Below are 71,375 nucleotides of genomic sequence, written 5' to 3'. Positions count from 1 at the left end.
GCCATGCAAGTTTTCCAAGGGCCAGGTATATGCAAGTTTTCCAAGGTATCTGGCCACCTCAGATCTTTAAATGTGCGCCAGTAGTTAAGGTTCTGGTGCCTTAACTGGTCAGATATTCTTTGACCCAGCTTGAAATTCCTGCTGCTATTGGTGTTTTGTTGACTTCAGCAGGCTGGTGATTTCACTTGAAGGTATGTTCCATTGCAGAAGAGATCTCGCCTTTTATTGTTTTCACTATCACCCCAGGCATGCCTGCAGTTTAAGAGCTGATAAAGAAAGTCAGTATGCTTGATGGGTAAACTTCTCTCAGTAATTTTTTTTCAAGCAGATTAGTTGTTGCTTAATGGTGTCGTGTGAGTGTAGCTTATACCTTTGTAACACTGTGGAAATGAACATATTGTCATAGGCGACTCCCTTCTGAGGGGAACAGAGGGCCCAATATGCCGACCGGACCCATCCCACAGGGAAGTCTGCTGCCTCCCTGCAACAAGGATAAGAGACATTGCCAGGAAGCTCCCTAGGCTGGTAAAAGCGTCCGATTATTATCCACTATTTGGTTGTTCAGGTTGGCAGCGATGAGGTAGCTGATAGAGGTACAAAGACAATAAAAAGGGATTTCAGAGAACTGGGGCAATTACGTGAAGGATCAGGAGCGCAGGTAGTGTTTTCCTCCATCCCGTCAGTAGGCAGGAGGCATACGGAAAGGAACAGGAAGACCCACCTCATTAACTCGTGGCTCATGCCAGAGGTGGAATTTTGCGTTTTTCAATCATGGGGCAGTTTACATGGCACCAGGCCTGCTGGAGACAGATGGGGTTCACCTGTCTCAAAGGGGGAAAAGGATCCTGGCTCAGGAGTTAGTGGGCCTCATTGAGAGAGCTTTAAACTAGATTCGAAGGGGGAAAAGGATAAAACCAGGCTTGCTAGGGATGAGCCTAGGGGTGGCATGCCTGTGTTGGAGAAGAGATCAATAGCCCAACTGAAGTGCATTTACACCAATGCACGCAGCATGGGCAATAAACAGGAGGAGCTGGAAGCCACTGTGCGGCAGGAAAACTATGATGTGGTTGCCATCACGGAAACATGGTGGGATGACTCGTGCAACTGGAGTGCTGCAATGGATGCCTACAAGCTCTTTAGAAGGGACAGGCAAGGAAGGAGAGGTGGTGGGGTAGCCTTGTACGTTAGAGAGTGTTTTGATTGTCTAGAACTCAACAATGGTAATGATAAGGTTGAGTGCTTAGGGGTAAAGATCAGAGGGAGGGCTAATAAGGCAGATATCCTGGTGGGAGTCTGTTATAGACCACCCAACCAGGATGAGGAAACAGATGAAGTATTCTACAAGCGGTTGGCGAAGTCTCACAGTCTCTAGCCCTTGTTCTCATGGGAGACTTCAACTTACCAGATATCTGCTGGAAATACAACACAGCAGAGAGAAAGCAGTCTCGGAGGTTCCTGGAGTGTGTGGAAGATAACTTCCTGACGCAGCTGGTAAGCGAGCCAACCAGGGGAGATGCCCCGCTGGACCTGCTGTTTACGAACAGAGAAGGCCTGGTGGGTGATGTGGTGGTCAGAGGCTGTCTTGGGCTCAGTGACCATGAAATGATAGAGTTTTCAATTCTTGGAGAAGTAAGGAAGGGGGTCAGCAAAACCGCTACCCTGAACTTTAGAAGGGCAGACTTCGGATTGTTTAGGAGTCTGGTTAACAGAGTCCCTTGGGAGGCAGTCCTGAAGGGCAAAGGAGTCCAGGAAGGCTGGATGTTATTCAAGACAGAAATCTCAAAGGCACAGGAGCAGGCAGTCCCCATGTGCTGTAAGTCAAGCAGGCGGGGGAGAAGACCGGCCTGGCTGAACAGAGAGCTTTGGCTGGAACTCAGGAAAAAAAAGGAGGGCCTACCACCTTTGGAAGAAGGGGCAGGCAACTCAGGAGGACTACAGGGATGTTGTGAGGATATGCAGGGAGAAGATTAGAAAGGCGAAGGCCCAGCTAGAATTTAAACTGGCCACCGCCGTTAAAGATAACAAAAAATGTTTTTACAAATATATCAGCGACAAAGAGAGGGTCCAGGGAGAATCTCCCTCCTTTGTTGAATGTGGAGGGAAACATTGCCACAAAGGATGAGGAGAAGGCTGAGGTACTTAATGCCTTCTTTGCCTCAGTCTTTAACAGTCAGACTGGTCATCCTCGGGGTTTTCAGGCCCCTGAGCTGGGAGATGGAGATAGGATGCAGAATGAAGCCCCAGTTGTCAAAGAGGTGGCAGTCACCAACCTGCTCCTCCACCTGAATGCTCATAAGTCTATGGGGCCAGACGGGATCCACCTGAGGATACTGAGGGAGCTGGCAGAGGAGCTGACCAAGCCACTTTTCATCGTTTATCAGCAGTCCTGGTCAAGCGGGGAGGTCCCAGATGACTGGAAGCTAGCAAATGTGATGCCCCTCTACAAGAAGGGTCAGAAGGAGGATCTGGGGAACTACAGGCCTGTCAGCCTGACCTCAGTGCTGGGAAAGGTCATGGAGCAGATCATCTTGAGTTACGCGGCACGTGTGGGACAACTTGGGGATCAGGCTCAGCCAGCATAGGTTTATGAAAGGGAGGTCCTGCTTCACTAACATGGTCTCCTTCTGTGACAAGATGACCCGCTTAGTGGATGAGGGGAAGGCTGTGGATGTTGTCTACATGGACTTTAGTAAGGCCTTTGACACTGTCTCCCACAGCATTCTCCTGGAGAAGCTAGCTGCTCACAGCTTGGATAAGTGCACTCTGCGCTGGGTTAAAAACTGGCTAGACGGCCAAGCCCAGAGAGTGGTGGTGAACGGAGTCAAATCCAGTTGGTGGCCAGTCACGAGTGGTGTTCCCCAGGGCTCAGTGTTGGGGCTGGTCCTGTTCAACATCTTCATTGATGATCTGGATGAGGGGATTGAGTGCACCATCGGTAAGTTTGCAGATGACACCAAGTTGGGTGGAAGTGTCGATCTGCTGGAGGATAGGAAGGTCCTGCAGAGGGACCTGGACAGGCTCGATCATTGGGCCGGGGCCAACTGCATGAGATTCAACAAGGCTAAGTGCCGGGTCCTGCCCTTGGGTCACAACAACCCCATGCAATGCTACAGGCTAGGGGAGGAGTGGCTGGAGAGCTGCCTGGCAGAAAAAGACCTGGGGGTGTTGGTTGACAGCCAGCTGAACATGAGCCAGCAGTGTGTTCAGGTGGCCAAGAGGGCCAATGGCATCCTGGCTTGTATCAGATATAGTGTGGCCAGCAGGACCAGGGAGGTGATAGTGCCCCTGTACTCAGCACTGGTGAGGCCGCACCTTGAGTACTGTGTTCAGTTTTGGGCCCCTCACTACAAGAAGGACATTGAGGTGCTGGAGCATGTCCAGAGAAGGGCAACGAAGTTGGTGAAGGGTCTAGAGAACAGGTCATACCAGGAGTGGCTGAGGGAGCTGGGGTTGTTTAGTTTGGAGAAGAGGAGGCTGAGGGGAGACCTTATTGCTCTGTACAACTCCCTGAAAGGAGGTTGTAGCGAGGTGGGGGTCAGTCTCTTCTCCCTAGTAACAAGAGAGACGACGAGAGGAAATGGCCTCAAGCTGCGCCAGGGGAGGTTTAGGTTAGATATTAGGAAAAACTTCTTCACCAAAAGAGTGGTCAAGCATTGGAACAGGCTACCCAGGGAAGTGGTTGAGTCTTCATCCTTGGAGGTATTTAAAGCACAGATAGACGTGGTGCTCGAGGACATGGTATAGTGATGGACTTGGCAGTGCTAGGTTAACGGTTGGACTCTATGATCTTAAGGGTCTTTTCCAACCTTAACAATTCTACGATTCTATGATTCTATATTGTACATAATTGAGTTGCTTATTACTATGGCTGCAATCCATGTTCCTGCAATACCCTTTTTTCTTGACAAGTCACTGAATGAAAAACCCAATTTACTTTGACATTCAGAGCTCCTCTAATACTATTTCAGTGAAGGAGCAATGTTTTTTTTCTGTTGAGTTTTTGCTGAAACTGAAAGCCCCAACAGCTTCTGTGTGTGGTCCCCACAGAGCTGCCCTCACAGTTGTACTGACATCCTTCAAAGGACACCCATTCTTGGAGTGTAAAAGTACCATGTTACTGATGTCATCTCTCCATCTGCCAGCCATGCTAGTGAACATCTGCAACAGTACCACTGGGAATACTTCAGGAACAGGGCAGGTTTTAAAAAATGAAATATGATTCATGGTATTGTTTTTAAATTTCAGTTTACATGAACAATAAAATAATTTGCCCCAAATGAAATGTGTTTGTGAAAAATCACTTCAGCTGAATTTTTTTCACCAGGGTAAAAAAAATTCATGGAGAAGTTTGTGTCTGTAATTCTGAGTCTTATACATCAATATAAATAGCTCAACAAACTTTACTTAAAGTTATCAGATAGGAGTAATAAAATACAGTGCCATCTATACATAATAGATCGAAAGGGCTGGTCTGGTTTATTATCTCCATTGATTCCCACAGATAAATCACTGAACCTTTTTAAGGACTTGGGCACCAAAACTTTAGAAATGAAACCTGTTGGTCAATGAGCAATTAAAAACTTCAAGGAAGGGCCTTTATAGGAAGCTCTGCAGAAAATTGTATGTAAAGTTCACTATCATTGTCTCCCTGAACCTGAATAAACAACAACCTGGATCAACAAAAAAAGCCCCAATATGATACTAAAGGTCAGTCAAACCTTCTCCTAAACTGTGTTGCCCTTCTGACCTCCCCACCCCCAAAATGCAGCCTACACCCTAAATCTCCTTTGCCAAAAGTATGTGTTTAATTTCCTTCGTAGTTTCCACAAGTCATGGAAACACAGTAGTTGTCCAGCAGCATCAACAAGTGATGTGTTTCAACAAAAAACTACCACCACATGGTATGTCTAATTATCCTGCTTTCAAAAGCTAATCTTTGGTGTTTTGCCCTTCAGAAGTGCTTGGGATGTATCTGGTGATAGCCACAACACAGTGGTACAAGGTATGGTGCTACCCTTTTTTTTCAGAGTTCTGCTAATAAACTGTGCCCACTGGGAAAATAAGAGGGCATATCTACAGCCCAGGTGCCAGTACACCTCAGGTGACCAAACAGAACCCCATCACTTGGCTTTGTGTTTTTTCTTGATGGGACAGCGCCAGGGTGCTGGTTCTGCATTGGTACCTCCATGTGGGACTGGATCACATGCACTGCAATTACTGACTTCTAAGCCACTGCCATCTAAGGCTTTCTGCATTTTTCCTTAATACGGTTGCTGGAGATCATGGAGGGGGAAACACTGTCAAACTTCTCAAAATTTTTTCATATATCTTTAAAAACAGTAAATGTGACTCCCCCAGGGACAGAGGCTGGATATAAGGGAGTGGCTCCAGATGATTTTGCTCTGCCTTCCCTGAGTGAGTGAGTGAGTGAGTGGGTGAGTGTTTCCACCGTTATCCACTCCCTCATTTTGTGGTTTGTACTTATTTTGAGCGCACAAAAGGCTTGTTGACAGTCCCTTGTGATGGGCTGAAGGAGTGCTCCAAACAGGCTGTTTTCCAGGGTCTTGTCCAGGCATGATTCCTCATCTTTTGCAGTTTGAAAAACTGTTATGACATGTCCTGAAGAAACCTGCAGAAAAAATGCTGGCCTGGTTCCCACTTGACCAGGCTCCCAAGCATGATAGTAAAGGTCAGTGGTTCACTCCTGTGGAATCCCAGTCCTCTTCCGTGTTCATTTTCCTTCTCTTTCCAATCCTCTAATCTGATAAATCATGTGGGGAGAGGCAAGAGAGGGAGGGGGAGGAGTCTGTGATGTAACCTCCTCTCCGGCAAAGTTACGAGACAACACCACGGTGCCTGCAGCTCATGGTGGTTTTATGGTGGGTACCGCTGCGAGACCCTGAACCACGCTTAAGAGGTGTGAAGATCCACCACATGTGTGAGACTCGGTAGGCGATGTACTCGCCTCACCTGCAGAGAAGAAAGCTGAGCACGGTGTCTGCTTAATGCTCTTGGAGCTCCTCGTTTTGCTGCCTGCTGCACACACCTGGAGTGAGAGGAACAGCGGCTGTATACTGAGGACACCCCTGAAGAAAGGGAGGCGCAAAGCCAGCTGTGCACTGCTGGGGTAAGTCTGCTCCTGCTTCCTGGGTTTTCCCATTCATTTCAGGCTGAGGGTTTGGGGGAAGCTGAGGAAGTGGAGTGAGCTGGAATGTGTATGGATTGTCTGAGGGCATGTAACCGTATGAAATCCCTGCTGGATTGACTCTGAGCCAGTTGATAATCACTGACTAATCTCCCTGCTGGCAGATTCTGCCCAGATTACAACAGCGTGTGTCTCTGTGTCAGGATGCTGTTGTGGTTTAACCCCAGCCGGCAACTAAGCACCGCACAGCTGCTCACTCACTCCCCCCTCCAGTGGAATGGGGGAGAGAATCAGAAGAGTAAAACTGAGAAAACTCATGGGTAGAGATAAAGACAGTTTAATAGGTAAAGCGAATGCTGTGCATGCAAGCAAAGCAAAACAAGGAATTCATTCACTACTTCCCATGGGCAGGCAGGTGTTCAGCCATCCCCAGGAAAGCAGGGCTCCATCATGCATAATGGTTACTTGGGAAGACAAACGCCATCACTCCGAACGTGCCCCCCTTCCTTCTTCTTCCCCCAGCTTTATATGCTGAGCATGATGTCATATGGTATGGAATAGCCCTTTGGTCAGTTGGGATCAGCTGTCCCAGCTGTGTCCCCTCCCAATTTCTTTTGCACCCCCAGCCTACTTGCTGGTGGTGTGACAAGCAGAGAAGGCCTTGACTCTGTGTAAGCGCTGCTCAGCAATAACGAAAACATCCCTGTGTTATCGACACTGTTTTCATTACAAATCCAGAACGTAGCCCCATACTAGCTATTATGAAGAAAATTAACTCTATCCCAGCCCAAACCAGCGCAGATGCATGTGAGACATGCTTGTGCTGAGGGTCTCAGGATATGTGTCAGAGAAACACACCAAAAAGGGATTTGACTGCAATGATTAACTGCAGGAGAGAAATGTGTGCAAGTATGCTACTGTCACCGACACGGTGCTGCGCGTGCAGTTGCATGTCAGGCTGTGAGGTCTACGGACAGGGAGGTGTAGGTATAGCCACGTTTTGTTACTTGCTATGTTCACCAGAGTAAATCTGTATACAGTTGGGATACAGCAAAGCCTTGTTGATTTTAACAGGTTTTGCCCAGATGTGCAAAGTCAAAAGTACAACTGGTAAACAGTGCCAGGCATGCTCTATGCATTTGCAGTTCCAGAAGAACTATGTGGTCTGGGTATTAAGAAATTGTTTATATTCATAAGGGTCATTAAAACACATTCATAGCAGTATAAGAGGCCTTATATTAGGCTACAGTCTTCCCTCCCACGTAATGGCCAAGCTAGTGTTCTCACTGCAGGGACCCAGTGGGCACAGGAGAGCAGGGGACAGGTCCAAAGGAGGTGTGGGGACTCTTATGCTTAGCAGTCTGTGAGAAGTCAAAGAAGAAAATGTGCTTTTCTCAGTACCAGAAGGAGATGGAACTGGGAGGAAGCTAGCCCTGTGTATTTGCTAATGGAGAGAACTTGGGCAGATAACACAAGCTGTTGAAAGTAACTGCAGTAAAGTGTTTTCTAGGTGTACTTCCAAATGCCACTGAAAATGTCTCCCTACTAAAGGAAAGAAGGGAAGAGGAGGAGCATCATATTAATATATGAGTATTCTACTTTAATATACCATGTTATAGAACACATACAAGATAAAGCAAAACAAACAATGTAAAAACGGCCTCAGAAAGCCAAATAACCAACATAGCTCAGTCAACATCTCTGGAGTTGCAGCAGTACTGAATTAATCCCAGACTGCCTGCTAGCATTGTGAATCTCCAAGAATGCCTGCAGAAGAATGCAGTTATGCCACCTGGTGTGTGTCCTTGTGTGAATGTTGTGCCTACCCTGCTTTAGAAAAAATATCATGTGATTGGTTTCCCAACATGGTACACAGAGCTCCTGGCTCTTGTATTTCACATGCAGCTACTCAGAGTATTTCTAGAGGTGAAACTTCAACAAAACATCGAAATCTGGAAATAGAAATTAAATAGTTAATCATTACAGGAGGGTTCTCTTCCTTCCTTTTTTAAACATGACTCTAATCCTGGTCCAAAATTTCAACTTCTGCAGAGAGAAAACTATTTTCTTTTCATTAGCTGTGGTCCTGAGCCTTTGTCTAAGGAGCCTCCATATTCAGGACTCAGTCAGGGCTAGGATAAATGGGGTTAACCTGATCCTGGGATGCTCATTTTAATTTCTTTCCAGAACTTGTGATGGCTTCAACTTGGCAGAAAACTCAGGAATTCTACAACTGGGTCCTTGAAAGTGGAGGTAGGTAGAGATGCTGTCTTAAATAGGAATTTCCACATAAATAGCATGATCATGAAGAACAAACCTAGAAGGAACATGATCCTCTTATGAGCCCACATTTTTTTCACTAGGGAAATTTTCACTTTTCCTTTTCCATGATCATGAACTTCCCTTAAGTCTTAAAATATATCTCAGGGACACTCCAGCTGGATCACAGCAAGGAATGAAGGGATGGGGGATTTCCCCTGCCCATAGTAGGGAACTGTCAGCAGCTGTTCAATGTACAATGGGCTCTGACAGGATGATGAACAATATGTGCTCAGGATTGCCTGAGAAGTCTGGAATATTAAAGAAAGTGATTTTTTTAAAATGCATATTCATTTGTCATGGGAAAGCTTAGTAGACAAAAGAGTTAATACTTTGAGGTTTAAACTACTTGTGATGCCAGTAAAACCTATTATCAAATGAAATATTGACAGAAAGCACTCCTCAGTGTTTGAGATTTGACATTTTGCAGTTAGGAGACTTCAGATCTTCAATAGCTAGAGGTTCTGCAGGTCCAGTTTGGTCCCATAGGGCTCTGTTGGATCCCCAGAGTTAAATGCAAGGAAAAGCTACAAAATGGCATGAAGGTGGAATGGCAGGCCTGCATGGTGGCTGTGATAGGGGAAGGACATGAGGCATAGTGCTCAGGCTGTAAACGTTTCAGGACTTGAATTTCAGAAGAGAGTCTAAATTGGGATTCAGGACTTCTGATGGACTGTTAAATCCAGAAGTGGAATATCAAAGAGATCTTGACACAGCCCATAACAGGAATAGTAAAGAACTGGGAGGTTTAGAAGGGATGGTGATTAACAGAGTTGTGTGGACAGGAATGGTATTTTTAAAAAAATACCCTGAGCCAAGGACTAAAATTCAGTAGAGGACTTCTGCAAGGATCCCGGAGCTAGAATAGTGAGAGGGGTCTGGGGCTTGGGACTAGCAGGTCAGGAAGCAGAGATGCTGAGGGTGTTTAGCAGAGCAGTGACCACATTGGGAATAGGAGAGGAAAGTATGAATGGGAACTGGGATGTTTTTGCAGATATAATGTATCCTGCATTTCTGTGGGTCAGGGATGATGTAGGACTAGGAGGACGTGGCATGACAGAGAATCTGTTGACCTTCCGTTTGCTGTAGGACTGAAGAGCAGTTTTAGCAGGGAGAAGCATTGTGTCATTTTTCCAGTAAAATGGCATGCTTTTAAGAGAGTCCACCCTATGAGTAGATACAAAAATGAAGGGGTGGAGAATTTCACATGTCCTGAGCATTGCGGTGCAGGAAGGAAATAGCACCAGTGATTGAAACAATTTTATTATTTAGCTGTAAAGATTTACACCCCTGAAGAGCTAGGAACTGTTTGGTTTGTTCTGTACATCTCTGCTGCATGTATCTTGAACTACTTCTTTCGCCCGCGTGTGGGACAGTCTTGCAGTCTATGATGAGGAGTCCAGCTCATGACAGGAAAGGTCTGTTCACTACTGTGCTGCAGAAGGATGGTGCTCAGCAGAGCAGTCTTCTAGGTACTGCAGTCCCAACCCGAATGTTGTGCTAAAGTCTTTTAGCAGAGTCTGGCACATGGAACTCCAGGGTAGGAGAAGGACTGCGGTACTGCTTTGCACAGACACGAGATAGATACCAATTTTCTTTTTGCCAGAGATCATGCTGCAGAGAGCATGCTGAAGAGAATTAAATATATCTGCCAGATAGTGTACAGGATGTGCCAACTTTGGCTGTGTGTTTTGCTTTTCAGATCCAAGGACAGACCCATGGCCCCTGGTCCACTCTCCTCTTCCAGTCACGCTTCTCTTTGCCTTCTACCTCTTAGTCGTGGCACTGGGGCCCTTCTACATGCGTAAGCGGAAACAGCTGAAGCTGCAAGGCCTGCTGATTGCTTACAATCTCGCCATGATGACATTATCAAGCTACATGTTTTACGAGGTGAGGAGACACGATTGACCCCTCCTGGGTAAGCATCCGGGAAGAGTTTGAAAGCCACAGCCATTTCAACAGCTTTTGCTGACGGACTCCAATGAAGGGAGTGGGATCCAACTTGGACATGCCTACATTTTGCCACAAGAGAAGCAGTGTTGCCCTGTTGAAAGCCTTAGTTCCAAAGCATACCTCATTTCCTCCCATTTCTCAATCTTCCTCTCATTCATAAAATTAACATTGAAAGGTTCCTGAATGAATGACTTGAAAGTTGAGATCTCCCCGGTAGACAGAAAGCGTATGGAGGACGTGGAACCTCCTCATTTCATCTCAGGTGTGGCTGGTGAGGGACCCATCTCTGAGAACGAGAACTGCTTTTACAGACTTAGGCAGTCCTATCCACGAGTGCCAAGCGCACTGCAGCTTCCTGCTGCCGGGAGTATTGATGACTTTGTTTTCTGCCTGTTCTCAATTCATGAGCCTTTCTACAAACCTTTCCCTAGTTTATGTAGGCCACTGAAAACTCTTCAAGGGAACATGGCCAAATAGGTTTGAAAAACATTTTGATGTTGACAAATTTGCCCTTTTAGTTTATAACACAATTGTTTAGTTAAAGCAAATTGCAATTTTCTTGAGCAAATACTACTCGATCTCAGGACAGGTATGAAAATTGCTTGTCTGTGCTTGATTGTTCAGTTATACTGGTTACTTGGTCAAGTTTTTGGCTTTCCAATTAATAGGCAAATGCAACCAGCCAAAACAAAACAGTATGGGATCTTTGCAAAGGAAAACAGTGTATTTTCAGAGAGATTTTGAAGCGTAGAATTCACTATTCCTGCTGAAGCATTTTTGAGCACTCCGGTGATTACATAAAGAGTTACAAATATGCCCAGCCTGAATTTTCTTTTTCAGATTCCAACAAGGATGTGAAGTACTCTGTTTTAGGTTTTTACTATTTGCTCAACAGTATAAATTACATGGATTTTTCTGTCAGTGAGTACTAGATTGAGACCCTATTACCGTAGCATTAATGTGTACATCTTTTTGGAACAGATGGCATTGAACAGAAAATGGATCTTTATTGCTTTTCTTTTGTTTCAGTTTCTGGTAACTTCAGTCTTGGACAACTACAGCTACCTGTGCCAGCCAGTGGATTACAGCAGAAGTGAACTAGGAATGAGGGTACAGTTCTATACAAAGCTTGCCTTAGGCCCTGTTCCTCCCGTGGGTATGCAGAATGTTTTGCTCATAAATAACAATTTGCATGCCTAAGAAGGCTTTTACTTCAGTTTGTTGCTTGTAATTATATTTCACTAAATTGTCTGCTTCAACAGTTGCACTTTGCTTTAGTTCTCTGTAAATTAATCATCTCAGTCAACATAGCCATCCAAGTTCCCTCTTTGATCACTACAGCAAGGGTGATCCTACCATCTGAAGACAGATGTCTAGTATAGATATTGCAAATTACCTCTAAAATATATGTGACTCTTTCCATTGACTATATAAGGTTTCTGGGTGATCACTATCAATAAGAAAACCAATTTTTATATCCCCAACTTTGCATGACATGAATCTTACTCAACATTTCTTTTAGCAGAGGGATTTGGCTAAAACTATTCCTTGTCTGGTCATCACAGGGGGGGTTGGGTCCCACCAGCTTCAGCTTTCCAAAATGCTGCATGAGTTTTTTTCTGTTTGATTTCAGAGCTATCATGCTTTGCTTCCAGATATAACCAGGCTTTGAACAGATGCACGCATGGATGTTTCATGTTTTTCAGATATTGCCGTCAGGCTAGAAACAGTTTCTGAGCAGCTCACCCTTGCCTCGTCAAAGAGCAAGCAACTTAGCAAACCAATCATCTAACCAGCCAAAGCAACCCTGAATGCCTTTCCTCCCCCAGATGAACAAAACAAAAAAAAAAAAAAAGAAAAAGCAACAGCCATAAAAGAGCCCCTTAGTTTTTCCCCTTTGCTGTCGATCCCAGGTGGGCAGCATTCATACAGTGCATAGTTGAAAATCTCAGGCAGTGAGCGTGAGCAGTGATTGTGCTTTGAGGTCTAACAGCGTTTCCTTGTGCTGCCCAGCAGATGGCAAGAGTGTGTTGGTGGTTCTTCTTCTCCAAAGTCATCGAGCTGCTTGATACGGTAAGGAGGGCTCGGCTGGGCTCCATGGCAGGACTGGTGGTGTAAATAAATCACTCACTTGTCAGAATGGGACAGGGTGCCAAAAGCTAATGTTCTCGATTGATCCTGTATCGATTTGGTTGATGCTTTTCAGTAAATGCTGTTGCTATGTGTTCTGCTTTGCCTGTTTGTGGGAATAAGACTGACACTCTTAAAGAGGAGGGCTCAGCTTCAGCGTGCTGGTTTTTGACAGTGTTTGGTCTGAAAGAGTCCAGCACCACCACTGGACATCATGCTGCTAGGCTTCCTCAAAAGCTCCTTTCCAGAAGAAAAGATAGCTGCTGTCCAGTTTGCCGGTCTCTGTCCCAGTGGCTGCACACATTCATTCCCCAGCAGCCTTCCTGCAGGTGGGCATTCCCTCCTAACCACAGTTCTAGGGAAGAAGCTTTAACCGTCCCTATTTCCAGATGGTCCCCCAAAATCTTATCTACCAGTTGATTAAGGCTGCCAGACAGGATCTGCCATTGCCTGTCTGGGTGAATAATAATGGTTAGTTCGGCAGTAAAGAAACTGCAAAGGTACAAGTATCTGTCCTGGTATTTTTGCTGCCACAGGTTATCCCAAAGTTGTGGGTTAAAAGTTTGTGTCCCATGCGAAGTTGAAAGTTCACCTGAAGACAGTACTGTTTTATAGCTTGTCTTCAGGGGTCCTCCTATATTATAAATAGTTGACTGAATTAACAAGGGAATCCCACCTCTTTGCTTGGTCAGCAGGAGTAAGCTGTATCCTAGCCTGTCTAAGACTTCACAGTCTAGTGCTCTTTTGGGGGATAAGTGTGTTGGCCAATTTTCTCTCTCTTTTCATCAGCAACAAAAGCAGCTTTTTGACAGTCCTGAGTCCCTGAAAAGCAGATTCACTTTTTGTGTATGTGTGCATGTGTGCGCCAAAATACAATGACCTGACACATATTGATCTTCCAAAGTCATTCTCTTTACTAATGCAAATTCCAGAAGGGATTGGGCATTCAACACAGCACTTTTTCTGTGGATCATTCTCAGTACCAGTAAACATCTAACCTATGTCCTGAAAAGGACCAGACCCAAGCAGCTGCAAATTATATGGAAGCTCAGGCAGAGACTCAGATGTGTCCTCTTTGGACCTTGGGACCTGAATCCAAAGGTAAAAATAGGTGGGGCTCTGTGGAAGAAATTCGACCCTCCAGATCTTCCCCACTAATATAAGAGCTAACGCATGTGTTGAATTTCATCTGTTTTTATCCATAGCAAAGGAAATGGGTTTGGGAGATTCAGAGTCATAATTAACTATTCTTACCACTTTTAGTGTAAAATCTTTTGTCTAAACACGTCGACTCAAGATTTTCCTTTGTCTGGCTTCTTTCAGGTTTTCTTTATTCTGCGCAAGAAACAAGAACAGGTGACTTTTCTGCATGTGTACCATCATGGCACTATGCTGTTCAACTGGTGGTCAGGGGTCAAATATGTGCCTGGAGGACAAGGTACGCTTCTGTAGGTACCTTGTGTTTCAGTGTTTCTTGTGCTGTGGAGATAGCATAAACAGTACAGATGGGCTGACTGGCAAGTAGGAAGCTCACCTATTTCCAAAGGTGTGAAAAACATGTGCATTTCAGTTGATACCATCTGCTCAGCTCTTTGGGCTATTTAGACTGCTATATTCACTGCCTCATCCAAGAATGTGCCAGTCCTTCCTTGTCCAAACAGAAACAATAACATGTTACAGAAGGCTTGTTTATATCCCCACCCAGGTCAGCGTGCTCTCAGTCCCTATTCAGCTGGGCCTGGTGCAGCAGCCCAGGTTCTGGCTCTCCTGGTCTCACTGGGTCCAGCCTAGTCCTCACTCCCTTTCTGGTCTGTATCCAGACTGCTTCTCCTTTTTGCTCCACCAAAGAGAAGCATCTGAAGCTGACACAGAGTATTGTACCACTATAGGTAGGCCCTATACAAGACATTGGGGTATTCCTTTTTGGGAAGCCATTTTGGCTACATGGCCTTGACACCAGAATGGTATGAAACACTTAGGTCAGAAGATCAAGAATTCTCTCCTCTGCCTTTGAAGCTCTTCTCTGTGTCTGAACACTAGATATGGGATGGATATATGCTGAAAGGAGAAGGGAGAATATGACATGCTTCTTAGGCAGAGTTTGGATTGAAGGTTCATGCATAGGGGGGATATGATGTATTTTGAAAGCATCATTGTAGTGGCTGTGAGCTCATCACAGTGTTAGTCTTGAATGGTTTGTGTGTCTTGTTCATCCTGACTTCTTTATTCCTCAGCTTTCTTTATTGGGATGCTAAACTCCTTTGTACACATCTTCATGTATGGCTATTATGCCCTGGCCAGTCTGGGACCACAGATGCACCGTTACCTATGGTGGAAGCGTTACCTAACCATCATGCAGCTGGTAATTAGTTCCATGTGTTCATCTCTGCATTTCCCTGTGTCAGGTGTGATGGCCCCTGCTGTCTGTCTCTGTCCCTTCACTGGCTCAAGTCTTTCTGTTTGCTGCCTATGGAAGTCACCATGTCCTTAGGTGTCCTAGTGTACCACTATGAGAGGTGAAATGGTTGGTGACCTGCTCTGAATGGTACTCGGAAAACTAGCACGAGGCCTTCAGTGACCATATCAACTAATAAGCCCCCACCTTTGTAATGGGAAGGAGAGAGAAAACTTAAAATTAGACTTCTTCCTTTTCTGTTGTATATGGCAGCCTTTTAGCCTCTGGAGCCCTGAGACTGATTTTGAGCTTGATTTTGAGAGTTGTAGGGTGGTAACTTGTGAAAACTTTGGATTCTTGGTAGGGCAGGATATTCAGCAGCCTTCATTCTGTTTCTTCAAAAAGGAAGAGTATGTCTAACTGCAGGCAAACAGAAGTGAGTTAAAGAAAAATATCTGAGTTTTACTCATTCTGTAGAGAATCCCTTTCGATTTTCTTTCTCTCATCTCTGAAGAGGTGACAAATCCTGACAACCCTATGGTTTTTCAAAGATACAGCATAAAAGCAATGTTCCACAGAAGGACAATGATTATAGTTAAGCATGTGGGAGAGTTAATTCCACACAAAGAGAGGTTATGCAAACAAAAAGTATGCAGTTACCAAGGAAGAGCTAGTGTAGATGTAAAATAGTGGTGCACTGAAGGCTGGTCCAGAATTCTTTTACCCTGAATGGCAAAAGCAGAAAAAGAAAGCATTGCATGAAATGAAAAGGTATTTGTAATGCAAAATATAGCACATGAAATCAGTTTTAATTTAACATACTTTCAGTAGGTAGAACTCATTGCTTCAGGGTATTGAGACAGGTGACTTAGTGAAATAAGTACTGCATCCAGCTCTGGAGCCCGCAGCTCAGGAAAGACATGGACCTGTTAGAGCAGGTCCAGAGGAGCCCACAAAAGTGATTAGAGGGGTGGAACACCTCTCCTATGAAGAAAGGCTGAGAGAGTTGGGGTTGTTCAGCCTGGAGAAGAGAAGGCCCTGGGGAGACCTTACTGTGGCCTTTGAATACTTAAAGGAGACTGATGAAAAAGATGGGGACAAACTTTTTAGTAGGGCCTGTTGCGACAGGACAAGGAGTAATGGTTTTACACTAAAAGAGGGTAGATTTAGACTAGATAAAAGGAAGAAAATCTTTACAATGAGGGTGGTAAAACACTGGAACAGGTTGCCCAAAGAGATGGTATATGCCCCATCCCTGGAAACATTCAAGGTCAGGCTGGACGGGGCTCTGAGAAACCAGATCTGGTTGAAGATGTCCCTGCTCATTGCAGGGGGGTTGGACTAGATGACCTTTAAAGGTCCCTACCAATGCAAACTATTCTATGATTCTATGAAAATATAAAAAAAAAGGATAAATGTTTAAATGAGTAAAAGTAGCATCTGTAGTTCTTCTCTGTAAGCTAAAATACAAATCAAAGTCCTTATGGGTATAATAATCTGATTACCTTTGGGGAACAGGAGGAGTCTCCCACCTTTATTTTCCATATTCCAAGATCTCAGTTACTGGCTGGTGGCAGAGAAGTGGCACAAGGGCAGTGGCCTGCTCCTAGGCAGGAGAGGCTGGATTCCAAACCTGGTCCCTGCAGCAGTGGGCAAGCCACTTCGGTGGACACGTGACACCCTTTCGTGTTGGGAAAACACTGTTGGGCTTCAAAGACAACTTTTTCAGGGATGTCAGGAGAGGCAAACAGGTGGTACTCTGGGTTGAGGACACTACTACTATGTTGTGATACTCTTTATGATGGAACAAATGGTCAGTTGGGGTACGTATCATACAGGATCCCTAATCTGGCTGCTTCTTTTTTCCCCCTCTTCCAGTGCCAGTTTGTAGCCATTGCTGCTCATTCTTCCTACAACCTCTTCACAGAATGCCCGTTCCCCGATGGCTTCAACATTGCAGTCTTCCTCTACAGTCTCAGCCTCATTGCTCTCTTCCTACACTTCTACTATCGGACCTACACTAGGGGAAAGCAAGAGAAGCTAACTTAAAGAAAATCAAAGAGGAGAGTGAGCACAGTCTGATGAACTTGCACATTCTCTGCTTCTTCTAACATGATTGCATGAAGAAAATGTATTTGGGGAGCCTGTGCGAGGCTCGTGTGCAGACTCATGGTTGCCTTCAAATATCTCAAGTTAGGAAGAAAAAAAGAATGACATAAATTTAGAGATTAAGGTATTGAGGAGCACACTTAAGTGAAACTGATGCAAAGCCAAGCCAAGTAGTCATCAACATAGCAGCCTTTGTGAAATTAGCACCGGAAGAGCTCCTCCTTCCCTTCCATCTGTTAGCTCAGTTTGCAAGGTCCAGCATCCAACCATGACTCCTTGGCTCATTTCTTAGGCTACAGAGGGTTTCTTTGCATTCATAAGCCTATCTCAGCTTACCATTCCAGATCAGGCAGGGTCAGGTGCCTCCAGCCTTGAAAGCAGTGTCCAGGTAACAGCAGCAACCACGAACTCACTGGGACTGCACGATGCACTCACCTGTACACTGCATCCCAGCCTTTCCTATTAAGGAAGCCCCCACCAGGACTGGGGTGAATTACAGCTATATGACCCTGATGGTTTAACTTTATATTAGCATAAGCATGATGGAAATTGGACATTACATTGTCCAGCTGGACAGGTGTCTCTGTTCCTTCACTGTTCTGGAGCTAAAGAAGGCATTATTAGCACTTTCATCCTAAGTAAGAAACTAATGCAGTACGAATCATCATGTACCATTTTCAGGAATGCTTATTTGTCTTTGGTTGCTCTTATAACCATAAAGAACTTTTAATGCATGAAGACTACTTGGCATTGCTCCTTATAGATGCCATATTTTTTATTAGAAAGAATAAAGTTCCCCATTAATAACTTTTTTCCTCCAGTTTGTTGTTGTTGTTGTTGTTATTACTATTATAATTTTAAAATTTTACTTCTCATCAGCGATAAAAAGTTTTGCACCACCATAAGCAACCATCTCCACTATGAATTCATACGAGTATTAATACAAAACATATAAAGTCAATTCATTGGCTAGTGCAAAGCTGCATAGCTCCACTGACTTTATCATATCACTTATTGGCTCCTTTTTTGCTCCTAAATCTATTACAACTAGAATTTGGCACTCAGATTCATCTGCAGACAGTTAAATACTGTTAAAGTTTTGATCTGGTAGTGCTTTGAAAATCTGAAATTCAGATTTTAAACTACAAAGTGGTATTTATTTATTGCATCCTGCTTTGTTGATTAAAACAAGTATTACGGAGCAGTGATTTTTTCACAGTTGAAACACAAAGCTCTTGAAGGAGAGGATTAGAATTAGTAACATGGTGCATTGCCATTGCCAAGCCAAATTCACCTCAAATGTAAAGAAGTCAAACTCCTCTGGGAATGTCAGAGGATTAGATCCTAGCCCAAACCTAGCAAATGGCTGTACACAAAAAAATTGTATGCTCTCCACCAACTTGTAGCTTAGTGCTAAGCAAAATAAATGCAACTTGTTCATCATAGGTCTGTTCAGATTCCAAACCTTTTTTTAGCTACTACATGCACATGTATAAGATAAAACAGTATTCTTCCATTCTTTGCCCTCCTCGCCTTCACACGCATATACAAAGGATTTGTTTACATTACTGCAATGATACGTTATAAACGTCATTCCATTGATTTGAGTAATCTTTCTTCTGATTTTCACTGGTGAGCACGAAAAGCAAAGCAGGGCTTATTTCACATCTATGTCCTAGCTGGTTTTCTTCCCACCAAATATTTCTCCACACTACTTACTATATAAATTGTACTGCTTTTGCATACTAGAATGACACTTTTGTTAGAGCTTTAAATAATAAACCTCTGGGTGGGTCCTCCATTCTTCCCTTTGCTTGGTAAAGCAGGAAAAAAATCTGCTGAGTATCTAACATACTGTATTCATGTTGAGAGTTTCCCCAGAGGCCTCTCCAGCATTGAAGACCTAGTGCAAGTAAAGCTGTTTCGTTACTCCTGTCCACTTAATGATTCACTTATGGCCCTATCCTGCTTAAACCATCAGTACATTTGGCCCCCTAGTTCCATGGTAAAGCATACCTTCCTGCAGCTGCTTACAAAGAAATATAATGAATTTAGCTATTTTCCTATATGTGAGGGGATCATGAGTAGGTCTCAACCTCAGTTTCCCCTCACATAAGCTTTTTCAGATTGTAGTCACTAATTTCAAGGGCTTTACTAATAATTTTATACCAGAGTAAGCATCACATATTTTGATTTTGCTTGCTTCATTCATGGCTGCTTAAAATTAGAAATGAGCAGGAAATTTGGATGAGTTTAGTCAATGTTTTTGCAAATCCACTCCTTTTTAAAATATATAAATTTGTAAACATGTCATTTAGCTTTTTTTAAGCAACCTGTGCGGCTTAATTTGTGTCTGTGTGTGACCGAGCTTACTGCAGTGGATTCTGACTGTGACTAGCCACATAGCTAGTAACAAAATACAAAAGTATCAGTTTGCCACCTGACAACTTGTAGTAAGTGACTGGTCACCTAAATCACATGCCACTGTAACTATTTGTCCTAGACATGCAACCTTTGATCTGCCTATTCCTGTCCATATTTCTCACAGGCTGAGTGGCCTGATCTTGCACTTTTGAAATGGTAAGAACTTTTTGTCAGCATGACTTCAATGGCCATAGGATGAAAATGAAGCATTTTCAGTTGGGTGATAAGGAGGGATCAAGTTTGCTCAGAAACCCCATGCTTTGCATACAGAACTAGATATTAGTATGGAATACAGCCATTACAAAAGCATCAATGCAAACAAAATTCACTTGTGAGAGTATTTGCACTAGCAGTGAAAATAAAATTGCACAGGTATAGCCAAGTGTCTTTGCAGGTCTTGATTCTTTGCTCCCTCAGATTGCACTCATTTGTCTTCATTCTTCTGTTTTAAATTGGGTTATCACAGTTGGTACTGTCCACTTGGGGCATCCCATTGCGACAAGAGTTAAAACCTGAGAGCTGAGGTACACGCTCCTGGAATTTAAAAGCGAATAAAGGCACAGAATGAGATTTCCCTAGAGTTAAAGATTACACCACAATAATGCGCTGTAAGTCAACAGGGCTGGAAATTATAAATTGCAAGTTTGGATGATTCATGCTGTCTGGCAGAGTCCAAAGCTTTGAGAGTGAATTGAAAATATCCTGTCACAGCTGGATTTCTAAAAACCTCTGGGCCAAATGCTGATTCCACCAATATCAATGACAAAGCCTGCAGATTTCACTGGAAACAAGATGGCACAGCTGGGTGAAAAACAATGCACTCAGCTACATGGCCTGGTTTGTGTGTGAGCAGACTGGAGTGTTATTCAAGCTCAACAGATGACTTTTAAGGGCACAGTTGTGTGCAAGTCTCCCCCTTATAAAATGTGGGTCATTATACGTTCTTAGAGCAGTTTACATTCACAAGATATAAACCATAATGTAAGTAGTCTGTTTAAATGAATAAGCTTGATATCTGGTAGTGCTCAGCATCTTTCCTACTGTTCAAGTCAATGTAAATTATGGATGTTCTGATCAAATTACTTTTGAATTAACCAGACCATTTACTCAATGCTTACTTTCTCTCTGAAGATAAATGAGAGGGATTCTCATTTTAATCAAAACAAAATACAGAAAAGAAAATCAATTACTATTTAATGTTCTTTCCATCACTCTGTGATGGAAAGTTTCCAGAGGAACTTTGGCTTAAAATTAAAAAAAACAACACAAAATGCAGGAATATGGTTGCACTTTAAGTATTGGATTTTTTTTTTGCACTATCAGAAAATACGGCAGTGTGTGGCTTTTAAAAAAGGCAGGAATTACTCTAAATGATTAGTTAAGGAAAACCGGGATACAGTAGATTGCTTTGTAAAATAAATAAAAATGTTGATACAGATGTAAAACACCTCCAAGCCAAATGTTAAAAAAGATCAGCCAGCCCTATAAATAGAACAGTGTGAATTTGCTGAATTCATTAATGAATAACTTCATGGATTAGGCCTTGATAGATGGAGTGCTCACATCCAGATGTTTACTGTGATTTGTCAATGGCCTTGTACTTAATCCTCCTGAACAGGAAATAAGAGTCTTTTCTCTGGGGTCTCCCTTGAGGACTGTGGCAGTCTCTTTCTCTGGCCTGAATCATCTCAACACAGGATCAGGCTGCTGGGGAATTAACTAAGTAGACGAGGCACAGATTTGCCTTTAACCCTTTCCATTTCTTCTTGGCTTCAGATGGTTTCCTCACCATCTGCCATGATGGGAATGCTATTTAGTCAACACATGGCAAAGAAAAAAAGTCACCCATGTCGTCCCATGAGGCAGATTTGTGGGGTCCCTGTCCCCACAAAATGTGTCAAAGCAGGCATGTCTAGTCCCACCACCACTGAGGGGGAGGGCTGTGGGAGGATTAAGCCTCTAGAGGCTGGTGTATGTCTCTCCACATCTCAGCATCATACTTTTCTTTTGGTGAGGCTGAAGCTCCACAGCCACTGTCGATGAGAGGGATGGCCCAAGAGGGAGTATTTGTGAAAAGACTGGATGTCCCCAAGGTGTCCTTAGTCAGGTATAGCAGAGCATGTGTAGTTTGTGTGTACGTGTGTGTGTGTATCGGTAGATGAATGCAGCCTCTGCCGACTACCTCCATTTCTCCTTTCTCAGCACGAGACCACCACATGGGATAGGTCACTCATTTGACCGTGTGGGAGCATCCCACTGAATGACAGCTCCCAGCAGCCACACCGCTGCCACTCCTGCTATGTAATGGTGTGTATTGGGTGCTGCTCATCAGCCCACGGCGGCTTGGATCAGCCAGTTGCATCTGTCCCAGCACCCAAGAGCAGGGGGAGGCCAGTGCAAAGCTGAAAATGCAGGAGAAGACAGGGGGCAGTTACAGAAGTCTTATATGTGGTGCATGTGATTACACAGGTCTGAGCATAGGCATGTATTATTCATGTCCCCGGCATGATGGCTGTATAGGGAATAAGGATATGATCCTTCTTTTCTCCCCATGGAAGTGTTGGTAAGATAGTGTTGGGGATGCAGACCTGCCTTTAGGTAAAAGAGAGAATCTCTAGCTTGGACGGTGTTTCTTCTTCTGCAAAGCTTGTTTGAGCCTTTCATAGGTGCTAGCTGGTAAAGTGGGGAATCTTTAAAGAATCACATTTAGGCAGCCCCTTGATGCTGCCTACCCAGGGGAGTCCCATTTACTAGCCACCTGTCCAGCCTCAGGAGAAAACCTGCAAATGATGCTGCAGGATAAGCCACTAATGGTGCTGTGTGGACCAGATGGGGGAAAAAAACCAACATCCCAGTCACAGGGGATGACAAAAGGCATTATAACTGGATTAGAAGAACTGAGTGGCAGTGGGAGCTGGAGAGAATGGTAAGTTTTGGTGTGGATGTGCTGGAGTGTATGGGACTCATTGTGTGTGTGCATGTGCTCAGGGTAGAAAATACTTTTTGCTGAATCAAAAATATGGGGAAAAATAAATTGTCAGGGAGTGCCTGGTTAAAACATTTGTAGCACATCTCAGCACTTGGTATGTCCCACTATTCTGCATGTCACCCTTTCTCTCCAGTACCTTGGCTTTCTGCTGGAAGAACTGCTCTTCAAGAAAGTGTTCAAAGTCTTTTCAACACACTCAAAAAATTAAGGATGCTAAATAAGAATTGCCCTTTAAAATTCCCTGCTTGGAGTAGATGTTTCTTCCCCTTTGACATAATCCTCCCACTTTCTCTTCACCCCTTTCTCCCCTCTTCCTTTGTACCCACATATACAGATATCATACTAGATTCTCAGAATTGTTAAAGCTGCAAAGAAAGTAGTTATATTCTACTTGAACGCTATACAGAGCAGCTGTATTTTCCTGCTATAACAATTAATAATGCACATTTTCTTCATAGGGTTTTCAGTGAAGCTTTCAGCAAGATAAACGTGGGCAAGTCTGTCTTTTTCTCTGCACTTTAGCATAATCCCATCTGCCTGCAAATTCAGGATATGAAAACTGCAACACAACATGTAGAAGGGCTAGAAACTTGGGGTTTAGTCAAGGGAGAATTTAAATTCAGCATAATCTCTTCCAGGCATCAGAGAAGTGCTGCTCCCAGTTGTTGATGAAGGAACAGCAGAATGGATGAAACTGTCTGACAGGCAGCAAGTTTACTAGCGCTCCCTGCGCTTTCTTCCATTCTGCACGGTGCCCACCATCAGCCCCCCTGGGCTGTGTCCCCAGAATGCTGTCTACTGCAGTCCTGAGCATAGAATCATAGAATTGTTTAGGTTGGAAAAGATCTTTGAGATCATCAAGCCCAACCGTTAACCCAGCACTGCCAAGCTCACCACTAAGCCATGTCCCTAAGCACCACACCTACCCGTCTTTTAAATACCTCCAGGGATGGGGACTCAACCACTTCCCTGGGCAGCCTGTTCCAGTGCCTAGGTATATAGATATCTATCTCTATCTCTATATATATAGATAGCCACGTGCCACCGACCACCCTTTCGGTGAAGAAGTTTTTCCTAATACCCAAACTAAACCTCCCCTGGCGCAGCTTGAGGCCATTTCCTCTTGTCCTGTCGCTTGTTAGTAAGGAGAAGAGACCGGCCCCCACCTCGCTGCAGCCTCCTTTCAGGGAGTTGTACAGAGCAATAAGGTCTCCCCTCAGCTTCCTCTTCTCCAGGCTAAACAACCCCAGTTCCCTCAGCTGCTCCTCATAAGACTTGTCCTCCAGACCCTTCACCAGCTTTGTTGCCCTTCTCTGGACACGCTCCAGCACCTCAATGTCCTTCTTGTAGTGAGGGGCCCAAAACTGAACACAGTACTGCTTACTGCACAGGGGAATTTTTGAAAGTGCCTCCAGGAGTGGGAACTGAAGTGTAGGAACAGGGTTGAGAATGGATGTGGGTTTTTTTATGAGGGGTGCTTTTGAAAGAGTGTGGGATATCTGTGATGGTTAACATGCGTACGTCCCTCTAGAGGGCTGGGGTTTGTTCTCGGAGCCTGTGGGGACTCGTCTAATGCAATGACAGGTCACAGAAATGCAGGGTGGTTGCAAGTGAAGGCTAAATGTAACCCTTGTGGGAGGAGGTCCCTGGAAGTGGGGTCTGCAGATGGGGAGAAGGGTGAAGATTTTCAAACACTGCAGGAACAGCAAGCTGAATGAAAAAAGTACAGAGGTGAGAGAACAGGTACAGGTGCTGGCAACCCATCTGTTTTGTGTTGTGTGACTGGTTATAATCTTATGCAGATGGAAGCACAGTTGACTGTCTGTGGATGCCTGTGACTGGCCCTGTGAAAGGGACATATTCACTGAGCAGACTCCAAAGGTGTTTGTTGTGATAGCCAGGTGCCACAGTTCCTGGAGTGCAAATTATTAATTTTGACTGGCATTGCCTCCAGGAGATCTATATGAATGTGTCTAGAGATGTTTGCTCTTGAAATAAATGATTGTTCCTGAGCCAAGGTTTGGAGGGAGAATATCCTGCATCAGAGGAGCTGACAGAGCTGGAAAAGACAGACTAATTTTCCAGCGTGCAAGCCCTTCCTCTGGTTATAATCTCTGACATGCATTGATAACAGATCAGCCATTATGTGTTGGGGTGCTCAGGTGTGCCTGTATTTATTGCAGAGTTTGCTAGTCCCAAAGGGTATTATACTACATTTTGCAGGTTTGATATATTATTCTGTTAAATGACTGCTCCTGTAAATCAAAGGACCATTATTTTCAAAGGGCTGCTCCAGAAAACTTATTGGTAATTTTGCTTCTAGGAATTACTTATGTGAGTAAAGTGGTCCTTTACTTCACCAGCACAGTGATTCTGTGCTCAGTTCTCAGAGGTAAATTACAGAACATGACCATGTCATGGGCAAATCATCACTTATAGCAACCATTTAATGTAATTATGGTTTTCTATTTTGGTGCTGTTTTTAATATCTTCGGGCATATTTCATACACAGGGGTAATGTTTTAAATTAAGTGAAAACCCACTAATCCCACTGAATCTAGGTAAACTATTCGCTGGAGCTATGCGTACTACCACAAGGATTCAGTAAAAATGTCACTGTAGTAATGCCAACTGGAAGGCAAAATGTTTTTTAACTTAATATTTTCTATACTTGATTTTGTTAGAAACCCAGAAACTCCACAAGAGTGGAGTGGTATATATACCATTTAACTCTACATACATATATGTATACATATTTAGTATATTCCCCTGTAGACTTGGAATAGAATACATGAGCTCACAGTTTGAATATAGAAAATAAGATCCTAGCATTGATTGCATTACTGAACTGTAATTGAAGTCATTGTGTAAAGCTGCTTCAATTCATTTTCTCTAATAAAATGTGCATCTACTGAAATGTATCAGCCTTGAATGTGGGTTTAAGAATGCATCAAAAGGAAAGTACGGTCCTGGTTTGCAAATGCTGACATGAAGGTAGCCTGGTAGAAATGTTGTCTGCTGGCTTTGGAAGCACCTTTTGGAGCTGCAGCAATTCCATGATAAGCTGGGGGGAGGAGGGGGGAGAGCAAAGCGAAAAACAAGTACCCAATGCCTGCCTTTGTTCTCATTACGCGGGGGGGGGGGACGGGTGACGGGGGGGGGACGGGGACACCAAGAGGCGCCAGGAATCCCCAGGGCCTTCGGTGATGATTTTCATTATAGGTGAGTGGGGGTTTACAGCCAGAGCCCTCCCTGCGCGCAATCCTTTTAGCGAGTAATCCACGCGTGGGGGCCGCACAGTAATCCCCTGCTGCGGCGGCAGGCGGCGGGGGCGGGGGTTGCGCGGCGGCCGGCGGGCTGGGGAGCGGGCGGGGCCCCTGCCCCCCTGCCCGGGCACAGGTGCTCCCGCGGCCCCGCCACCCCCCGTGCCCGGCTTCCCCGTGTCCCGGAGCGGCCCCCGCCGCGAAGCCCTCCGCCCCCCCCGCTCCCGGCGCGGCGGTCCGGCGGCACCTGTGGGCATCGGCAGCGGCCGCCCCGCCGGGTGCCGTCGCGCTCCCGAGGGGTGAGATGCGCTGCCCGGAGCGTGTCCCTGCCCCGGGGCGGGGGGGATGCGGCATCCCCCTGCCCGGGGGAGGCCGCCGCTGCCTGCAGGGGGGCGCGGAGGAGAAGGGATCCTTTTTGACGTCAAGTGACCATAATATAATGATCGCTCGTTCATATCCGGGTCCCCCGGCGGCTCCCCTGGGCCGCGCTCGGCCGTGCGCCGCCGCGCAGTGAGGCGGAGGTGGGCAGGGCAGGGCAGGGCAGGGCAAGGCGGCCGCCCGCCCGGAGGTGGCCGGCGGCGGCGGCGGCAGCGGCGGGGGGGCGGCGAGCGCAGCATGCCCGCCGCCTCACACACGCCTGCCTCCTACCGCCGCTTCCCATGGAGATCGCGCTGGTGACTCTGGAGAACGGCGGCGCCACGGCCATCGCGGGCGGCGAGGATGCCGCGGCCGGCGGCAGCAGCGGCGGCGGCGGCGGCGGCACCGCCCGGGCCCGGCGGAGGGGCGACTTGCTCCACATCGCCGGCTCCGCCGCCGCCGCGCCGCGGCTGAGCGAGGGCAAGGAGGGCGCCCCGCCGCCTCCGCCGCCGCCTCCGCCGCCGCCTCTGCCGCCGCCGGTGGACGAGGAGCGGGAGCGGCCTCCGCCGGTCCCCCGGGGAGGCGGCGGGAGGCGCCGCAGCGGCAGCGCGGGCAGCCCCAACGGCCAGGCGGCGGCGCGCGGAGCCCCCCCGCCGCCCCAATCGCCGCCCCAACCGCCGCCCCGCGCCCGGCGCTCCGGTGCGGCGGTGGAGATGGGTCCCCCGGAGGAAGGGGGGCACCGCCGGGGCATGGCCATGGCAGCGGCGGGCGAGGAGGAGGAGGAGGCCGCGGCGGCGAACCGGGGGGTCATGCACCACCAGCGGGTGCTGATCAACATCTCGGGGCTGCGCTTCGAGACCCAGTTGGGCACCCTCAACCAGTTCCCCGACACGCTGCTGGGAGACCCGGATAAGCGCATGCGCTACTTCGACCCGCTCCGCAACGAGTACTTCTTCGACCGGAACCGGCCCAGCTTCGATGGGATCCTCTACTTCTACCAGTCTGGGGGCAAGCTCCGCCGGCCCGTCAACGTCTCCATTGATGTCTTCGCTGATGAGATCCGCTTCTACCAGCTGGGTGAGGAGGCCATGGAGCGCTTCCGGGAGGATGAGGGCTTCATCAAAGAGGAGGAGAAGCCCCTGCCACGCAATGAGTTCCAGCGCCAGGTCTGGCTCATCTTTGAGTACCCCGAGAGCTCTGGCTCGGCCCGGGCCATTGCCATCGTCTCCGTGCTGGTCATCCTTATCTCCATCATCACCTTCTGCCTGGAGACCCTGCCGGAATTCAGGGACGAGAGGGAGATGCCTGTGCCCCTGCCCCCACAAAGTGGAGGTTTGAATGGCACGACTGGGGACTCCCCACCCATGCAGCCACCCAGTAGCCTCTCTGACCCCTTCTTCATCATCGAGACCACCTGCGTGATCTGGTTCACCTTTGAGCTCCTCGTCCGCTTCTTTGCCTGCCCCAGCAAGCCCGAGTTCTCCCGCAACATCATGAACATCATCGACATTGTGGCCATCATCCCGTACTTCATCACCCTGGGCACCGAGCTGGCCCATGAGCAGCAGCAGCCCGGGGCTGGCAGTAGCAATGGGGGTGGGGGCCAGCAGCAAGCCATGTCCCTGGCCATCCTCAGAGTTATTCGCCTGGTCAGAGTCTTCAGGATCTTCAAGCTCTCCAGGCACTCCAAGGGTCTGCAGATCTTGGGACAGACTTTGAAAGCCAGCATGAGGGAGCTGGGCCTCCTCATCTTCTTCCTTTTTATTGGGGTGATCCTCTTCTCCAGTGCTGTCTACTTTGCTGAGGCCGATGACCCGGAGTCTCATTTCTCCAGCATCCCTGATGCTTTCTGGTGGGCAGTGGTAACCATGACCACTGTGGGCTATGGGGATATGCGACCTGTCACCGTGGGGGGCAAGATTGTGGGTTCCTTGTGTGCCATCGCAGGTGTGCTCACCATTGCCCTCCCTGTCCCTGTCATTGTGTCCAACTTCAATTACTTCTACCACCGAGAGACTGATCATGAAGAGCAAGCTATTCTCAAAGATGAACACAGTAGTGCTCAGGGCAGCACAGCGGGGGGAGAGGCAAAGAGAAGATCCAGTAGAAACTCTCTGAACAAATCTGTTGTGCACTTGGAAAACAGTGAGGGGTTCAATAATGGCACCAGCTCCTTAGAGAAAACCAATATCAAAGCGAAAAGTAACGTAGATCTCAGAAAATCCCTCTATGCTCTCTGTCTGGACACCAATAGGGAAACAGACCTGTAAGGAGAGGAGAGAGTTAGAGTTCAGAGATGCCGAAGGATTTGCTGGTGTCAGAAACTTGCTACTATGATTATTCTTTCGGTACCAATTAGTTTTTTAAATCAGGCTATATTTTATAAATTGATCACTGTCTTGAGTAGTCCTTCAGGAATACATGTTTTTATGTTCTTTTTCCATGACACAAAGGGTCACCTATTTTTAAAGTAGACTAAGAATAAGCTACGCTCCATGATGCGGGAGCTGGTAAATTATGACAGTGCAAAATCTAATTTCTAGAAACTTATTTTAGCAAATGGTGGTTGGTTTTAAATGGGTCATTTGTAACCAATTCAGTTTCTCCAAGTTTAGTATTAAAGAGTTGGGGGATGTGTGTGTGGAAAATGAATGGATTGGGGGGGGGGCAGGAGGTTGAGGTTTTTTGTACTGTAGTTTCAAACTGAAATTATTCCAATATATTTTATATCTGTATAACTGTATTTATGGTTGAAAGGGGATTTCTTATTCCTGTGAAATACGACATTGTTAAAGCACTAGGAACATTAGCAGATCAGCACTTTCAGAGTTTTCCACTTGTGATCAGTACAGATCTGGTTATCTAGTATGTGAAGTGAATTTGGTGCTTTTAACCCTATAGCAGAAAACTTCTGTCATTGATATGTGCGTTTCTTGTGAGCCTTAAATTATTAAATATTGTAGATATACTTCTTTATAAATAATTTTATTAATTATCTTACTGGTTCAGAATTTCTAAATAATTCAGTCCTGTGCTTACTGTCCCCACTCAAAAAAATGTATGTATGTGCAGCTTTTTTTTTTTTTTTTTTGTAGTTTTACAGTTTTATACCTTTGTTATATTTTTGAGACAGAAAGAAAAAAATTGTCTGCTGTTACTGGTTTTGATCCAAGTGCACAACAGATCAAAAACATGAGGGAGTGGATAGATAGAAGAAGAAAGGAAAGTATGAGTGCAATATCTGCAAAACTATTTTCATTGTACACTCCAGATTACTTTGGCATGTGTATCAGTCACCTTTATGTATCCATACCATTTGTGTACACAGTTCACTGTTTTTAATTGTCATAGACTGGAAACAGATGGCACTTAAAGAGTCTAACATGGCATGCCGTGCTACTTAAATAACCATTGCGTGGCTTATATCTTGGACTCAGATGGAAAGCATCACCTTTCATCAAAACACATCCTTGTTTTATTTCCAAACAAAACCTTCTCAGTGCTGTGGATTTTACAGTTAAGATGTTGTTGAAAGACGAATGACACATTATCTTCATCGTGATAACACAGCACTGTACAGCTTACTAGTGAAGACTTACACAAGGTTGCTTCTTTACTTTAAATCAAAGAGCTGTGTTACCATTTTTCTTGCAAAGGACATCTCTGTTTTCCCCTCAAACTTCTGTTGAATTGCTGAAGGATGTTTCATGCCTTTACCACATACAGTGGCACAGCAAGACTAGCAGAAAGAGAAGTCTTGATTGTCAGCGCTCAAGGTTTGTTTCTAACAAATTTTCTAATACAAATAAGTACTAAATCAGGATTATAATTTGTGCAAGTACCTCAGATATATGTACTGTGATAAATTCAAATCAGCTTAGCAAAACAGTGCTTTGACATTCTTTCATCCAGACACAAATTCTGCTTATCCCTCCCTTACCATGCTGTTTAATGATAATGGCCAAATGCATGATGGTTTTCCTTTCCTCTTCAGTAAAACAGGCATGGCAAGTGCCAAGCAAGTAGTATTTTTCATGTTTGGTATAAAGAACTGTCACACAGGGCATAGCCTAAAATCCAGGGGTGAGGGGGAAGGAGGTTGAATCTGATTGTGTTAGGTTAACGGTTGGACTTAATGATCTTAAGGGTCTTTTCCAACCTTAACGATTCTATGATTCTATGATAGTAGAGAGCAAGATCTTTCACATTAATTTTAGGTGTTGGTTTCTTGGTTGGTTTGCTTGTTTATTTAGATGGGGAATGATGATGTAGTATGCTGAGAAACTCTGCAACAAAACTGGCAGACAACGTGCCCAGTCCAGCTGCACTCCAGACACAGGCAGATCTCCTGTTTGCTTTAGTGAGAGTTTTTGCATGCAGGTAAAGTGCAGAATTAGCCCTTTGGTGAGACTGAATCTAAAATGAAACAGAATTGGTATAATTGCCTGTTGCATGTGCTGAGATCTAGATCGTTGATGGACTTACAGTGAAGCTTTTTGCTGAGGCAAATAGTTTGACTTACTTTCAGTGATTAAATCCATGTCACTCACCTGAATAAGTACCAAACAATGCAGTGGGTCTTTCAGGATCAAATTTTGGTTGTGTCTTCCTCTAATTACTACCTCCACCTTCCTGACCACTTTTTTCTTCCATAGTTTGCTCTTCCAATTGCACATTGTGCTGAATTAGACTGTCAGCTCCTCAGAGCAGGGGCAACGTGTATATGCAGTCCTTTGTTTAACAGTGGAACCCTGCTTATGGCCAGGGCTTCGGGATATTAATGTCCTGGATTACATAGCAGTAATTCTTGCAATTAGTGGAGTAACACCGGTGTAAAAATGATGTAGGTGAAAGCAGATCCGGGCTATGGGGAGTGGGTTGAGCTGATCTTGAAAGCCCATTGCTGATGGGAAGGGAAGGCCTTGTCTTCTTCCTTTTCAGTCTTCTTGCTCCCATTGTTGTTGCTTACCCCAGACTGGTTCTGTCCTTGTGCAAGTACATGTGCAAGTGCTGCCTTCTCTTCCACGAGCTGCTTGAGCTCACTAATCTGGCAGAAAATCCAATGCAGCAACAAAAAGTAGATCTTTTTCTGTCAAATTAGTGAGTTGGAAAGCGAGTGCCAAAGCCAGTCAAGGAAGGGAAGGGGAAGGTCAGTGGTGCGGGGAAGTGAGGAAGCAGGGAGGAGTGAAATCCTCACCCTTCCGTGGCAGTGAACTGTTAGGTTATCACAACTGCTTGTTGAACTTTGCTTAATGTTGGCAGAGATACCAGAGGACTTGGTCTTGCAAAGTGCTAGGGGCCTTTAACTTCCCAGTGGAGCCAGTCTGCAAAATTCAGCTCTGCATTCCAGCATATGTGCCCTGCTATAACTGAGAGTAGAATATGTCCCAGTCAAGATCAAGCTCTATGAGAGCAAAATACCCTGATTGCTGCACAGGGTTCTGTGCAAGCTTGTCAAATCATTCCTTGACCTTCAGTTTGAACATGCTGTGTTTTTCCATAATAAAAAAAAAGAGCTTTCCAATAAAAAGAAAACCAATTATTCTCAAAATATTGTTGAAAATATTTGTTTGGCTTGGCTTTCTAAACAGTTGTCAGGCACAGTTCAGGCAAACTCGGCTTTGACACCTTCTTTACAAGGATGCATAATTTCTATTGGCTTATAAGGCAGTAAAGGATTTGCTTTCTAATGAGAGAGGTTGCTGCCAGACACTGAGTAATACGACCAGAAACATGATTAGATCACAATTCAGCAAAGCACTTAGCATGGGCTCAGCTTTAAGCACATGCTTAAGTAAAGGACTGTTCAGCAGGTATTTTAGATATTTTAGATACACTGATCTTTGAGATTGTTGCTTAAAGATGAGCTACCTCAGAGCCATCAGTTCCCATTGGACTTTGGTGCAAATATTTAGGTACGTGGTACAGTTTGTGAGCTTGAAAACACGTGGTGCTGCAGGACACTGTAATCAGAACACCAGATTCTTACTACTGAAAGAGTGCCTATTCCTGCAGCCACTACTCATCAGAGTAGTTTTCTTGACATAATCAGTTGGAAAGTGAGTACCAGGATTGTCTGCATGAAGAATTGCAACTTTGGCCAGGATGAGAGTGTAATTGCACTTTCCAGCAGTGAGAACCTGCTTTTGCTGTAATTGATTTTGATGTCAAGAAGCTTCATTGAGTTCAGTAGGCAGCGTGTATCTGTGCCTGGGATACAAACACTGCAGGAGCCTCGTAACATGCCGATGCAAATTCCTGCCGCAAAAGAATACGAGAGTAAGAGAGAGCCAAATCACTCTCAGAAAGCTCCTGTAAATGTGAAACAGGAAGAGAGTTTAGGCTACGTATGCCAATTCTAGGCTCATTACAAGAAGGAAATCCGTCCAAAACATTATTGATTTTATGTTAGCTGACCTGGAATGAAAAGCAAGCTGAATAAAACCTCTTTGAAATATCAAAAGCCACAAGATATCAGAGCTTAATGAATAGAAAATCATTGCAAACATTAAAAAAAACCCCGAAACCAACACTTTTTTGTAAACTCTTTTGACTAGGAGCTACATCACGGAAGATTTCTCACTCCCCACATGCCTATATGCCATAGTTATTAATGGCTTGTCATTTTGTGTGGGACAGTATGTACTGAAATGCATTCCTCTTCCATTCTTCCATTGTGGGGATGCTGAAGTGAATATTCTTTTGGGTCACCAGTAACATAAGTTTAGTTTGCTTAGCCTGGCCCCAAGGGGAGTCTACGTTCCCATTTTACTTTTCCATCATTCTAAAAAATGATAAAACAGTAACTAGCAGTTACATAACACCATTCATCTCCTAGCGCTTTATGAACAATAGTACAATGATCTTCTATATACAAACATGGTAAACAAAAGGCTGTGGAAGGGAAGACCGAGCCTTTCAAAGGGGGAGAGGGCTAGCAGAGGTACAAAAATGAGTGGGCTTGGCTGGACTGGGACATCTAAAATGTGAGATCTTGGGGAGGGAGAGAAGGGAGGAGAGAGATTCACCCTGTGGTCTCCTTTCTGGTCTCTTGCATGGCTCTTGGTGGCTCTGCAGGCAAGGGCTGTATGCCAGCATCTGTGCACTGTGACCCATCTGGTGGGGTCACTGAACACAGAGAGAGAGTTAATGCTGCTTTGAGCAGCACGAACAAATCCCTCTTTTGTGTGCTCTTTTTATTTGGATTCTGTAAGGAGAAAATGACACTTCTGCTGGCTGTTCCCTGGCCTCTTGTGCTGCAAACACCACTCTTCTGGTGGTGGTGGTGATGGAGGCTCTTGATTCACAGCACACTGAGCACTGCTCTGAAGTAGCTTCCCTTCTCCATGCACTGCCGTTCACCTCTAATTAGGTAATAAAGCAAATATCAGTGCACTTTCAGTCTCACGGAAGATATATATGTGCACAAAAAGCCTTACTCTTCTGAAACATATCAGTGAAGCTAGTTCTGAGGTAAAACAGGGAGACTATTTAGTGGCACACAACAATGCTACTTAGCCGTAGTGAGGAATGTAGCTACCTAGCTGAGATCCGTTCAGGTCATTTGGCAAGATGTCATGACCAGTAGTGACATTTGACAAGGGTCTGCAGGCAGATTGCTGCCACGCTTAGGGTATAATGAAAGGAGGACTTTAAAGACCTAATCAAGACTTTGGCCTTGCTACTTGGCCAGTGATGGGATAGGTATGTTGTATGGCAGTCAGTGTGTTGGAGAGACCTTGCTAATAATGAGGTTATTCCTGTTCAGGACAGAGGGGCAGCAAGAAAATGGTGACCTAAAGCTTTAACAGCATCTGCCTGCCTTTGGTGCAGCTTTAGCCTGTCATTGTGTGACCATCGGTTTCACTAACCTCCCTCTGTAAGCTAACTTAGCTACAAACATTTAAAAAATGAAATAGAAAAGGTCTTTATAATAATACAGCCTATAAACAATCAAAATCATTGTTCCAAAATCATTCTGACAAGGCTTATGTAATAGTCAGCACCACAAAATATTTTTTAGAACATGCCGTTTAATGTATTTGTAGCTTTTGTAAGTTTTTTTTTTTTGCCACTTTCTTGCTGTTTGCATTAGCTTCTCCCCAGTTCTCCTTGTCAGCTTGTTAAATTTTTGTTGCTCTTGCCTTAATTTTGGACCTAAGGGTGCCAATACTCTTCAGTGAATCTCGGTCATGCTGTTTGATGTCACAGTGTCAACTCATAGTATGAATAAACACAGTAACTCTCCAGTAATACTCCAGTAACTGTGGATCTATTGGACAGAACAAGCCCCATATTTGTATGATGAAACATTGTGAAAAATGTGGGTATGGTATTAAAATCATATGAAAGAAGCAGCTTTATGTTAATTGGAATAGGAAAAAAGTAAACCTCATAACAATATGACTAAAGAATTAATTGGAATTAGAAGTTGCAAAGATAAATATCAACTTGTTTAAAGAAAAACAGCAGCATTCATACACAAGTAGTGTATATATGGTAGTGCTTTCTTGCTTCTGTAATCTAGTAATGTAGTGTCCTTATTTGATATTTTTTGATTCCCGGGTATTTGTACTGTATTTTTACCAGGGCTGAAAAAGATGAAACCAGAGACAGATCCAGAGCTGTTGTGAACCAGTGCCTTGAAGATGGCTTGTTTACCTGGAAGCATTTTTTTTTCTTCTTTTCTCAGTAATACCAATTGATGCAATAAAAGCTCTTTTCTCTCTTCATAAGTACTGCAAGTAAGCATGTTTGTATAGTTAGCATAGCTTTGTTGAAATCATCTAAAGATGAAAACTAGTAACTACAGCTCCAGAGTCACTGCAGTATCAGCACTGACTAACTTTGTTTTGTTCCCCACTCTTGTAAATGCGTAGAATCATAGAATCATAGAATGGCTTGGGCTGGAAGGGACCTTAAAGATCGTCTAACTCCAACCCCCCTGCCATGGGCAGGGACACTACCCACTAGACCAGGTTGCTCAGGGCCCCGTCCAACCTGGCCTTGAACACTGCCAGGGATGGGGCATCCACAACCTCTCTGGGCAACCTGTTCCAGTGCTTCACCGCTCTCTGAGTAAAGAATTTTTTCCTAACATCTAACCTAAATCTCCCCTCTTTCAGTTTGAAACCCTTCCCCCTTGTCCTATCACTATCTGCCCTTACAAAGATTCTCTCCCCCTCTTTTATATAAGCCCCCTTTAAGTATTGGAAGGCCACTATAAGGTCTCTGCACTTGTACCAGCTTGTGTGCCACTTTCCTTTGAACTTACAGCTCAGCTGCCCTCTGTAAGGTAATCACATATTTTTGCCAAAGTGATGAATCTGACTCGGCAAAGATTTTGCCATTCTGCGCTCTAAAATCCCACTCCGGGGCAGAATGAACAGGTAGTCCAACTTAGTACTAGCTTTGTATCACTAGCTTTGTGGCTTTCTTTAAGTACTTTGTGCTATGGCCAGATACCTGAATTTTGTTCTCATTGATGCCTGGGTGGATCCAAAACTGCTGTTAAAATGCAGTGGCTCTGACTGCAATCTTGTTTCCATTGTTCTGAAAGAGATGCAACATCCTTTGTTTTCAGTGAATTCCTCCTTATTTGAGTTGGTGTGACATGAAAATGAGGTTACCCTTTCCAATGGAACAATGTTACTTTGAATTTTCAGTGGATTGACCTGATTTCCAGAAATCACCTGATCTAATAGTAAAATTAATAACCTTCCTAGCTGGCAACAAAGTGTTTCCATTACAGCATGGGCTTCCCAGCACACATAGTCTATATGGTTACTGCAGAATTAATAATTTTCCAGATAGAATTTAGAATTTACCAAAAGTAATCTGCAAATTCTCTTCTGTGTTATTAATTCACTCATGTTCACTGTCATCAGGAGGATGTTTCCAAAGAAATCAGTGCAGGTTGTAACACTTGTCTGACATGCAGAAGACAAAAAAAGAAAGATATATCTCATTTCTGTGTTTCAGCTACAGTGTGCCATGGAGGCTGTCATTTGCAATCTTGTGGGAAACAGCTTTTAAGCAGCGACGGATAGCTGCATTTTTTAAAAAAAAAACACTCTGTGGTGTTTTCTTCTGTATAGTTTATGTCACCCATTGCAGTCCTTCTCACATGAGTAATGATTTAGACTCAGGATTCCCCAGTCTTCACTGATATTATCTGAGAAGATGCAGATCCAAGATGAAGAGCTGCTTCTGAAAATAGGAGTGATTTGCATTTTTGTCTTCTCTTCCAACTCCAGTTATTTTGTTCTTGGATTACCCTGGATCTTACCCTTTCGATTATTACCTCACTGCTCACTTCCTCCCTTCACTTTTATCACACAGTATATTTGATAGCGATAGCAGTCATTCCTGCAAAGCAGGAAGTGGCAGAGCTGTCCTGCTGCTGTACATAGTAGATGTGATTAGTACCGTAGAATCAGCTTCCTCCCTTCAGTTTCAGATGGATGTGTTGCTAGAGGTGGTTGTGTTAAAATTGACATAGGAGAGCATGTTGCTAGAGAAGCCACCTTGGATGGAAATCTGTAATAATTCCTCTCTCAGGACAGTGGTAATTCTTCTCCATTTTTCTGACAAGGCCAGTTTGGAGATAAGTGGTGTTGAAATATATGGCCTCTTCTGTCAGATCACATCTCCAACCCAGGCCAGGCAGCGGTTGTTTCTGTGTGGTCTGTTTCCTGTAGGTGAGCAGTCCAAAGAAACCTGGCAGCTCTTCTCACAAGAATACAGTTGCATAATAAATACTCATATTCAGGGCTGCAGTTTGTATGAAGACACTGGAGGAATTGGTGCAATTTAAATACACTAGATTGGTAGCACAGCTATCTAAGGGCCTGGGGTGTGTACAGGGATCAGAGGTTGGTAACGTTAAAATTCCTTCCTTTGCATGGCTGCACTTCAGTGGTGGTGTCCTAGCGCTTAGTAGTTCCCCCGGAAAATCTCACAAATCCATACCAGGGTTTTTTTCTCCCTCCAGAGTTAGTAGGGATTAGTTAGATTCTACCATACTTAATTTTCTCAAGCAAGTTCAACAAATTTAAAGCCTCTTCCACCTCCTCTTCCTCTCCCTCCTCCCTGTTTAATTGTAAGTAGAAATACATGTGATGATTGGGGGGAGGGGGCAGCTGAAAATTATTTGAATTATTTAAGCAGTGTAGCCTTATAATTTTTTTCTGTCTTGTTTAAAATGATTTGAAAATCTGAGGGGGTGTAATTGAGGGAAGGCTTTAATGTGAATTTGCAGAGCAGATTTTATGAGTTCTTTAGTTCAGAAAACACTAATTTTCAAGGCAGTGCTGCATAAGAGGCTTACTTAAAGACAAGAAAGGTTAATGTGAAAAGACATGCTGTTGTTATTATTATTTTATTATTATGCAATTAATTCTAGGAATGTTTTAATTAGGAAATATAATCTTTAACGTGCTGAGAAATTCTGGCCATGCAAGAGAACTGATGCAAAGAAATGGTCAGTCTGGAAGGTGACAAAGATTGTCCTGGGAAGGAATACCCTCTAGCTAAAGCTTAGCCACTGTGCTTTGAAGGAGACAACATTCCTCAAGCCAAATAAGAAGCAAAGCGAATAGCAGGAGTCTATAGCTGAGGTATCAGGGCATTTGCCTAAGAAAGGGATGGTGGCTCCCAGTGTTGTTTCTGGATTTCAGCTACTAGGCAAAATACTTACTTACACAATATCGCTCAGGATCATGTTGTAAAAGTCTGCTCAGTGCTTTGAAAGAAAGGATACAGGTACCAGTCTTTAGGAGAGTGTACTAAACTGTGGATCCAAAGCAGACACTGGCATCTTCCTGCAGGCCTGGTGGACTAAGTCCCAGTAAATAGCAAAATTTTCGTCAGTTTCCCATAACACACTTTTCTCACAGCATATCTCTAAATGACCCGTTCCTTGGGTTAAGATGCTAACTTCAGTGGCTCTGATGCCAGTGTGTTGAATATTTAGAGATCCCCCAGACCTCCCTGTGGGCAAGATCTCTGTAGCCAAGGCATTTCAATCTGGATTTCTCTGGACCTGAGAACAGCAATGGTTCTTCAGCGGCCCTGTCTGTCTCTGTGACTCATGAAGCACCAACAGGTGTGCATAGCTTCCTCACATATAGTAGTTGCAACAGGTAGACTATTGCAGTAATGCTAATTATATTATTACTACACAATGGAAAAAAGTAATTTATTATTAGAATCTAATTATTTTTCTAACTTGGTCCGATGATAGTTTTGCTCTGATAGCAGAATCCATTTGACTGCATAACAAAGTGTTCACAAGCTTGTCTTGGTTAGGTTTTGGAGGATTTTTTTTTTTCTTTAAATTTTAGCTGTCGTCTTGACATTCTGAATTGAAACCATTTTAAGCAGGTGCTGGAAGAATACCAGGGGATGTAAGAGTGATGCATACCGATAATAGAGCAGAGGCTGAGGAGCGTAGAATTTTGGAGCATGAGAGAGAAATCCCTCTGGAAGGCTTGGAAACACTGTGCATTTCAAAATGGAATTTGCACTGCTTCTTGCTAGTGGAAAATAGGGCAGGTTCTGTTCTTAAAAAGGAAGCTGGATATTCTACTAAGGAGGAGATATGAATTCTCATAGACATCCTGACTGCATCTATATTAGAAAATGAGATGTGCCCAGGACCATTCTCTGGCACTGAGGCCAATTGGCATGCAACAGCCTGTGTTCATACTGTTAGACTCTCCCTCTAAAATAAGGTGGCCACCGGAGGCAGACTGCCTAATGGGTTCAGTTCCTGGCCTGTGCTGATTCCCAGATTGTGCCTAGGAAGTATTTGGAAGAGAGCTCTCCGGTACAGACTTACAGGTGTGACCAGGAGGCTTTAACAGCATCGTTGATTATGATTATTTGCCTGGGAACATTCCCTCAAACTGTTTAACTGACAAATGTAGATATTGCTTAGTTTCACACTTAGGGCTGAGAAGTATGCCCTGCTTTGATGCTACATGGCATCTCGCCCTCAGGCAATTTCTTGGAGTGTCTTAAAAGTTTTACACATTCCCCCTATTGGTACTTTCTTACCTTACACAATAATGAGTCTCTATTCATTGAGCACAATTATTTCTGCAGAAATCTGTTCTCATCTAATTCTGCTTCCACCTGAGCTCATGTATATGCAACTATACTAAAAGTCACCACACAAAACCCCAACTTCTCTAAGTGCAAATGGAGGAGCATAAGTGACTCTGACAGTGACAGCAGGATATTGTTGCTTTGTTTTTTGACTGACTGATTTTCCTGTTTGCACAGCCCTAGTGTAGGCTATACCTTATGTTTCAGTCACTGCATCTTGTAATTCTGCTTAGGAACTGTGATACAGTTGAAGCCCTGGTGGCCAAGCACATCCCCTGTTCTTGCTATCAGGCAGGCTGCACTAGAAAATAACTGGAAATTTAAAAAAAAAAAAAAAAACAAAAAACAAGGAAGGGGGTGGGGAGACACTCATAACTGCATGCAAAGAAATTCAGGCAGGATGAGACCTGCAAAGATCTCACTGAGGCCAGCTTCCTTCCCAAAGAGATGGTCAGCCTCACCTAAATGATCTTCTGCAGATGTTTGCCTGGCCCGTACCTGATACGGACAAGGCCCTTCTGTGCTGGTCCATGGTGTTTACACTGTGGGTTAAGTTTACTTCTCTTTGCATACATGCTAAAAGGATAATTTGGTCCTAAACTAATTGCAACCTGAAAGGGGAGTAACTAAAGGTCAAAATGAATATGTACTTTCCGAGCATTGTTAGCTTCCAAATGGCTTTGACTTCTCTAAATTCATTCAGATAGCCTCAGAAAAATATGCATGCAAGTAAGGACTGGTAAAAGCATCACCAAGCTTCCCTTACAAAGTATTGGGATTTTGGATGTAATACTGGAAGCAAAACTATTACAAGCATGTATAACTGTATTACCACTTCTAGTGCTGTAGAAACCATGGACCACTCAGCATGGGCAGAAAGTGGACCACCACTAGAATTCTAATGTAACTTCAAGGTGGATGTATATGCCAGCAGTTGCTCTGATGTGGTCCCCAGGGACTGGAGCATTAGTTAAGTTCAGTCAGACTGAGAAGTAAGAGTGTGTGACTAGAAGTAAATTTCCACTTGAAGTCTTTTCTGACACTGTAATTCATGGATCTTGACAGGTCTAACTGCAATAATTTAAGATGTTAATGCTGTCAACCACCCCAACAACTGGGTGAGAAGCAAGTCCCTCTGAAGGGACCACTAAGGACAGATGAACCTATCAATGGGCTTTCATTTTTTAGTTTTGGTACACAGAAGCATCCCATGTGATCTTCCACTGAACGTAGTCATTCCCCTAATGATTCAGTTTTCTCCTTTGTCTCACTCCTCTGACAGAGATTGTCATCCTTCAGTAGGAGTGGCAGGACAAGACTTCAGAGTACTGAAGGCCTGTTTGATGATGGCAAATGTTCTGGACAATAGAACTTACTGGCTGAGGAATTTCTGCTGTGGAGGTGATTTCCTCCAGCACATCACTGGGCAGATGGCTTAGTGTGGGGGTCATGTCTTAGGTGACTATAGCGAAGACCACCAGAACTTGGGGTCTGGAACGCTGAGGTCCACCACCTGGAAAGTCTGATGAAACTTTTTATGTCAGGGCATCAGTGTTTAAAGTCTGTTTCAACAACAAGTAAGGTTAAAAACTCTGTTTATCGTATTTATGTATTATTCAGTATTTAGAGACAGGATACATACTTAAAATGGACATGTAAAAAACACGTAGATTTGCAAGAAAGCAAAAGTATAATTCAAGAGCCAAACACATCTTGGAGGTAAGTGAAAAAAATCATCATTGGAGCCAGTAAGGGGAGGGGGCCTTTCTATTAATTTCCCCTAGAGAGAGAAATTGTAAAGTCATTATTGCAGCATTCATGGACAGAGAAAGATATATTTTAAATATTTCAGGAGCACATGCTGCTCTCTCTTCACTCTGTAATTATGGCTTAGTCCTCCTGAAGTCAACTTCTGTTTCATTCCAGGAATCCTACTCAGATGGACTCGAGGGCTGCAGTCATCTCCTTTGTTTTCCTTGAGTCTTGGCAGACTGAATTAAACAGAGATCTCTCTTACAGTGATAACATGCTCATGGCATGTGCTGTGGGGAGAAGAGAGGGTGGAAACAATATTGCTTATTGCCCAAACTCATCTTGCAAAATGGCAGCATAACATGTCTTGTTTGTCTACACTAATTTCTCAGGCAAAGCAGGTGATGCTGGGAAGGTGTGTGAAGGGTCCAAATTTGGAAGAGAAAATAGTTGGAGACTGATGACTGGAACAAAACGCTCAAGCCAAAATGCTTCCTCCCTGGGGAAGCTCTCCCACAGTCAAATGTAGTGTTGTTTAGCTGTCTGGTTTTAATTCCAGGACTGCAAAGAAAGCATGGCTCTTAAGGCCCTGCCTGGGACTTTTTTTGTCTGCTGTTGGGTAACTAATGCAAACATACAAGGATCAGGCCTGAATAAGAATCTCACATACCATCCATTTCTCATCCCTGAAACCCATCCTATTCCCTTGTCCGATTTTCTAATTGAATTGTCATGGCTGTAAAATCACACTGTTAAATTTCCTCCTGTTATTTTCATAGAGCTCAGAGACAGGAGCCAATGTACATACTTTGAATTTGTTTTCCTTTTTAGAAGGGGCTTGCATTTTGTGGTTTTTTTTTTTTCCCCCAGGCTAATGTACATCTGATGTCAGGCTTCCCAGATGAGAATGGTTAGACTGGCGTTGACATTTTTAGAAATATGTGCGAATGGAAAAATATCCTGGGAGTGCTGCCAATGGCTGATTCTGTAAAGTTTTAGTCCCTGTTGAATAGGAAACATGAGCCAGGTACCTTTACTGAAAAGAAGCCTTACTCATGAAGTATCTCTACTCAGGTGTGTACCATGCATGCCTTCTCAATTTAAGGAAAGGGCAGGAGTGAATTCCAGTAGGCTGTGACTCATTCAGGCGATATTCAATTCCCCTTTCTGACCAGATGATAAACAGCCAATTAGCATCTTTCCCAAAGGGAGGAACAACTACAGCAAAAGATCCTGGCAGAAAATGGATTTTCCAAGGTTTAACTGCAAGGATAACAAACAATGTGGTTCAGACAAATCTCCTGCCTGATTCGTGGCTGTTCCTTCCAGTTTGGTGCTGACGTGACTGGGACAAAACACCGTAGAGCTGAGCTGATTTGCAGTGAATCAAGCCTGCAGCTTTCCATTTCATAGCGAGATGGTAGAATTTGGAGGATGAGTGCTGCTGATTAATGGTGCTATGAATGTCAATAATTTTTATATGCTTTGCAGTATGCTCATTTTAACTGCCTCATCAGAGCAAATGTCTCGTTAACAGATAGGAGGCTTTCACACAGTGCAGGTCAAATGCTGCTCTCCCTTGAAGAGAAGCAGACCACCCTAAATGAACAGGGGGTTGTACAGGGGTTAAACCAGTGCAGGACATGCTCTAAGGGTGCAATATCAGTGCTCGCTGCAAACAGATTGGCTATGTCTATATCCAGGGCTACAGCTGGCTCCCGCTGAGCTGCTGGCTCTGTTGAGTTTGGATCTCAGTACGAGCCTGGAGCCAGGAGCTGGTGCTTTTCACTAAGGCAAAACAGTGCTCAGTGAGTGGCAGCGCCCTGCAGCTCCAGCTGAGCTCAGTGCTGAGCCCAGTCTGCTGACTGGCAGCATCTTGCCTCTGTGAGAAGCGGAAGCTGCTGAGTTGCCCCGTGGGTCAGTGCTCAACAGCAGCAGCAGCTCTCCTTGTGCTTCGGTGGGCATATTGCATGCAGTCGTCCCTCTGCTCTCCCCTGATGAATGGCAGAATGCTCATTTGCAGCACGGTCTTTCATGCCATCGTTCTCCCAACACTATTATCTCTTCTGCAGAGACAGCAGTCTCTTTCTGGTCATCATCTCTCTTCTGTTTACCTTACGCTCACATGTTGACAAGGCTGAATGGATGTGGCGGTGCCTGGTGCTGCATGCACCAGCCCGTGTCCATATTCTGGCCTTGGAAGGGCTCCCTGGGCCGGCTCCTGTTGTGGATGGTTCCCCACACAGGGACACTGGCTTAGTGGTGGCCTTAGCAGAAAATTTAGATACAGCTGTTTTCACACAGGGTTTGCTGGTGGGATTGCTCTGCAACTGCTATGTGGAGCACCACAGAAATAGATTATATCAGCTTTACAGAAAACAGTATGTTGAACTGAACTGGATTCACTCTCATTCTGGAGAAGGGTTTGGTGGTTTCCAAGGAAAACAAAGGTTTTTTTAGTGACTCTTTTGTTCATCAGTAACTTTTGGGCTTGTTGGCTATTTTCAACCAAATTTGGCAAAAGGACACCAGCTGTGAAGAAGAAAATTTTTTTTACGACTTTTGTAAAGGTAGCTGGCTGCATGGCGGAAAGAAAGACCTGAATTAATGCTACTTCTCTTAGGAAAAACCTGTCCTAAATTGTTGCTCTATCAAAACAGGAAAGACATGGTGTATGAAATACACTATCAACACAGGTATGTTCACAGACTTCTCTGAAGTGTAGCAAATACTGATTAGATGGGATTTATAGAATAACAGCGATAAGCAGAGTTGTGCTTAGAAATAAGGCAAATAATGGCTTGCGTATTGAGACAGAGTTCCTTCCTTCCTTCTAGCAGTACTTTCAGAACATTTTTCAGACTTCTAACTTGTTCTAAAGTCTGTTGTAATTGGGGGTCGGGCAGGGAGAGAGAGCCCTCTTGATTTCAGTGAGTTTAGGGTCAGGTTCGTCATGGTCCATCTCATGCCATCCTGGTGTTTTACATGTTGAAGAAACAAAACGTTGAAATTAAAGGTTGTATCCTTTTCTGCTGCATTGCAGTGGTGAGTTGGGAGGGGTAGGAGGAAGAGAAGGAAGAGTTTACAAGAAGACTGGATCTTTACTATTGGACTTTAAATAGAATGGGTTTAAGTAGATTGGCTTGCACGCCCCTTAGCAGCCCTGCAGTACTAGCTGCAGCTCCTTTACTTCCTGGAGCTGAGTAATAGCCCATCCTATTTGCTTTTCTAAGCATAAGGCACTCTGCAAAGAGCTTGTTGATTCTTCCCTACTTGCTAACCAACTATCCATCCATATTATGCCCACTGGTGGCATTTGTGATAAGAGTTTCTGGCCTGATTTGAGAATGGACAGGAAGAAAAGGAAATCACATTACTATGCTGTGTTTAGGACTGGACCTGAAAAGCATAACTGAGCTCTAAACAACTTTCCCAAGGTCACACAGTGCTGGGGTGCAGAAGAGAGGGCACATTTCCTTATGGGGAGGCTAATACCTTAATTTTAAGGACCATGTGGTCACACTTTTTGCCCACATGTTTTACTGTCATAAACTAAAACGAAACTGTAAGGTACACCTAGCCAAAATAACTGTCAATTTACTGCTCTCTAGTAGGATAGCTGTTAGATGCACTTTTCTGTGTTATCTGCAAACATGTTTATCACTCTAATCACTAGACTTTACCCTTCTGGTCTAGCCAATGCAATCTGGTTTATTTACATTCTTATACTGTGTTCATCACTGATTCTGTGGATGAGACTCTTCCCATGATGGCATAAGAAATGTGGCTAATAGCCCTCATCTATTGGTTCTCTCAGCCTCTCCTTGTGAAAGCTGTGAGAAGTGAAGCAGCTGGAGTTTTTAAAAAGAAAATCTAGATACATATGTATTAGCAATATGTGATTTCTGAGAAGAAAGTACATCTTGGAGTTTGTTCTTTATCCTCCAAACTTTGGCCCTATCCTGAAGGAAGTGTTACTTCCTGGTCCCTTATGGTAGGAGGTTTTGCTATGCTTGAGGAAGAAATTCACTTACTGTAACTGCCAACTTGGAGCTCTTAGCTAATTTTTTTTAATACCTTGGGCCAAAGTTCTGTTTCGTCAGTGTTCAATTCTAGGGCCAGTTCTGTTCAATATATTTATCAATTATCTGGATGCAGGAGTTGAATGCACCATTAGCGGATTTGTTGATGATGCCAAACTGGGAGGTGCTGTTGACTCTTTTGTGGGACAAGAGGCCTTGCAGAGGGATCTAGATAGATTGGAGCACTGGGCTATGATTAATGGGATGAAATTTAACAAGAACAAATGCTGGATTCTGCACCTGGGATAGAGTAATGCCGGGCACAAGTATAGATTGGGAGAGGAGTGGCTGGAGAGCAGCCCTGCAGAAAGAGATCTGGGGGTGCTGGTTGACAGCAGGCTCAACATGAGCCAGCAGTGTGCCCTGGCACTCAAGAGGGCAAACCGCATCCTGGGGTGCATCAAACACAGTATAACCAGCCAGTCAAAAGAGATGACTATCCCCCTGTATTCAGCGTTGGTGCGGCCTCACCGTGAGTACTGTGTGCAGTTCTGGGCCCCACGATTTAAGAAGGATGTGAAGGTCCTTGAATGTGTCCAGAGGAGGGCAACAAAGCTGGTGGAAGGGCTGGAAGGCATCTCCTATCAGGAGCGGCCAAGGACTCTGGGTTTGTCTAGTTGGAAGAGGAAGCTGAGGGGCGACCTCATTGCTCTCCACAGCTTCCTGAGGAGGGGAAGTGGAGAGGGAGGTGCAGATCTCTTCTCCCTGGGATCCAGTGCCAGGATGCGTGGCAATGACTCAAAGCTGTGTCACGGGAGGTTCAGACTGGATGTTAGGAAACATTTCTTTACTGAGAGGGTGGTCACACTGGTACAGGCTTCCTAGAGGGGTGGTCGATGCCCCAAGTCTGTCAATGTTTAAGAAGCATTTGGACAATGCCTTTAACAACATGCTTTAAATTTTGGTCGGTCCTGAAGTGGTCAGGCAGTTGCACTAGATGGTCATTGTAGGTCCTTTCCAGCTGAAAATATTCTATTTTCTATTTTTCTATTCTATTTTCTAACGTTATGGATCACCCTGGAGGCAGGACAGTTAAACTTGATTGGTTCACATACAGACAGATCTGTGTGGGGATTAGAAGGCATTTGATCTGCTGGCATTGTTAAGAAAGACTGCAGCATCTTGCCATCAGTATAGTGATGGATTTCGTGTGAAATTTGTTCAAAAACACTGGAAGATGCTCACCAGATCAGACACTAGCAATATTTCTAACTTTATGACATGCAAAAAATACAGTATCTTTAACAAGCCAAAGGTAAACAGGAAGAGCCCCACATTTGAAATCTGATTTTTAAATTAATCTTAGGATGCTGTGAAGTCTGACTCATGATTGTTGAATACTCAGCCTAGCCTATTCTGTCAAAAAGCAGCCTTATTTTGAATGGTAAGAAATGCTGTAGAAGGGCTGCAGAAGAGAGGCAGAGGCCCAAACATTCTGGCCTCATAGCCAGTGAGGACTTCCAAGTTCTAGAAAAACTTTCAGTAAAAGCCTTGTTGATGATTTTGTTTCGCTTTATATTCTTTTATGACTGCGAAATAAATGTAACAGTCTGCTGCAAAACTAACAGAACATAATCTGCCATTTTCTCTTGACAGCTTTGAAATAGTCTGCTGGAATAGCCAAAGAATGGCACGCAGGCAGTTTGCAAAATCATTTTGCATGAAGGGATTTCAAAAAGCTTCCCCAAAATCTACCTACAAGTTATTAACTCACATTTGGGGACCATCTGCCTAGCGGCTTTTCAAAATAATGCTATAAGCATGCAGGCTAAAATCAAGGAATATCTAACAAAAGCATATTTTCCAGAAAAAAAAAGAAAAGCAAATCCCAAATAGTTGAGCCTTACCTTTTGTTATACCCACAGGTAATAAACCATAAGGTATTTGGGAACAGAAGTGTATCTGGGGCATTGCCACAACATATGTATGTTCTGAGAATCATCTTGTAGTTTCTTTTGCAGAATTTTGACCTATTTTGGTGCAGCTACATTTGTTTGGGGAAAATGCAGTGTATGTAACAGAGACATTACTATGGCTCTTCAGACTTTACAACGAGGAATTTACAGTAGTTTTCCTGCTGTAGACAAAGACATTGGAGATAGGGTTTTTCTAAAGCTGTAAGGCTTTATCTTGGGAACACTTGGGAAGTGTAATCTGAATGAACAAAAAGCTAGATCTGAGGTACGATGACTTGAAATGGAGCATACTCCTCTGTGAATAGTCACATTTGGAATAAAGGTTGGCCTGACTCGTGTAACTTAGTCCATTTCAGAATACTAAAACAAATTTAATCTGTATTATTTTAAAGGAGAGTTACTGTGCAGGGACTAACTAGAATAAGCATGGCTATTCCCTAGGTAGACAATCCCCATTTTTAAAAGTCATCTGAGAAGTCAGGAAAGACGCTGAAAGTCATTGGAAAACAGACATGCCATCTCTATAATTTGCTGCATACAAAGAGCACAATTCAACAAGGTGCTGAGCAATATTTTTTTAAGTGCTAAATTCCTTTTGTCATCTGTGGGTGTTGAAGGCAACTGGCATCACCCATGCTGAAGTACAGATGGCATTGAGAATGACCTGTGCTGCTCAATATGCAGATATATCATAGCTCTTATCAAATTTCATGGGTATTGAATGAAGAGTAACTTAATCCTATAAGGTATGAAAAAAACTTTACCATTCTTAGCTGCAAAACACGCTGATGACTGGAACTTGAGCCAGAGAGATGCTTGCTCCACCCTTATTAGATTCAAATTGTGTTTGGACTCTGAAGGCCTATTCCTCTACTGTAGAATTGAATAGAAATTTTGCAACTGGCTTCAGCAGATGTAGGATCAAATAGTGCTGCTACTATCTACTAAAATGCTGCTGCTTTCGGTAAACTTTCCCACTGCTGGCTGGACAGAGTAGCAGTCAGTCTAAGCCTTGTTCTGAACTAGTGAAAAAAATCACAGAAAGCACATGTGGAAAAAGGGTGGGGATGAGATAATTACTATTCACTGTCAGCTCTGAGCCTAAATTATGATTGTCTGCTTCTGTGCTCTCTAGAAAGGCATCACATGGCATTATAAAATGCTGGGTGTCATTGTCAGCAGATAGTTCTTAACCTGGAAAAAATGGAGCTGCAGAAGGTAGAAGGAATTTGAAGCAAATGGAACTTTTGGACTTTCCTTAAGAAAACTTATCTGAGGGGTTACAAGTAACGAACTGATGTTTAAAGGCCTTGTGTAGCATCACAGCATGCCACACTAGTAGTAAGTATTTGCAAAGACAGCTGGAACAGCAATCTGTTCCTTGTTTTTATTGTCTGTAGTTTATAACTCTGGATAATCTGGATATTCCCATAAGTGTCCTGTCGCTTTGGAATCCAGTTACGTTTTTGGCTAGTATGGTTGCATGTGTCACTAAGTTCCATAGCTTAATTACATTTTGTGTAAAAAACTAATTCCTTTTCCTGTTTTTAAATTTCCTGCCTTATATATTAGTCACTGTCCTGGATTTTTTTTTTTTTTTTGAGAACAAAAAGTCCCAGTCTATCTGATTTACCAGGTTCTATATAGCATACATTTTGCCCAGAGTCTTCTTATTTGCATCCTTTATAAGGCAAATAATTCAGTCTTTCCAACAACTTTCAGTTTGACAGTTTATGAAGGCCCTGGATCATGAGCACGTTTCCTGTAAGCCTTCTCATCTGTTCTGAGCTCCAGAATCTAAAGCTGCGCACAGGATCCCAAAAGGGGCTGATCCTCTGATTAATGTAAAGATGATGTGACATTTTCAGCTTCATTCTCTTTTCCACATGCACCCTAGCATCTCTGTAGCTTTGACTGCAGCTTGCATAGTGGTCACAAGCCTTCACTTTGCAGGTAATGAAGGCCATGTCTACACTGGTGGTCTTTCTCAGTAAGTGAAATAGAGCACTGACCCGAAGTGGTGGCAGCCAGGTCTTGTGAATGTTCACTGTGGCAAGTGTCAGACTGATTCAGGTTTAAATGCTGATGTTGAACATTTGGGCTAGCTTCTTTTTAAACAGCTTGTATAGACATACCCAGAGGTGCTCAAGCCCCTTTTCGGAATGTATACACAAACATTTAGATCTCTGTAATACATGCGAGGTTTTTTTCTTTACAAATTATGTGACTTCAAGTTTCACTGGCCATTTTGGTGTGTATTCATCTAGCTCTTTCTCTGAAGGACTTCAAAATTCCTTTTTGTCCCCAACTACTGTAAATAAATTGAGGATTTGCAGGCTACTATATCTCACTGCTACCTTTCCAGCGAAAATGTAAACATTCAGTGAAACAACATCATTGGGGACCCTTGCCTGGTCTTCTCCCATGATTACACTAGATGTGTCACTGACAGTCAACATTCAGCCTTCCTTGAAGCAGGTGCAGACTTCGTTGGAACAAATGACTAATGCATTCACTGGAAGAGTGTCCTTTGAATATGAACTAGAATGTTATGACCTGCTGGGATCTAGCTGTGTTGATCTAGTTGCTTCTGTAGATTTTAGGAGGCCAAGCGAGGCTGCTGAGTGCTTTAAGTTAAGAGGAATGACAGTGAATGATTAAGGACTCTATTGGGCACTGAGTGTGTCCATTAGCCATTCTGAGCGCAATAATCTTATTTCTGAGATGTTCAAGTGTTGTAGTGAAAGTAAAACTGTGTGTCTTGGCTGTGGGTGTGTGGGACTCTCCTGAAACATGCTTTCATCTTTTGCTCTTTTTCAATTTGTGAATGGCCTGGTTCTTTGTACAACTACCAAAGCCGTTAGCAAAACTGCCTTATCAAGCTGTCCTACTAGTTTTGACAGCCTCTGTGAGGCTCAGAGAGACAACACCTCCTACAGGCTCTAGCAACACCTATTGAAGTTATATGCTGTCAGACTCAACATTGCTATGCCAGCCTGAATTTGCCTTTGCAGATAGGCAGCTGGTAGCTGTAGGACCAGGAACCTGACCTGATAACTACGTTATATTGAGGGAGCTGGTATTGTTTCAGCAAACCCCGTGTTTTTCTGATGTGAATGTGCTCCTGGTCTACATTCCCAGTTCACAGAGAAAAAGTCTGCCCTCACAGAACCTGTGTAGATGCAGGAACAGAGGAAAAGTGATGCCTCAGAATGATTGGTCTCAAATTGGTGAAGATATTAGGGCTGATCTAATTAAACTGCATGCATGGAAATGAAAGAGCTAATCTAATGCTTACCATGGCAGTCAAAATGTACAGTCTAGGTAATTGCCAGTATCTGTCTGAAAAACAGTAATCCCAATCCCAATGCAGTTGAAGACACTTGGCACTGTGCCACTGACTTCACAGGGGTCAGAACTGAGCTCAGTGTTCTATTTTAGGCAGAGCACAGTTCAAGAAGAGGACACTGATCTCTGTCAATAACTTAAAACTGAATCCAGTTGCCACAGCATCAGGTAATTTCTCGGGAAAGTTTGTTAGACTTTTCAATATCAGTACTGGGCTTCAGAGGTATATTTGCTGAATTACTCTTTTGATAAAACCGCTTAATAAGCAAGTCTGTTTGCTCTCCATCTGGTGCTGATCTTACTTAAAATACAGTGAGATTGGCAACTAATTCATTCATGGACAGAATAAGTATAAAATTTGCATAAATCAGTTAATACTGGTAAGTCCAAAACTTACTTGTAGTTTCTTGAAAAAACAAACTATCAACCTTCCCTCTTAGGACAGAAACTCTGTGTAAGATGGAGAAATATCTCACACACTTCTGGTGCCAAAATACCGAGTAGTGATGTTTGGTTTTTGCAGATTCCTTTCCTGTTAATTCTTGTTCCAAATATAGTATTATACTTGTCTTGAAACTGATTACACTTCATGTTCAAGGCAAAATTCTGGCACTTTAGAGATTCAGTTTTACCTTTAAGGCTTTAATCTTGCATCAATAAATTTAAGTGCTTTCCAGTGATGCACTGAGCAAGGAACTAACATCCTTCTTTGTTGTTTTCAGTGCCAGATAACATTTATATCCAATGGTGGGCCTCCATTTTCCATGAAGATGCAGTTACAGGGAATGCAGTGTACAGATGTTAGGCAATTTGATCAATGCTATCTGGAAATTATAGTGATTATATATATTTTAGGATTTAGTTTACCTTCTAGGTCCTAACAACTTCTTCTGAATCACTAAAAGAAAATCATGCTAGTTTTATTTTTTTCTAGAATCCCTACTAAAATCTTGTTTAAAATGAGCGTGGAAAATCCACTGGCAGATAAGGATGAAACTTCCCAGGCATAGGATTAAAATGGAATGAGTTCAGAAGAGAAAAGTACATGCATGGCTTTATGGCTTAACAGTGACAAAAGACATTTTTTCAGGTAAGGATGTAAATATTCAAACTAGAAGGCTGTATTGACACACACCAAGAGTCATAAAATCAGAGCTTCACTGACCTTCTCATTGAATGATCAGGAAGGGGAAGGGGGTTGGTCTTGATGTCTCAGGCTATCAGAGATGAATGAAACCTCCTGAAAGCTTGAAGTAGTGAGAAAAAACTGTGGGCTGCTCTATTTGACAGCCAGTTGACCAAAGTCCTTTATGACCCACATTAGAGTTCACCACGTACTGTATTCCCCAACCAATAATTTCTGTTTTCCTTTCTCCATAAACTCCAACCATGTGATTTTTCATGTGAGGTGAAAGGAGGGTAGCACATCAGCATGAGAGACTAGGATCTATAATCAACATTAGACACTCAGGTTCAAGTTCCTCATCAGAATGCTGCCAACTTGGTGTTTGAACTGGCCCTTTCAAGTTCCAAGGGGAATCCAAGGGTTGGATTTCTACCATTGCGCTCTTTTTTTTCTCCACAAGCAATCCCATCCAGTGCCTAACGTATCAAAGAATAGTGTAGGTCTCCTGGCTGCTGCATCTGGGAATGTGGCAAGGCACAGCAATCCTCCCTTTTAATTTCTCTTTTGTGATCTTCTGCTGTACGTTTGATAGTGTTCACTGTTATCTTCTGAAGTCACATTGACCATTCTTTGTATTGTTCTAGCAAGCAACATGCTTAGGCTGATCCAGAAAAAAATTGTACAGTTACCATCCAGGATATGTGCTCTTTCAGCCTACAGTGCCCTTGTGGCCCATCACCAATGTACAAGCAGCTATCACAAAGAGACGTTTCAAGACCATCCTGCTCGATCTTGTAGGAACTGCAAGTTATTGTCTGTTAGAGGTGGTAAAGAGCTCGTCTCCCATCTGACCGAGAAAACCTTTCCCAGAGAACTCTGAATTGAAACAGGCACGTTTCCATGAAAAACGTCTCTTCTGAGGACCTAATATCCTCCAAAGAAAAACCTTGACTGAGAAAGTCCCTTGCTTTGCTCTGTCCCATATACCAGCTGACTACAAGTGAGCACAATGGACTGTGCCCCTGCATCTTCCTTTCCTTGTGTTTGGAGGAGACGAGTGGGAGGAAGGGCAGAGACCCAATACCAACCTCATGTGAATGGAGAGATCCTCTTTACAAGTGGGTTCCCGGCTGTTCTAAGCAATTTCTTTCCTGGCCTTTTGTGCCTCTCAGGTGATAAGACAAAGCTGAAAAGTAAGATATTGTAAGAGTCCCACTTAATTCATACAGTCAGCTTAGAACAGCTGTGGACAAATATAGGTTCAGGACAAGAGACTGCAGCTCAGGACAAACATTACTCTAAAGGACTGCTGATATGAGTTTGACAAGGAAAAACTTGTTGTTCAAGTCAATATTACCAAGGAGCCTGTCTATTGAACAGAAAGCTCACAGCTGCTCGCAGCGGGACACTGCTGCTTTAACAAGATTTTCTCTGGCTGCTCCAATTCCCTTTAGCTTTTTTATTATTATTATTATTTTTATTTTTTGTGTAATCATCTTTCAAACTGTGGCAGCATTTGTTGTCCTGAGGTGCTGACTCTAGTGGAAGAGATTCTAGTGGAAGCTTCTACTGCAGTTTGCACAGGCTTCATTTCAGGTCACTAATCACATCCTCCTCAGGCTCTCCTGAGGCTCTTGCATTGATTGTCCTCCATCTGGAGGAGTTGTCTGAGAGAAATGACATGACTGGTATGTTGAGGTCACATTTCTAGATTGAGGGTGGACTGCGGGAAGCTTCTGCCCTTTGGATTCAGGGAAGACCTGACATTTGAATGTGGCGTGGATGTGCAAGCCTTCAGTCTTTCTTCTCTGTCATGCACATCTGCTGCCCTCCAGGCAGCCAGTTACATTGGGAATGGACAAGAAGAGAGAGCAGAGGATGTGATGGGTGACTTCAGCTGGTGTCACCATCCTGAGCAGCAAAGTGTCTCTGCTGGATTAGGCTCCTTCACCAACAAAAGACTCATTGACTATTCTCTCAGTCACCATCAGAAATCCATGTGAAGGACTTGAGTTGAGGTGACAGGATAGGAATTTTGCAAATTTGAAAAACAAAACAGTCATAGAAATAAAACATGCTTTATGTTTTCCAGTGTTACCTGTATAACCAGATTTGACAAAGCAGAAAAGCAGGAGGCCAGGGAATGTAAAAGCATGAGATGAAGGGCTAGTTGAGATCCTTTGGTACATTTTTCCGTGAAAGCTGAAATAACACAATGGAGCACGAATGATCCTTCTGCTAATCTTACTCCAGAACCAAGCTGACTTCTACCTACCATCTCAGTAAAAAGGCAGATTACTTTGGCTAGATACACGCTAAAGTCCTTGGAGAGCACATTGCTCCAGTACCTATGTGACAGGAATCTTGCCACTGAGTGGAATTCTCATCCCTGAGTTAGGATTTTATTCCCCTTTCCCCACATAAATGCCTTTTTTGGCAAGATGTAGATATTCTGTGGACAAGCCTTCTTTGACTTCTTCCAATGAAGTTCATTTTTTAAAGTGACAGGAAAAAGGGAGAAAACATGACCTTCTAGCCTGAGATTTACTAGTTATTTTCTGGTAAGAGTATTTTTTGAAGAATGATATGGTGTCCAATTGCTGATTCAAAGGTATTGAAGTACTAGCCTAGGGAATATTTGCTTGTTCATATAAAGAGTGAACTCTCTGTGATCTTGGCTTCTGACTGGTTAGAAAGTGCCCTTGGGAAGATGGAGGTGAAAGCTCAGATACAGGCAGACAAAGGAGGGAATTGGGATTCTCGAGCAAGGGCTCTTAATGCTCAACTAGGAGGTAAGAGAAAATAATTATACTTCCTCTGATCACCCTAATTTCTGGGATGTGGTAGAACTTGGGTTCCTAACTAGTGAACACCATGTTACTTCTGGAGGCCATAGCCTAGGCACTTGGGAAACCGAGTCCGCTAAGAAGTATGAGTGCAGGATTACACAGCAGCAGACTGAACTGGGATTTTGGTGTTCTACATTTTGGATCACAGTAGCTGTGCATGCAATTAGTAAGGATTTAAGCATCTAATTCCCCTTGTGATCTGGCCCTCCCATCCCACATGAAGTAACTGTGGTTTGGCCTCATGAAGCATAGATCCTTGATGGTCTGTCTAGTGTGGCACCAAAGACCATATCCCTGAGGTGATAAAGTTAATGAAGAAATGTGTAAGGAACAGCTCTTTTGCTGATGTTGAATTTCATTAACCTGTCTAACAAGAGCCTTTTATCACCTCACCGGGTGAGTCCTGTAATTTTTCTAAAGGCTTGTGCAGTGTCAGCTTTCCACATGACTATCTTGGGACACTTCTGCCACCTTATATCCCATGATATCACCAAGGCTATAAACACAGGAAGAATTGCAACCCTCACAAATACTAATGACAGTTTGCTAAAGAGGCTGCAATAGACAGACCACTTATGTGATAAATTAGTAAGTGATGTTGTCTCTCTTTGTTTTTAAGAGTGACCTAGAGCTCATGCAGTAGCGCTATTCTCCAGATGGCTTTCCACGGCATCGTCTTCCGTAACACACCAGTGAGCCACGAGACTGAGACAGAAATTCCAGTGTGAGGAGGGTGTGAGTCATGAGATGGTGAGTGAAAGAAACAGCAGGATAAAAATAACAGAGCACAGTATGATGCAGAATATTAATCTCTTACTCTGTGTTATCCTAGCTTGTATTACATATACTACTATGTTATACTGTAGATGCTCTCCTGCTCAAAACAGATCTCTCTATGCTACTCTGAAAGATTATGGCTCAGGATGCGAGATTGCAGGGACTTCTAATACTTGTGCCTTTAAGTTGGCTGAAAATTCTTAATCAAGAAGTTCCTGCAATAGAAAATATATAGTAAAGAGTATCAAAATGCAACTTCTGCAACATTCATATTTTTTATATTATATATGAAAACATCAATTTCAGTTAATTTAATATCAATTGAATAAATTTATTTATTCAAAAATTATATCTCTTTTAAAATCCCTCTGTTTTTCCAACCTTCCTTTTTTTCTTCTTCTTCCTTCAGGAGGAGAACAGAAAGAAGAAAAGTATAAAAATACTGTGAAAAATTGACGTGAAATTCAACTTTGATTCTAGCTAACATGAATCAGTAGAAAAAAAGTAGAAAAAGTAGAATCAGTAAAATCAGAAGAAAAGCCAGGTATTTTATTTTGAAATGTGAATCCCTATTTTTCTGCTCAAATCTGCCATTCTGTCCTGGCTGAGCTTCATTCTGAGATCACTCACAACAAAATCAGGAGCCCTTCTAGGGAGCTATCGTTTTCAGCTCAGCTAGTTTGAAGTATCTGAGTAAAGCATCTAACTCAGTCACCTTAACATCTCCTATAATCACTGGAGCAAGACAGTGATCTTCAGAGAGCTATTCAGAGCTTAGGAAGCCTATTACCATGTTATCTTTCAATATTAGACAGGAATCTGGGCATCATAAAGACACCAGGAGCTTTTCCTTTAACTTCAAAGGGTGCCAGCTCTGGCACTGAGTCTTCACTGCAGATTAACACAGAGACGGCTCTTTTGATAGAAACTGTGTCTTTGTTATTTGGGAGTGGGGAGAAATTGTTTGTTTTATTTCACACAGATTTGGTTCAAAATCTTTCAAATGGATTTCACTTTGCTTTTTTTTTTCATGTAAGTCGCCTTCAGGCTTTGTCAGGACTGTGGAAAACTTTGCCAAAACTGGGGAACATAGAAACAAATGACTGGGGAACCTTCTCTGACAAGCACTGAGGTGGCTGCGTGGTCCCTGTGCTGCAGGACTCAGAATGTGAATGACCAATCTTCGTAGGTCTCTGCCTCCTCTTTGCCCTTTCAGGGCTGCCTGATGAAGTGAAGCATTTGCACACACACTGGAAAAAGATGCCATTTAATCATGATCAATTTAAGGTCACTTGATTTAAGGCTGGTGTGTGTGTAAAGTAGTATGGTTTAGGTATGCAGTTATGGTCAGAATACTCCTTGCTCCTTTTCAGACCCTGTTGAGACCAATTTATTTGAGCCCAGTAAGTTGAAACTACTTTGAAAAATCCCTTTTTTCTTCCTTTTTTCCTGTTTTGTCTTACAGAGGCTGCCTGGGAAGCTACTTGGAAATATCTTTTCTGTTTTTTAAATACTGTTCGTAAGCAATCTTCTGTTATTTTTTACATTTATATTTCCATCTATTTAACTTATTCGTGTATATCAAGTCTTTTTATTTTCCAATACGTAAAGAAAAAATCATTTATTTTTGAAGTTATACAAAAATGGAAGTAATTGTAATCATGATTTGATATCCTTGGAACATGCTTTATTTACTATTCAATAGCCACTGTTTTTATTAGGACATTGTTTGAACGTAACTTTAAGCCCAATAAGGTTCCAGGGCTAATCTCCTGGGAGAGGATATTTATGGTCCATATTTTCTGAGAGGGAGATTGGAAGTAGAAAAGGCTTAAGTATTTAGGCCTCGGTTCAACTCTGAAGTCAGGGGAAATCTGTCCGTTGCAAATAGTGACTTGACCAGTTGAAGTAGTCAGTTGCATGGGCAAATGCCCAGCTTGAAGGGATAGTTGCATTCAGTGTACTCATTGCAAGCAGAAACGTAGGCCTTGGATTGTGTATATTACTGCAGGGGAACTGACCTATTTTTCTGGAGAGAAAAAAGCCTGCCATAAAAATCTAATTTGCAAGAACTGTAAGAGTGGAAACAATAGAATTTTTCTCTAGGATATTTGGTTATGCAAACAAATTGATGAAGAAGACATTTCCAGCAGGAAAACCACTGATGGTGCTTGGTGTCACTCAATTAATATTAATGCCTTTGAAAGGAAGGTGAAATAATGGTGCATCTTTCACTTGGTTCTAAGCCATAATTCTGTATCCATTGTAGAGCCTAATAGTTTGCTCTTGATACTTACTATTGCTTTTTGCATTATAGAAGTCTGATTGCTTTCCTCCTGCAGATACTGACCATTAGGAAGACACTGCTATAGAGACTGAAACCAAACTAATTTATTCCTTGTTTTCAAGTCATCTTGGGTTAGAAGTTGCTGAAAAATTTTCTCCTGGATAAATAACTGTGATGTCCCCATCAAGCATATGTGATGGATTTCTTCATTCAAATTGTTGAAAATCTGTTCTACTTGGAGATTTCTGTCATAGAGGAATTGTTCAGCACCATAAACGGAGTGTGCAGGGGTTTTTAATGCTTTGAACTCATTCCCAGGCACAAGAAGACTTTACTACTTCAGATCTTGTTTGGAAATAAATGAGTTCTTGTCATAGATTGGGCGTCTTCTACCATGGTTCTTACATATCAAAATTTCTCATCATTCTGGAAGAAGATTCAAGTATTAGTTCTTTTTCTTTTATTGCCATTCATCTTTGTTTATTTATTTTGTATTCTTGAGATGTGTTACATCTCTAGAGTTTCTGTTTCTACTTTTAGCGTAAAAATGCTGTACATACAAGTCTAGAATGCATCTGAAGAGTAGTCTAATTTTTCATGTGACTTTGACTTGAACATTTTTCTGTTTATGCTTATATTTCTATTTCAAAAATGTGTATTACCTGTATTCTTTATGCCTTTTTCCCATCTATAACTCAATAAAATTTTGTCCCCACTCTGCAGAACCATATCACATGTGCATAAGTGATAAGAGTTTTTGAATAATAATGACTGATAATTGTAAATGGGTTAATCTATCTCCCTTATGAAAGGGAGGCCCTGCTTCACTAACATGGTCTCCTTCTGTGACAAGGTGACCCGCTTAGTGGATGAGGGGAAGGCTGTGGATGTTGTCTACTTGGACTTTAGTAAGGCCTTTGACACTGTCTCCCACAGCATTCTCCTGGAGATGGCTGCTCACGGCTTGGATAAGTGCACTCTGTGCTGGGTTAAAAACTGGCTGGACGGCCGAGCCCAGAGAGTGGTGGTGAACAGAGTCAAATCCAGTTGGCGACCAGTCATGAGTGGTGTTCCCCAGGGCTCAGTACTGGGGCCAGTCCTGTTCAACATCTTCATTGATGATCTGGATGAGGGGATCGAGTGCACCGTCAGTAAGTTTGCAGATGACACCAAGTTGGGTGGAAGTGTCCATCTGCTGGAGGGCAAGAAGGCCCTGCAGAGGGACCTGGACAGGCTGGATCATTGGGCCAGGGCCAGCTGCATGAGATTCAACAAGGCTAAGTGATGGGTCCTGCCCTTGGGTCACAACAACCCCATGCAACACTACAGGCTGGGGGAGGAGTGGCTGGAGAGCTGCCTGGTGGAAAAGGACCTGGGGGTGTTGGTTGACAGCCAGCTGAACATGAGCCAGCAGTGTGCTCAGGTGGCCAAGAGGGCCAATGGCATCCTGGCTTGTATCAGAAATAGTGTGGCCAGCAGGACCAGGGAGGTGATAGTGCCCCTGTACTCAGCACTGGTGAGGCCGCACCTTGAGTACTGTGTTCAGTTTTGGGCCCCTCACTACAAGAAGGACATCGAGGTGCTGGAGCGTGTCCAGAGAAGGGCAACGGAGTTGGTGAAGGGTCTAGAGAACAGGTCATACCAGGAGTGGCTGAGGGAGCTGGGGTTGTTTAGTTTGGAGAAGAGGAGGCTGAAGGGAGACCTTATTGCTCTGTACAACTCCCTGAAAGGAGGTTGTAGCGAGGTGGGGGTCAGTCTCTTCTCCCTAGTAACAAGCGATAGGACGAGAGGAAACGGCCTCAAGCTGTGCCAGGGGAGGTTTAGGTTGGATATTAGGAAAAACTTCTTCACGGAAAGGGTAGTCAGGCCCTGGAACAGGTTGCCCAGGGAAGTGGTTGAGTCTCCATCCCTGGAGGTATTTAAAAGACGGGTAGACGTGGTGCTTAGGGACATGGTTTAGTGGTAGACTTTGCAGTGCTAGGTCAATGGTTGGACTTGATGGTCTTAAGGGTCTTTTCCAATCTTAACGATTCTATGATTCTATTATTCTATATTTATATCTATATCTAATTTATATTACAGCCTGAAATTCTTCTGATGTAGGATTTGAGATGGTGAAAAAATTACCAGTGAGCAGTAAGCTCAGCTCAGGAATAATTCTTCATAAGGCTATTTGTACTTGAAGAGTAGATTTTTCTGTTCCCTAGAGGTGTATGTTCTTTATTTCAGTTCTCACCATGGCTAAGTTTAGAACTGGTATTAGCCATGTGAGTCAATGAAATGTTACCCATTTCATCAGGCTGCATGTGTCTTTTATGTCACTACAGGTCAGGGATAAACACATGACTGCAAGATGTCCTTTGTCACAGAATATGCAAGTTTTTAAGGAGTGCTAGCTTAACCTTTCAAAGCTCCCAGTCATTGTATGATTAAGAAGGAATATAACCTGGGAGATCTGCCACTGGCCTGGAACAGCAAAGGCTTGGGTTATGTTGAATGGCCTAGCATGAGTTTTCTTTGTGAGAGCAGGTATATTAGATGAGTTCCAAGCATATGGCTTTCATTGGAAGTTAACAAATACTAATTTGAGTACGGTACCTAAAATTTCTGTGAGAATCCACATCCTCCTGACTTGTTCATGGACCCTACATTTGAGGCAGTGCACAGACAAAACCAACGTCTTCTGCTGAATGGCTGTTTGGTGAATGAGCCTAGTGAGCAGCAAAGCAGCAGATCCAAGGGATGGAGGTCGTTTTGCTCCACCAATTGAAATTAATGCAAAAGAGAAAAGTTTGTGTGAGGACAGTACTTTCCTTTTTGAACTGAATGCTGTAGGACCTGGCTTTGCCTTTTTTGGCTCTGCCTTTTTTGTCTTTAAGGCAGATTCTCAGCTGGCATGAACTAGCCTGATTTCTTTGACATTAGTGGAGCTCTTCTGATTTATACCCACTGAAAACCTGAGAGCTTAGCTGCATTTAAATGAAACTTGTTTATATGAAGCACAACCTTTTTAAAGGAATTTGTTATTTTTTTTATCCTCTCTAGTAAGAAAAAGAAAAGAGTAACTTGACCTGGGGAATCTGCGGGCTGATGCAAGCCTTAGGCCTTTAACTGGTGGATCTTCACCCTTGTCATGTGGATGTTCAAGTTCTTTACAACTCCCTTGATTTTCTGTGCTTCTCTTTTGTAGTGGGTAGATCTACTGAGGTGCTCAATTCTGGGCTTAACTGTAGCCCTAGCTGACACGAACAGGCTGCACACATGCACAAATGGATGCAGGACTGAGGCTTTAATGAGTAGATTTTTGAGTGTCTGGAAATAGGCTTTGATCTTAGCGTGAACTTATCAAACTCTGTGGGCTATGAGCATTCATAGGCATTGAAATCCCTCAGAGGAAGGACATGAAACCATCCAATGTCTCTTCTGCTTTGTGGAGATTCAGCTTTTCTTGGCATATTTGTTACAAGATGTTCACTGCCAGGAGAAACTTGAGGCGATTGTACAATAGTAGCTTTTTACTGCTGTGATATTTCTTTGGGTCTCCAAAGTTTAGTGAAGTCAATGGGAAATTTTCTATCAGTTTCAGTGTGTTGGGAACATATCCTTGCTGCAAGTAAGGCTCCATCAAATACAGTTATTTACAAAGCATTCAAAGAGGGAAAGACATTTTTCATCCCTGTCCATTTAGTGCTGTATGCCAAGCCTGTGTTCAGGATTTTAAATCATATAAATTGAAAAGTGCCCCATTTAAATAGAATGAAGTCTGAAAAAATCCATTCTGCTACTATGTAGGATATTTGCCACAGGGAAAGGGCAGTAGGACCTCCAATGAGATGTCTGACTGTGAGAGATGACAGTGGTCATGATGACAGGTGACTAGTCTGACTCTATTATAGACTTACCTACACCAAGACATATCTTCCTCGCTGCACTGTTGACTGCAGTCATATTTTCTCCTGTACCCAACAACGACAGCTTCTGACTCTTGGAGATATAGTATATACATCTAGACATCTCCACTCAGTAACAAGATATATTCATGTAAACAAACAGCTGGGGCTGGCTTATAATTAGGGTTACTAGTTATAGGACATCTTCTTTCACTTAGGTGAACTGCTGCTGTTTTGCCAAAAGCATGTTCATTAATTTCTTTCTAACTTCTCCTTGTCATTATTAGAGGATAAAGCAAGTTTTGACCTCCTGGAGGAACTTATTTGCTTTCACAAATTGCTTTTTTTAGGTATGGCCAACGGCCTTTCTCTTTCTTACCTTTCTTGCTCCATTTTTCTGATAAACGCTGCCAGGACAGTCGTGGCTTACAGTGTCCACTGTTCTGTGTTCTCACAATCCAAAGGTAATGCTTCTCTATAATTCAGTTACTACTGTAACTTCTGCAGCATTCTGACAAATGCATGGAATTATCAACATATGCACAGTAAAAAAACCCAGGGCTTTCTGTCTACTTATTGTTATGGTAAAGCCAGCAGAGGCACAGCCTGGATAGAAATCTTGAAAAAGTTATCATAGGGTGCAGCCCTCATTTCAGGAAGTCCCCTAAAATTGATTGACTGGGTCCAGGAGGGTATGTTCTGATTCTAACATTCCTCCTTAAGTATCTGCCATAGGATGAGTAGATTTTGTTTTACTCTAATACAGAATTTCTTGTTCAAGGAAGAAACTGGGAAGGGGATTCAAGCAAACGATAACAACAAAATGATAACAATTTGAAGAATTATAATCTTAGCTACGTGGGCTGCTCTAGTAGGAGCTGTACATCTAGATGGATCTATATTTCCATGGTAGACTTGAAAGCCTGCAATGTTGCATGCCAGGATGAAAGCACATAGGTAGCTGATCTGGGTTTACTCATTCTTTGATAATTAAGAGGTTCTGAGGATGATTTCCACTTCAGGCTGGGATGAAAAGCTAAAACAGCAAGTATGTTTCTGGTTTAAAAAGCTTACATTTCAGACTAGGCTAATAAAATCACTTTAATTCTGTTTATCAGCTTTTAATTTACAATAAAAATTCAATTTGGGTGAAAATATCTTAAACCTGAAAAAGGGAGTTTGCTTAGAAATTGACTCTGTCCCTAACCAGCTCCTAGCCCTGCATGTGGGCTTTGTATCTATAATTACAGGAAAAAAGTCCAAGGTAGGCAGGAAACACAAGAGAAAAGTCTCCTAATATTAAGAAAGGCAATACACTGAAATCCACAGAGGTGAATGTGGTGCAAAGACCCGGCTACAATAGGATATTTAATCATCGGATTCAAATCCATAGACTTGTGAGTGTGTTTGCAGCAAAGAAACCTTGCAGAGCACATGTCCACAATATGGCAGCTGAATCAGCTGCCAACACTCTACTGAACACTAAGTTCATTCATTATTATTGCTGGGTTTTTAGGAGGCAAGATGAGCAAAATCAACATCAATCTCCAACAGATGGGACTAGAGAAGGGCAGCTGCAGGCATACGGTGCACTACATAAGGCATGCAACCGCACGTGGAATCCTCTGCCCCCGGAGCTCTGGCATTTCCGTTACACAGGCAGTAGGAAAATACAATTATCTGAATTAACTGTCACTCCACAAATCCCTTTACTTTGTGCTGCCCAGTCGGAAAAATAGGCAGGACTCAGGGAACACTTAGTACAGAGGTGCAATTTGTTGTGTGGCAGCAGGAGCAGCAGTGAAAGAGCATATTACTGCCTATGTGAGATGAGCAAGAGCATTCCTGTGAGCCTTCTGCCTTTTCTTTTTTGTTCTTGGTATCTCATTTTATTTTTTTACCTTTGAGGCTGAAAAGCTGGTAAATAAGATTACAGCACAGGCATGCAGAAAATAAAATGCAGTGGAAACATGTGTAAACAAGATTACTAGGCCAAAACAGTGCCTCTCGCCACATTACCTGCACTGTGGGGGACATACAGCTGGGGCAGGTCTTGAGGCATTTTTGCCTGGGTACAGCAGATGTGGGCAGAAAATACTAATGCAGTGCTCTTGAGAGAGCTGCTGTCATCCCTGTTCATTGAGTGTAGACAAACTGAGGGTGGGAAAGAAGCATAAGGAGTTTGATTTGTTTGGGTTTTTTTATTATTCTTTTCCTCCACACCAGCCCCCTTGAAATCATACTGGATTCCCACAACTTTAAAAGGATCTCAGCTGTCATTTTGCTGTCTCTCTTGCATGTACCCACATACACTTTCTAGCTCTGTAGGCCACAAAGATAGGACATTAGGAGTCGCCTTAGGATGAGAAATCCAATAATGACCAAGCACGTTTTGTCGATGATGACCAAACATGTTTTGTTGATGATAGGGAGGGGATACTTTTGGGTGGGTTGTTTGTTGTTGATTTAAAATGCTTGAGGTTGTTGATACAGCCCTTGTCTGCCCAGTCTGCTAACCTGTCCTTAGTATGGTCTGAAGTGCCATGAACTCTTATCTTTGAGAGCTCTACATGAGGAAGGGGCCACAGGAGAATAAAATTAGCTTGTGTTTAAAAAAAACAAAACCACATTATGACAAACCCTCCACCTTTCTGCTTGCTGGCAGAATCTCTGCTCCCTCCCACGCAGCCCCAGCTGGAGAGCCTTTACTTGCAGCAAAAGCTACTCTGCTTGTGCCAGTCTCTATCCAGTCACTGCTCCCTCTCCCTTCCTCCCTCATAGGTAGCAGCAGCAGCAGCTGCAGCCACCGCAGCCCTCTTTTCTGGCTCCAGAGGAGTGCCCCACTCATGTAATTTGCAGAAGGCAAAGGAGGAAAACATTTATTTGGTGCTAGATGAGGTCAGGATCATCTCCCTAGTGGCAGAGATTAACAGGTCCAGTTCTGCAGTGAGCATCCTACTTCACCTTCAGGTTGGAGTAAAGTCTTTTGCCCAGGCCCTGGACCTGTCTTACCCATAAAGTCAAGGCAGAGGAGCACTGTGCTCATGTGCTTCTGGGTTTAAAAATGCCTTTCAGGCTATAGTTGAACCTGGTGTTTTGAGTCAAGCTAAGTTAATGGGTTGTGAGGTTGATGGCCATGTGGGAGCTTTTTTGCACATGACTGACAAAATCTGGTATACTTCGGCAGTGGAAGGATCAGTGCTGCTGCAGAGGGGTCCTTTAGTGAGAATGACCCCTTATTCCCCTCTGTGTCAACCAGGGGAAGGAGAGCTAAGTATCTTATTGCACTATGCTGAGTCCTGTCTGAGTCAAGGGCCCTTAGTTTCTAGCCATAATGCGTAAGGCATAAAGTAGCTTTTGGGAAGAAAAGGGGTAGAAGGCAGGAATTAATTTTCCTCTGGTAACCCTGGGGTCTGCCCCATTCCTGCCCATCAGGGAAATGCATGCTAGGGTGGAAGTTAGAAACAGATGTGTGCTCCACTAGTTAATGAAGTGTGAGTGACTGCTTCCCTCCTTGCTTAGGAAGCGCAGCAGAGTGCTTGCTTTTGTGCCACAGGCAAGTCTCCAGACTGAACGGTGACCCTGAAACTCCAGTGAGGCTGCTAAAGAAGTGTCAAGGAGTGAGGAATGACTTGAGCAGCCTTTGGGGACTGAAGGGGTAGCAGCAGCTTCAGTGCTATTTATATGTAGCTAAGATTTATTATAAATGGATCACAACTATCATTCCTCAGCTGCATATTGGTTACAGACCTCTAGGACGGATAACCAGTGATTGGGATTAACTTAAACAAGATCACTCACTGAAAGAAGAAATGCAAAATGCCATTTTGAGAAGAGCAGGCTCCTAAAGTGTAAAAAAGAGGGAAAGCTGACCAAATTGCCAGGTATCTCTTATTTACTTTCCTGTGAACTCCCCGAAGTACTTAGAAACCTGGTTTTCTTCACATGGTTCTGTGATTCAGCTTTTTGTAGAGCTGGAGGTTATAATGACTTACTAACATGGATTGTCAGGTAACTGTGCAGTAGGAGGGTCATTGTAGCCATTTTGAAAGAGCTTTAAGGTTTTAGAAGTTGACCAGATAGGAGTAACAGAAAAAGGCCCATGTGACTTATGTGGGCAGGGACATCTCATGGCTATTGAGTTACAAATAGAAGCTCCCTCAAGCTTTACAATCATCTGCAAGAGTCTGGAGTGAAGTTATCCATATAAACAACTCATTGGAGAGTCACAAACAAGACTGTGGAGAAGAGAAAATCCCATCTGTCAGTGGAGAATTCTCACACAACAACCTGATTACACTGTTTGCTAGAATTCATTACCCTGATATCCCATGAGCTTCTTTCAACTCTTTCTCTCGTTTTCTCTTTACAGCTCAGGCTGAAAGGCAAATGACATGTAAGAGCAAACCTTTTCCTATCTGATCATAGAAAGAACTGCCTTTGTTCAGTGGTGCATTATGAGAAGGGTACGCTAGAGAACAGAACTGTCCCATCAGAGCCCTTGCATCCTACATTGTGCATACCTGAGCCTTGCTGGCACTGCCTGGCTATGCAGATGAAGAATTCCCAGGCTCAGCACCCCACCCAGGGATGCTTCTGGGCTTCTTTGGGGCTTCTTTGGCTTTGCTTGATTTTTCCATGCCCTTCATGTTTCATCAGTGTGACAAAAAAGCAGTCTGCTCCCTGCATGTATTTGTTACGCACACATAGAGGAAAGAATAAAGATCTTTAAATGTTGAGGGACATATTTTTCTCCTTAGTTTTTTCCAGCCTGCTTTGCCAAACTGGCATTCCCAGGTCAGCCTCCTTTGGAAATCTCCACAAATAAAGCCTGTACTGAAAATCTTCAAAATACAAATAACCACAAAGATAATGAGTCTGACAGTTCATAGCTGAGCAAACTTTTCTTCACTTAAATGGGGGTTTTGTTAGGCAAGGTTTGGCATCCAGGAAGAAAAAAACTTTTAATAGCAAAATAGTTTTAACATTTATCTTTTTTTTTTTTTTTTTTAAGTCTATTTAAAGCATTTTAATACACCAGGATGCAGTCTGCAACACGTATATAGAGGCAGCTTTTATCACTTACTGTTGATCATCTAACAGGTTTTCTGTGTGAATATGAGCAAGAGCTGATGGGAAAAAGAAAGGGACAAGCAACAGTTAATGCTGGTTTTTAAAACTAGCAATCCAGGTTAGTGCAGCTAAGTAAATGTGACAGCTAAAACTCTGACTTCCCTGACTCTGTCTATATGAATTGCTGGTAAAACAAAATATCTTGTCTTCCACTGAGATGAGCACTTACTCTATTGTAGTGGTGTATGTCCTAAGAACTCCATGGTGAGCATTGCCATTCTCTGGATTTGCACTGGTGCAAATAAGAATAGAAATTCCTCCTCACCAGTTTCTTTAGTCATGAAATAAAGAGATTCCAAGCATAAAGTCTAGCTAATTATCTCCTGATCTACCCTCCAAAAAATGAAGCTCAGGCCTAAAAGGGTCTTTACACTTGTGGTTGTCTAGTTTAGAAATTGATTATTTTTATTATGGTTCTCATAGTGTTCAGGGTAGGCACAAGGGAAAGTCTTTCAAAAGTCATTCTCTTGAGAACTACAATTGAAGTGTGAAGCAGAAACACATGAAAGAGCGTGGATGGGACATAGGATAATAATAGATTCTTTCGCCAAGACTGAAGCCCAAGAAGTTGAGATGGTGGATAAGCAAGTGAATCAGGTGCAAATGAGGTAAGAATATTCTCTTGTTCTACCCTTGCACACAGAGACAATGCAGGTCTCTTCTGAAGAAGCTGCTTTGATTAAATTGAAGATATTTTCAGGCTACGTAACACTTTCCTTTCTCTGTGTAGAAGCAAGCACCAAAGATAGCATGATTCATCTTAGCAAATAGATGTACCAAATTCCTAAAGGGAGAGGTTGCTCTAAAGGCTGTTAACAGCCTTATAAAGAAGGTATGAAAGGCTTGGAGAAAGAGGGCTTATAGAAGATTGTACAGTGGGGTAGAAAGTAATAGGGAATAACTTAAAAAAAAAGAAAAAAAAAAAAAGTAATGAACTGCACTACATCGCGAGTGTCTACCAGAGAGAATAGTCAAATACCCAACCTGTGAATTTTAAAAATAGGCAAGTGATGTTTAATACCACATTTCATAAATTATGTTATAAGGCCAATGAGATCCCTTCTCTTAGCTTGTTAACATAAAAATAGTGTGGGCTTGTGGGTGCCTTGAAAGCCAGCATGCAGACTGTTGAATCAGCCTTACCTTTTCCTGTATTGATACCAAAGGTGTGAAATAGTTCTTATTAGGTGTATGTGTAAATATCATAGAATCACAGACTTCTTGTTGGTTGGAAAGGTCCTCTGGAGGTCTGGAGTTCAGCTTCAAAGCAGGACTCCTGTCAGTGCTAGATTTCACCAGCTGCAGCTTCCTACACCCAAGTCTTGAAAACCTCCAAGGGTGGAGTTTCACTTCTCTGGGTCATCTTCTCCAGAGCTGAACTGCCTCTTGGTGAAACACTTCTTGGTGACCAGCATGAATCTCGCAAGATCTAAGTAGATATGGGGTGAAGTGAAAATCATACTGGATTTCTGTTTCTTTAAACTTTGTTCAATCTTGTGGTTTAAGGCTGCTATTTCAAACCCTGTGGAAGTTCAGTTTTCCATAGCATCAATCTATTTCAAACTCATTTCCCACCATGCTGCTGTAGTAACTACCTTTGTCATGAGATGCTCTGAATCAGACAGCATTACGGTCTTTCTGCTTTGTACTGAAAATGTGGCTCTGCTAGTCACAGAGCAATGAATGCAAGAGAAGTGGAAAGTGGGAAAATTTGCTAGTATTCCAAAGCCAATCTCCTCAACACAACTTTTGAAAACAAAGCCTGATGTTCATGTCATCTAGGGCTTTGTGGTTTTTAGGGAAGGTGTTTCCTACAAAGGACTTCCCATGCACAAAGACCAACACGGAAGTGCTCATTCATTAGCCTGCATTTTTTGAGTGAAACCATCTGTTACCTATTTCAAACATACTAGCTTGTGCCAATGAACACTCAGAAGTAGAGCTGTAGCATCCACAGTGTCTGCCTACTGAAAGGGCTTGCATAGGTATCAGTACATATTTAAGTAAGTGCACATCAGCTACCTGGTGCACACTGTCTTGTAATCCTATGTCTGCAACAGTAGCCTCCTGGCTTTTGTAATTTTTACCTTAAGGGAAAAATTAAAATACGAAGGCCAACAAGAGCTAACACAGAGTTGTATACACAGTGCTGGGATACCGAGTTCTGTTACTGAGGCACACCACAGTGTGTGTGACTTAAAACACAAACTGTTTCAGAAAGACTTTTGGCCTTCTCCTGACGTGGATTAAAGCATAGTAGTCATTTATAGACAGTGACTTTTTCTGTCACTTGGGAAATTCTTACTTCTCATAGTTTTTTCCCCTTATATTTTGTCCCAAATTTAGCATAGAAGTAAAAATACTTAATGAAAGGAATTGAAAATTTTGAAAGCTCAAACTGAAATGTTTTATAAGCTAGCAATTTTTTTCATAACTGAAATGAGACACAGAGTGCCATGAACAGAAAATGTGTGAAATTATGCTTACACTTAAATAATATTATTTGTATTAAGTGTCATAGAAATTAGATAAAAAGGTGAAACAAAACTTTACTGTTATGTTGGATGAAACGTCTCCATTCACTCAAACCATATTATCCAGCAGAACGTTGTTCTAATTTTTTCCACTAGCTCCTTTTCTACTCAAAATTGCATGAGACATCTCCCATTTGCCAGGAAAGTAAAGGCTGAGGAAACTACAGCGATGAGCAAGACAGAAACAGAGAGTAAATAAGATCTGCATTTATTCTACTGTGAAAGATGCTCTGGTCTGATATGTGTGGTCAGCTTTCTGTGGCACACATCCAGGATCCCCCTCAGCTTGTTTGTAGGCTTTCCTCTGTCCTTGTAGTCTCAAAGCACCTCCAGCAATTCATTGGAAACCGTAGAAAAAGAGGTCCTGCACTGAACACGCTGATCTAACTGGGCTGGAAGAGAGATGTGGAAATATTAAGAATAATCTGTGAGGAGAGTAGTCTCATATTTCTGATCTCTGTTCTGGGAATAACATCTTTCCCTTCCAGTGGTACAATTCCCCAGATACCCTAAATTAGAGTGAATAAACATCCCATATCTCAAAGTGTGTTTGTCAATACAATAATGTAAAGAGGAAAAGTATAAAACAGCTGAGACTTGTGGTAGAGTTAAGAATAATGAATAGGATTAAAAAAATACCAGCCCTACTGAGGTAACAGCTCTGGTGTGCTTCACCCTGGTATTACAGCCCTTGTGTTTGCTTCTCTGTTGCCAGAAAGCTAAACGGGGGATAAGGTTTCTATCAGTACTTGAAATTTTATTTTGATATTTCAGATAACCACAGGACATAATTCAGGGAAATAATACAATTTCATTTCAGTAGCACTGATCCAGTTTGGACCTCATGTTATTTTGAGCTCTAACAAGTCAGAAGAATTATCTTGATCACAAAATAAGCAACAGAAATGCCTTTACCATATGTAGATTAAGATAAAATGGTGTGATTGCATCTCATCCCCTTATGTAAATTAAGGTAAGGACAGTCTGGCACCAGGACAGTGTTCTGATAGTGAACACTGTTTATGCAGACACTCCCACTTGCAGAAGCTCCAGCCTTCCCGAAAACCTAGTCTTTGAGCTTTGGTAAATTAGATAAGATTTTCTGCCCTCACCCTTCTTAATGTCCTTCAAAATATTTTTTTTTCCTTCTGATTGAAGTTATTTATCCTTTCTTCTTAAAATGTAAGGAAAAACATTTACTTTTTTTTTTTAATCCACATAATAACTGATTGTGTTGTCATATAATTGTATTGCATGAAGTTTCCCTGTCTCAGCTCTGTGGAATGTTCTTTATTTACTCATTGTATTTCACACTTGCATGTTTAAGAAAATAATCTTTATATCTATTGCTGTGAAACTTAGATTGAATGATTGTGGTTCCATACTAATGTTTGGTGGTCAAGGTGTCCCAACAAAATTATTTTTTCACACAGGATTAAATTTAGATTATTCTCCAACCTAACACTTACCTGACAGTATGCAAGTATGAAATGAGTATGAAAGACTACAAAGTGGCACTCAATCTGTCTAAGTGCAAATAAATGCACAAAGTAAGGATCAGTGGAAAAACTTCTCTTAATTTGTCACACTTACAGAAGTTTAAGTGCTGGTCTTCAGATAAGTTAGTCTGGTTCACATCAGGTGAGTGGGAGAAGATTCTAGGCCAAAGAGATTGAACTGATCACAACACGAAGAGAACTTGACCTGACAAAACCAAAATCTGCCCTCACATTAGCTGCAAGATCAGCAACCTCAGCGGCTCTTTCCCCTTTCTCTCCAGTGATTTTCTTCATGCACCATGAAATGTGCATTAGTTTGACAGCCAGCAGAGCACTGAAAGATGGAAAACGAATATCACAAATGTAAAGTTCTTGACTCATTGAGTTGATCCAGCAAAGTAGATGTGTTTTATTGTATATGTTCTTTAAACTCGAAAACCATGAAATTACTTTAAGAAGACTCTGTGACAAAGAGAGATCTGTTTAGATCCCTAATCATCCCTCTAATTTCTGATTTCTTTCCTTTCTCTCTTGTCTGCTGTCCTTTGCTCACAGAACGCTGTTAACCGTAAGTCAGATGCTTGAAACAGCTGAAAGCATTTCGTGTTTGCAGTAGAAACTTTGCTTCTGATCACTTGGAGTCAGTGCTGTTTGCTCTTTGTCTTGCTTGAAGATAAAAGATTTTTCTAAAAGCAGCTGCCTGGCTAAGAACAGAACATGAAGAGCTGAAATTCCAGGGATTAAATTGGATTTTCCCATGCAAGAGCACATATACAGTAAGATACATGCCATCCTGTTTACTTCTCTATAGAGTCCAGTGAAGACAGCTCCAAAAGCTCGCGGATAGCTCACATACCAGGAGAAGTTACTTCTCAGTGATGAATCCATACTAAATTTATCTCAATTCCAGAACAGCAGTTTATAGTGCTATAGTTTATAGCAGTTTATATTTTAAAAAAGAACCTTCTTTCCTTGCCTTCTGAGTCTT

General features: G+C 43.1%; 2 protein-coding genes across 9 annotated transcripts; both read left to right on the top strand.

The window, feature by feature from the left end:
• The first annotated feature begins 5,853 nt into the window (after positions 1–5,853).
• Positions 5,854–17,692, top strand: LOC104021788 (very long chain fatty acid elongase 4). The gene is made up of 8 exons (XM_009475392.2): positions 5,854–6,127; positions 8,333–8,398; positions 10,167–10,354; positions 11,447–11,527; positions 12,434–12,490; positions 13,871–13,985; positions 14,782–14,909; positions 16,821–17,692. The coding sequence occupies exons 2-8, from the start codon at positions 8,341–8,343 to the stop codon at positions 16,989–16,991; spliced, it is 798 nt and encodes a 265-aa protein (XP_009473667.1). The 5' UTR covers positions 5,854–6,127; positions 8,333–8,340; the 3' UTR covers positions 16,992–17,692.
• A 7,937-nt stretch (positions 17,693–25,629) lies between these two features.
• LOC104021777 (potassium voltage-gated channel subfamily A member 1) lies at positions 25,630–58,033 on the top strand. Of its 8 annotated transcripts, XM_087767051.1 has the most exons (6): positions 26,387–29,860; positions 51,227–51,382; positions 54,887–55,017; positions 55,454–55,588; positions 56,510–56,559; positions 57,387–58,033. In XM_087767051.1, the coding sequence occupies exon 1, from the start codon at positions 26,387–26,389 to the stop codon at positions 28,352–28,354; it is 1,968 nt and encodes a 655-aa protein (XP_087623177.1). In that variant the 3' UTR covers positions 28,355–29,860; positions 51,227–51,382; positions 54,887–55,017; positions 55,454–55,588; positions 56,510–56,559; positions 57,387–58,033. The 8 variants fall into 8 exon arrangements, 7 of the variants coding, with proteins under 7 accessions (XP_087623177.1, XP_087623176.1, XP_087623174.1 ...); XM_087767050.1 differs by having other exon boundaries at positions 56,510–58,033; XM_087767048.1 differs by having other exon boundaries at positions 56,082–58,033.
• Positions 58,034–71,375: the final 13,342 nt, after the last annotated feature.

This window comes from Nipponia nippon, unplaced genomic scaffold (assembly GCF_047370975.1).
Source record: "Nipponia nippon isolate SJK-2023a ecotype South Korea unplaced genomic scaffold, ASM4737097v1 scaffold_3, whole genome shotgun sequence".
NCBI lineage: Eukaryota > Metazoa > Chordata > Aves > Pelecaniformes > Threskiornithidae > Nipponia > Nipponia nippon.
This window is presented reverse-complemented; position numbering and strand designations above follow the sequence as displayed.

Coding starts and splice junctions, on each gene's coding strand:
- LOC104021788 (XM_009475392.2), top strand. CDS start 8,341: ATGGCTTCAACTTGGCAGAAAACTCAGGAATTCTACAACTGGGTCCTT. Junction 10,355..11,446: donor CAAGCTACATGTTTTACGAG/GTGAGGAGACAC, acceptor CTTTTGTTTCAG/TTTCTGGTAACTTCAGTCTT. Junction 12,491..13,870: donor TCATCGAGCTGCTTGATACG/GTAAGGAGGGCT, acceptor GGCTTCTTTCAG/GTTTTCTTTATTCTGCGCAA.
- LOC104021777 (XM_087767047.1), top strand. CDS start 26,387: ATGGAGATCGCGCTGGTGACTCTGGAGAACGGCGGCGCCACGGCCATC.